General features: G+C 52.2%; 3 protein-coding genes across 10 annotated transcripts; all 3 read left to right on the top strand.

Annotated features, from left to right (window-relative positions):
* Positions 1–12,212: 12,212 nt before the first annotated feature.
* On the top strand, positions 12,213–26,813 carry VEZF1 (vascular endothelial zinc finger 1). 5 transcript variants are annotated; one of them, XM_069874403.1, is made up of 7 exons: positions 12,213–12,447; positions 17,714–18,519; positions 19,136–19,199; positions 20,222–20,405; positions 21,807–21,998; positions 24,244–24,288; positions 24,632–26,813. In XM_069874403.1, the coding sequence occupies exons 1-7, from the start codon at positions 12,415–12,417 to the stop codon at positions 25,057–25,059; spliced, it is 1,752 nt and encodes a 583-aa protein (XP_069730504.1). In that variant the 5' UTR covers positions 12,213–12,414; the 3' UTR covers positions 25,060–26,813. The 5 variants fall into 5 exon arrangements, with proteins under 5 accessions (XP_069730504.1, XP_069730505.1, XP_069730506.1 ...); XM_069874405.1 differs by having other exon boundaries at positions 12,214–12,447; positions 17,714–18,432; XM_069874406.1 differs by having other exon boundaries at positions 12,216–12,447; positions 17,714–18,411.
* A 5,587-nt stretch (positions 26,814–32,400) lies between these two features.
* CUEDC1 (CUE domain containing 1) lies at positions 32,401–59,277 on the top strand. 4 transcript variants are annotated; one of them, XR_011338954.1, is made up of 14 exons: positions 42,026–42,663; positions 42,915–43,090; positions 43,439–43,649; positions 48,414–48,886; positions 49,430–49,557; positions 50,459–50,585; positions 53,245–53,428; positions 54,289–54,372; positions 55,338–55,427; positions 56,455–56,548; positions 56,758–56,816; positions 57,405–57,475; positions 57,718–58,247; positions 58,902–59,277. XR_011338954.1 is itself a non-coding variant. In XM_069874412.1 (13 exons), exons 4-12 carry the CDS (start codon positions 48,596–48,598, stop codon positions 57,470–57,472), a joined length of 1,125 nt encoding a protein of 374 aa, XP_069730513.1. In that variant the 5' UTR covers positions 42,026–42,663; positions 42,915–43,090; positions 43,439–43,649; positions 48,414–48,595; the 3' UTR covers positions 57,473–57,475; positions 57,718–59,277. The 4 variants fall into 4 exon arrangements, 3 of the variants coding, with proteins under 3 accessions (XP_069730515.1, XP_069730513.1, XP_069730514.1); XM_069874412.1 differs by having other exon boundaries at positions 57,718–59,277; XM_069874413.1 differs by lacking the exon at positions 42,026–42,663 and having other exon boundaries at positions 42,734–43,090; positions 57,718–59,277.
* Positions 59,278–64,545: 5,268 nt separating this feature from the next.
* Positions 64,546–66,967, top strand: MRPS23 (mitochondrial ribosomal protein S23). Its single transcript, XM_069873802.1, has 5 exons — positions 64,546–64,676; positions 64,763–64,930; positions 65,971–66,048; positions 66,163–66,286; positions 66,486–66,967. Exons 1-5 carry the CDS (start codon positions 64,633–64,635, stop codon positions 66,639–66,641), a joined length of 570 nt encoding a protein of 189 aa, XP_069729903.1. The 5' UTR covers positions 64,546–64,632; the 3' UTR covers positions 66,642–66,967.
* The last annotated feature ends 982 nt before the right edge of the window (positions 66,968–67,949 follow it).

Genomic DNA, 67,949 nt, shown 5'->3' with positions numbered 1-67,949 from the left:
GAAGTGCGTGAGCGCACGAGTGGAAGCGGGCAGGGAGCGAACCGTGGCTGCTACCGCGCTTTCAATCCCAGAGTGGTGGAGCAGCTCTGCCATTCGTGCGCGGGGAATCCGCCTTCTCGGATGCTCCGGCGCTTCCCATAGTGCTGCTTTGTTGGCACACTGAGGGCGATTGTCCGCCCCGGGGTTGCGTGGCCCCGCTGTCCGGCTGCGGCCGCGCAGCTGCCCCTCGGCCGCAGAGCACCATACTGACTTCTTTGTGCAAATGATTTGGGAATGGTGGCAGGGAGGGAGGGAATCTGTCCTTAATTTCACATCGTTCTGATAGAGAACTTAATAAACCCAACATCGGTGCTGAAATAGAAATGGTTAGAAAACCTGTGGTTTCTCCTAGAAACCACACTTTGGGGTTTTCTTTTGTTTGGTTTGAGTTTTTTTTTTGAACAGAAACTTCTGCTTTAAAATGACAGACTCCTCCATTGATCTGTTCGTGTTTGTCTTGGCTTGAGATTTCGTGCTGCTGATAACGCAGGTAGTTTTTAGCTGTATGGCAAAAGTGTAGTAATTTCTAGATTGGCTAAAAATAGCTCCAGCTTTGGTAAGAGTCTACTACGCCGACTGCAAAATAATCCTCACTGCACCTGCACAGCGAAGAGCAGTATATCTTCAATTGCTGTTGAAGCTGTTTCAAACAGCTGAATTTAAAGGAAAAAGAAATTTGAGATTCCAGGAAGTTTTCCTGCCTAACAAGTATTCCCTAAAATCCCTCTCCTGCACACCTGAATCGTAGAATCATAGAATAACCAGGTTGGAAGAGACCCACCAGGTCATCGAGTCAAACCATTCCTATCAAACGCTAAACCATGCCCCTTAGCATCTCATCCACCCGTGCCTTAAACACCTCCAGGGAAGGTGACTCAACCCCCTCCCTGGGCAGCCTCTGCCAGTGCCCAATGACCCTTTCTGTGAAAAATATTTTGCTAATGTCCAGCCTGAACCTCCCCTGGCAGAGCTTGAGGCCATTCCCTCTTGTCCTGTCCCCTGTCACTGGGGAGAAGAGCCCAGCTCCCTCCTCTCCACAACCTCCTTTCAGGTATTTGTAGAGAGCAATGAGGTCTCCCCTCAGCCTCCTCTATTTCTTTTCTTTCTAGTTCTTTATATTCTATTTCTATTATTTTCTATTTCTATTATTTTCTATTTCTATTATTTTCTATTTCTATTATTTTCTATTTCTATTATTTTCTATTTCTATTATTTTCTATTTCTATTATTTTCTGTTTCTATGAGTCAGCTGACGATTCCTGGTCTGGGTATAATATTTTAATGGAAATACCCATTTCTTGCATGACTTGGTTGCCCTCTGTGAAGCTGACACTGCGGTGGATGCTGACGAGCTCAGGCCACGTGGATCTCCACCTGGGCAGATCCTCCAGCACGGTCCCAAAGCTCCAGCACGGGGCTGGCTCCCACGGCAGGGACGGTGCCAAGCGCTTTACTCGCTGGGATGCTGAGAGGCTGCTGGGATGCTGAGAGGCTGCAGAAAGCAGCTGCCTCCAGCACGCCAGCGGCAATTTAAAAATCAAAAAAACTTGGCAGTTCGCTGAACTCTGGGTATTTTCCCTCTGACAAAGGGCGGGTCTGTATGGTTTTAGTGATTTTTTGATACCATTTTACGCTTGGGAAAAACTTCATCTGCTCAGCTCTGGGGTGGATTTGACTCTGCTGCCTTTGGGCACGTTCCTGCTTCTTTCCCACACGTGTGTGTATTTAAAGCCAAGGTTGCAGGAGGGAGTGAAGGCCTGGGGAGCACCATCCCCTGCCTGGTGTGGAGGGTGATGCAGGACCTTTTCCCAACGGCACTGAAATTTGTTTGAGCCGGAGCTGCCTGGGTGCTTGCGCCCTGGCTCGGCAGTGATCGGTGGGTGTTGCTAAAGATTTTGTTCCCCCGTCGGAAACACGACGCTCAGTTGGCTCCTTGGCCAGCAGGAGCCTGGGGCAGAGCATCCCTGCTCCAGCACGGTGGTGAGAAAAGGCCGCCTGCTTTCTCTCCACCCTGCCAGAGCAGGGATGCTCTGCCCGAGGCTTCTGACAGCGCTGGATGCTCATCCCGCTGGGATCAGCTGAGTGATGCAGATGAATGCACAAACATTGATTATTTTGGAGACAATCCGTAGCTGCCAGATGAGATTAAACAGCACCCAGATCCTGGGGAAAGAAAAATAAAAAAGAAAGCTAAATGGTGAAGAATAAAGAAAATGGGGCACGGTGTTGGCAGAGGCACGTGTGGGTCCCAAGGGACCGTGGCTATCTAGCTGGGTATTAATCCCTGCCGTCCCTGTTCCCTTCCCCAAAGGATTTCTGAGCTCTTCACTGCTATTAATCGCAGCAGCCCTGCAGGGAAGGTAATACAGCATTATCCGTGTTTTCCAGCTGTGGCTGGGGAGGAGGGAGGCAGCCAGCTCACCCGAGCTTTGCCGTGTGTCAGTGAAAGATCAGGGATTAGCACTAGGATTTCCTCGCCGGCTCGGCTGCTCTAATTCAGTGGCCGTGTTTTTCCCTAAATGCACTGACCTTATGTGCCTGCTGCCGTACATCCCGTGCCCAGGAGGAGCCGGGGCAGATGGTGGGAAGGGGAGCGAGGCAGGAGCGGATGTTTCTCTGCAGTCCTCGGCCCCGCAGGAATTATTACTAAAAATGGTCACTTGGTGATTAAGCGGAGGAGCGTGCCACGAAGTAATCGGTACATGCTCTGTCTCGGGAAGTTTACAAATCAGACTGTGGATGCTTTTCTGGAGAGCAAAGTGCCAAGGGCGGTGTGGGGCAGACTGTATGTGGACAGGGGTTGGTGAGCACCTGCCGGTGGGTCTCTGTAACGTCGTTGTACAGGAAAGAAAACCCTGCGTACCTGCATCTCGTTGTGTAAATCGTGTATGTGCATAGAAGCAAGTAGCTGATGTTAAGCATGGGCAATCTGTGCTGCATGGCATCGGTCCCTGGCACTGAGAACCATTCTGTGTATCATAGAATCACCAGGTTGGAAAAGACCCCCTGGATCATCGAGTCCAACCATTCCCATCAATCACTAACCCATGTCCCTCAGCACCTCATCCACCCAGCCCTTAAACCCCTCCAGGGAAGGTGACTCAACCCCCTCCCTGGGCAGCCTGTTCCAGTGCCCAATGACCCTTTCCGTGAAAAATTTTTTCCTGATGTCCAGCCTGACCCTCCCCTGGTGGAGCTTGAGGCCATTCTCTCTCATCCTGTCCCCTGTCACTTGGGAGAAGAGCCCAGCTCCCTCCTCTCCACAACCTCCTTTCAGGGAGTTGTAGAGAGCAATGAGGTCTCCCCTCAGCCTCCTCTTCTCCAGGCTAAACACCCCCAGCTCTCTCAGCCGTTCCTCATAATCCTTGTTCTCCAGCCCCCTCACCAGCTTCGTTGCTCTTCTCTGGACTCGCTCCAGAGCCTCAACATCCTTCTTGTGGTGAGGGGCCCAGAACTGAACACAGGATTCGAGGAGTGGTCTCCCCAGTGCTGAGTCCAGAGGGAGAAGAACCTCCCTGGCCCTGCTGGCCACGCCGTTTCTGATGATGTGTGCTGGCTGCCCCACAGCATCCCCACCTGTGCACCTGGGCGGGCAGCAGCCAAGTCAAGTGACCCCACTTTTGGGATATAAGCAGTAATTCTGCACGTGCCTGATGACGCTGGTGAAGCCACCAGCCTGCTGCTCATCCTCAGGGCCGGCATGGCGAGCGGCAGGGAGTCCAGCTCTCCCGCTCCATCAGATGACAGCAGCTGCTTTGTGGAGGTCAAAAAAGTTGCGATGGAGATAACCAAAATAATAAGAAAAGGCCACTGGGTGCTCCTAGTGTGGGGCAGCTCCACCACTCAAGGTGCCAACCGGAGATTAGCTCTGGCACAGCTGAGGACAAGGAGGTGGAAAGAGATAACGCCGCTTTCCCGGCACATTGCCCGCCGGCGGCAGGGCTAAACATAGCCGTGCTCCTCCCTGGCCACCGCTCGCTGGCTGATGTCCTGCCAGCCACACCATCCGGAAGCACCGAGCATCTTCCACAGCCGTGGTGCGCGCTGGGCTGAGAGGGAAAGGATGGAGTCCCGGAGGAAGGGAGCCAGCCCCAGCGGTGTTGTGTGTCCAGGAGAGCAAAGCTCAGCCTGTGGGGAAGTGGGAATGTGCCTCCTGCAGCACTGCAGGGAGAGGGGATGGTGCAGGATTTGCAGGAACAGCAAACATTAGGGAGGATGGTGAAATCCCAGTGAAGGGAGGGAGAGGTTCCCATGGCGGGTGCAGCAGCGTGGCCGAGATGGGACAGTGAGTAGGACAGGGTGGGAAGTGTTCAGGAGAATTGCACGGAGAGGAGCAACCATTGCGGGGCTCTTTGGCCTGGGATTGCTTTCCCCAGGGAATGCCTGCAAGCAGGGAGGAACCTTAATGCTTTTCCTGCCTGATGGGCATCACCCAGCTCCCACTGGCAAGGGTGCAGTGGGAGCTGCCTCTGTAGGGACCTGGAGGTCTCCCTGCTGCTGCGTAGCACGCGGCCCTCGTGGCACCGCGACTCCACTGCCGTGGGCATCGCACCGGCATTTCCCTCCCTACCTCCTCACACGTCGCTGCTGCAGCGACGCACCGTGAAGTTCAGTGCTAAAAACATGAAAACAGAGCGAAGCAGCGTTCAGCCGTCCCCGCTGAGCCTGCTAACGAGGCTCTTTCCCTTTGAGTAGCTTCTCGCTGCTTCTCCATTGATCGTCGCGGTGCCTCTGCAGCGAGTCGGGCAAGCTGACAGGTAATTTCCTGCATCCTATTTTCCTCCTTTGAGAAACGGAGCGATCTTTCAGCTGTGCTAATTCCAGGAAGGTGACTGTGTTCCCGCATGGCGTCCCCAGCATGGCACAGGCATCGCTGCTGCTACTGCCTCGGGATGTGGGATGCAGGATGCAGGATGCAGGATGCAGGGTGGGATGGATGGATGGATGGATGGATGGATGGATGGGTGGGTGGATGGATGGGTGGATGGATGGGTGGATGGATGGATGGGTGGATGGATGGATGGATGGATGGATGGATGGATGGATGGATGGATGGATGGCAGTAAGCGTGCGCGGTAGCAGAGATGACGACTGCGGGCAGCCATCTGGAGACAGTTTTCCCTCTGCCTCGCAAATGTGTTGCCTGCCCCTGCAGCACCTTCCACACATGTTTTGCTGCAGGTCAGGGATGTGCTTGTCCGGCGGGTGCTGGGCACGTGGTGGGATGCTCTTCGGAGGAGGTTGAATCCTCCCATGGTGGGAGCTGGCACGGGGAGGCTGTCCCACCAGTGGCTGAGCCTCCACAGCGCACACACACTCTGCTTCAGCCTGTCCGTCTCACTGTCTCGTATTTTTACTGTCCCTTTTTAGCTTCCCTGATCACTTTGAGAGGGAAGTTGAGGCTGCAAAGAGAGAAACCAAAGAAGACATGAAGCTGGGAAACAGCTACAGGGAAGCTGCCCGCAGGGAGCACATTCTCGGTAGTGTCGTCAGAGCTTATTTACACACTCGAGGGCTCTTCAGCCCGATGGAGCTGTGAAATTCAAAGCTTGCTGCGTCCCTCAGAGAGCAGAGCACAAACAGAAAGGGGGTCCTCTAAAGCTGAAATATTTGACATTTTCTATTCTTAGCAATACAAGCACGTGCTCGCTGAACGAAATCGGAGCACAGCCTGTAGGCAGGCAGGCAGGGGCTGGGGGAAAGCGCTTAGGACTTCAAAGCTCCCAGGTGAGGAGAGCGCATGGTTGCACACACAGTGTCTCACCCAGCCCATCTCACCCACTTTATAGCCCTGGGAGATGTGCAGACAGCAGAAAAGTGAGTCGTGATTTTATTGCTCATGTCCCACTACAGGTTCTAACGAATAGGGGGCTTCTGCAAGGATAACGGGATAAAATAGGTAGAGTTTTGATGGTCCTTCCAGGGCTGCTGGATTCAGAGAGGGGAGCTGCACCCTGAGCAGGCAGGACAGCTAATAAGCACTTTATTAACTGCTTTGTGGCTGAGCATGGTGGAGGAATCTGCTCCTCTCTCTCTAAGTTGCGCTGCAAGGCGAGTTTGCCAAGTAAACCGTACGTATGACTTCTTCAGGAGAGGTTTAGATTGGATATTCAGACAAATTTCTTTACTGCAAGGGTGGTGAAGCATTGAGAGAGGCTGCCCAGGGAAGTGGTGGAGTCGCCATCCCTGGAGGTGTTCAAAGAAACGCGAAGACGTAGCGTTTTGGGACATGGTTTTGTAGACACAGTGGTGTTGGGATGACAGTTGGATGTTATGATCTTAGAGGTCTTTTCCAACTTTAGCGGCCGTGGCACCAAGGGGCAACCCCCGTGCTGCCCTGGTCCCCTAGAGGCTCCCCACAACTGGCCTTGGCGTGGGCGCTGGAGGCAGGGGACAGCCTGGCCGCGTCCCCTTCCTTCGCACCAGCGTGGGAAGAGCTGAGGAAGAAGGGAGGGAAGATTGTTTTGAAAAGGCAGACAGAGCAGCCTCAGGAAGGTGCTAAATGGGCCACACGGTTCCTGCTGCCCTAGAAATTCCCTTTGCGCTCTTGCCGTGGGTACCGGTGCAGCAGCAGGGTGGCTGCTGACGCTATCGCTGTCCCAGCTTGATGACTAAAGGAGCTGGAAGGTATAAATTAAATAACACAACACTTCAAGCCACCTGTTACGTGGGTTCGTCCAAGGCATTGCTGCTTTAATTAAGACGGGGAGTTTACAAATCCAACCCTTGTTTATTCTGCTTTGGGGCATATATAATGTAAATATGAGTTTTCAAACACTGCGGCTTTTTCTATTTCCAGTTTCAATTCTGGGTAAAGGGAAGTTTGTCAGGTTTGGCACAGACTTGCCCTTTATAAATACAGCTCCCGCGAGCTCCATATCCCCGGGGGATGCTCTGCAGCACCTCAACTCTCTTTGCTCCCAATGCAGCTTCACTCTTTCATCACTGCCCCAGTGTGGGATGTGCTGGGGGGGTGAGAGGGGCGAGGAGGGGTCAGTGGGCTCCAGCTTGCTGTATTCCTTTCCTCTGGCTTAATCAGAAGGCTTTGAGTCTTACAGGTCTTGATCCGGTATCCCTTCTTGGTTCTTTCGTTGTAAAACAACACGAACACAGAATTTAGCCTCCAACGTGCTCGTCGGGATTTCTTCGATGACTCAGTGATACGCTTGGGTAGTTTTCTTAGCCTTTAATTGAAGCTAGTGTGAGCCGTTAACAAAGAGAGCTCTCCCAAGTCTTCATTAATAAGCGTTAACAAAAATAACTGGCTGACCCGGAGAGAAATAAGCAGGAGTGGCGGTGGTGTCCCCCTCTCTGCAAACACGGGTTCCCTCTCGGCTCTCCCGCTGTGCTGTGGAAGGAATAAGGGGTGGGAGAGGGAAACCCTCTGATGGTGGCTCACAGGGTGGAGGAGGATGATGATGCTGTGGCTGCCCCTTCATCGCAGATGGGAAGAGCATCTCTGCGTCGAGAAAACATTCTGCGAGCCAGCTAGGCCGTTGCTACAGACTAGAAGAAGTCTGTCTAGAAAGCTGCCTGGAGGAGAAGGAGCTGGGGGTGTTGGTTGACAGCGACTGAACATGAGCCAGCAGTGGCCCAGGTGGCCAAGAAGGCCAATGGCATCTTGGCTTGGATCAGAAACGGCGTGGCCAGCAGGGCCAGGGAGGTTCTTCTCCCTCTGTACTCAGCACTGGTGAGGCCGCTCCTCGATCCTGTGTTCAGTTCTGGGCCCTTCACCACAAGAAGGATGTTGAGGCTCTGGAGCGAGTCCAGCGAAGAGCAACGAAGCTGGGGAAGGAGCTGGAGAACAGGCCTTATGAGGAACGGCTGAGAGAGCTGGGGGTGTTTAGCCTGGAGAAGAGGAGGCTGAGGGGAGACCTCATTGCTCTCTCCAACTCCCTGAAAGGAGGTTGTGGAGAGGAGGGAGCTGGGCTCTTCTCCCAAGTGACGGGACAGGACGAGAGGGAATGGCCTCAAGCTCCACCAGGGGAGGTTCAGGCTGGACATTAGGAAAAAATATTTCATGGAAAGGGTGATTGGTCCCTGGCAGAGGCTGCCCAGGGAGGGGGTTGAGTCACCTTCCCTGGAGGGGTTTAAGGGGCGGGTGGACAAGGCGCTGAGGGACATGGTTTAGAGATTGATGGGAACGGTTGGAATCGATGATCTGGTGGGTCTTTTCAACCTGGTGATTCTGTGATTCAATGATCCTGACTGTGAGCACGAGGCACATGCCTTAGCAAATCCCTTTGAGTCCTTTATTTATTTAGTTAGTTAGTTAGTCCACTTTTCTTAATTCAGGGTGATATTTTGCATGTTTCCAGCACTGCCCAATGGATCCATCAGGACAGGGGGCTGCTTGGTGCAGACACAGGGGGTCAAAACCGAGCAGGCTGCAATGGGTACCCTGAGCAGGTCGGGCACCTCTGGGCAGCCGAGTCCCCTGGGACTCCTCTGGAGTCACAAAGCTGAGAAACTTTTTTTTTTTTTTTTAATGCAAACAGATTTTGATGTAACCACTCAACTCCGGGCAATGGGGTTTTACAGAAAAAAAAAAAGCTCACAGATAACCAGAGAGGCGTGAAAAAACCACATGCATCGCTCTGAACTGAACAACGACTGTTTTGCAATGCTCCTGGAAAGTGAAGAAACGCGCAGGGCGGGCTGAGGAGCAGCGCTGGAGGAGCCAGGTGACTCGCCCAAGGTTGCACAAAGCGATGGCTGAGGCAGCGGGTTGTGACCCCCGATGCTGATGTCCCATGGATTGGGACCAGCCGTTACATTATCTGTAATGGGAGATGAGAAAAACCAACCAGGCTCTCCCATGGCATCATTGGCGTGAGCTGTGTTTGGTCCTGCTCACTGGGGTCAAGCTGCATGAAAGCCCAGCTGGGTTTCTTCACACACCCGACCTGCTGGGTGGTTTGGGTGAAGCGAGTGCTACAGCGGCTGAGGCCTCAGATGCACAGCCCAGCTCAGTGCAGATCCAGGCTGGAGCAAAGAGGATTGAACGGAAAAATAAATAATTAAGTCCTGTAAGCCTGTTCTGGTCTGCCCCAGCAGCAGGGACCGTGGCCCTTGGCTGTGAGCAGAGGGCTGGTGTCTCCCAAGTGACAGGGGACAGGATGAGAGGGAATGGCCTCTAACTCCACCAGGGGAGGTTCAGGCTTGATATCAGGAAAACATTTTTCACGGAAAGGATCATTGGGCGCTGGAACAGGCTGCCCAGGGAGGGGGTTGATTCACCTTCCCTGGAGGGGTTTAAAAGACAGATGGACGAGGCAATGAGGGGCATGGTTTAGAGATTGATGGGAATGGTTGGACTCAATGATCCAGTGGGTCTTTTCCAACCTAGTGATTCTATGAAACCCCTATCTTGGTACAGCATTTAACCCGCCAGACACTTCTCAGGTGCCACCTGAGGTGGTGACGTGGGTGCCTGCTGCACCCACCTTGTATCTCTGCTGCATCCGTCCTGTGTCCCCACTGCCTCCATCCTGCGTCCTCACTGCATCTATCCTGTGTCCCTGCTATGTTACCTACCCTGGACTGTGGAATCATAGAATCCCTAGGTTAGAAAAGACCTTTGAAATCGAGTCCAACCGTACCTGTCTACTACTAAATCATATCCTCCTGTATTCTCACTGCACCCACCCTCTATCCCCACTGCATCTATCCTGTGTCCCCACTATGTAACCCACCCTGGATCATATAACCCCTAGGTTGGAAAACACCTTTGAGATCATCAAGTCCAACCATACCTACCTACGATTAAATCATATCCTACTAATTATATCCTCACTGCACCCACCACCCCACGTCCCCCATCCTCCCCATGAACGCTGGGGCTGTGGGGAGCCGCTCAGCACCCTCGCCCCATCCTGCCCCTGTCAGGGAGGTGCTTGCTGTGTGTAAACACGTAATTAACGGTGCGTATACACTTAATTGCTTGCGGCTTTCATTTGTATTCAGGTGCTGTGCTGAAAATTAACCTTAGACAGGAGCAAACCCGGACAGTCTGCACTTTTTTTGAGTGTACGTGTGGGGGTGTGTGTAGGGGAGTGTTTAGGGGGTGTGTATAGGGAGGTGTGTGTCTAGACTGTGTGTGTAGAGGGGGTTTGTGTGTGTAGGGGTGTGTGTATGTAGTGGGGGGAGTTTAGGGGTGTGCGTGTCTAGAGCACGTGTGTAGGGGGAGTGCGTGGGGGGTGTGTGTCTAGAGGGGTGTGTGTGTAGAGTTTGTGTAGTGTGGGGGGTGTGTGTGTAGGGGAGTTTTTTAGGAGGTGTATAGGGGTGTGTGTCTAGAATGTGTGTAGGGGGAGTGGGTGTGTATGTAGTGGGTGTGTGTGGGGTGTGTGTGTGTGTAGTGGGATGTTTGGGGGTGTCTAGAGGGTGTGTGTGTACAGGGGTGCGTGTGCATGCAGGGGATGGTTGTGCATGCAGGGGCATGTGTGCGTGTGCAGGGGTGTGTAGGGGTGTGTGTGTGCAGAGTGTCTGTGTATGGGTGTTCAGGGGTGTGTGTGTGCAGGGGAGGGCTGTACAGGCAGGAGTACGTGTGCATGTGCAGGGGGGTGTGCGTGCAGGGGTGGGTGTGTGCACGCAGGGGTGTGCATGGGGGTGTGTGCAAGGGGTGTGTGTGCAGGGTGTGTGTGCAGATGTGGGGGGGGTGCAGATGTGTGCACGTGTGCAGGAGGTGCGCAGGGGTTTGTATGTGTGCAGGAGTGTGTATGTGCAGGGGGCGTGCAGGGGGTGTGCAGGGGTGTGTGTGTGTGCAGGGGGTGTGCAGGGGACGTGCAGGGGTGTGTGTGTGCAGGGGTTGTGTGTTTGCAGGAGGTGTGAGTGTGTGCAGAGGGTATACAGGCGTGTGTGTGCAGATGTGTATGTGTGTGCAGGGGGTGTGAGTGTGTGCAGGGGGTGTGAGTGTGTGCAGGGGCTATACAGGTGTGTGTGTGCAGGGGGTGTGAGGGGGGTGTGAGTGTGTGCAGGGGGTATACAGGTGTGCGTGTGCAGGTGTGTGTGTGCAGGGGGTATACAGGTGTGTGTGTGGAGATGTGTGTGTGTGCGGGGGGTGTGAGTGTGTGCAGGGGGTATATAGGTGTGTGTGCAGGTGGGTGTGTGTGCGGGGGGTGTGAGGGGGTGTGAGGGGGGTGTGAGTATGTGCAGCGGGTATACAGGTGTGTGTGTCCAGGTGTGGGAGGTGTGTGTGAGAGGTGTGAGTGTGTGCAGGGGGTATACAGGTGTGTGTGTGCAGGTGTGTGTGTGTGTGCAGGGGGTGTGAGTATGTGCAGGGGGTATAAAGGTGTGTGTGTCCAGGTGTGTGGGGTGTGAGAGGTGTGTGTGCAGGGGGTATACAGGTGTGTGTGTGTGTGCAGGGTGTGTGTGTGTGTGCAGGGGGTGTACAGGTGTGTGAGTGTGTGCAGGGGGTATAAAGGTGTGTGTGTGCAGGTGTGTGTGGAGGGTGTGAGGGGTGTGAGTGTGTGCAGGAGGTATACAGGTGTGTGTGTGTGTGTGCAGGGGGTGTACAGGTGTGTGTGTGCAGGGGGTGTGAGTGTGTGCAGGGGGTGTACAGGTGTGTGTGTGCAGGTGTGTGTGTGTGCGGGGGGTGTGAGGGGAGCGCCCCCCCCGCCCCCATCCCCGCGGCGGGGTCGGGCCCCGGGCGAGGAGGCGCTGTGAGGGGAGGGGGGGGGGGGGTCCCCGCTCCCCCCGCGGTGCCCCCGGCAGGCGGGGCAGCACGTGCGGAGCCCCCGCCCGCCCGCCGCCCCCGCGTTTCCCTCCCCGGCGCGGCGGGCGGGGAAGGGAGGGAAGGGAGGGAGGGGAGGCCGGGCTGGGCTGAGCCGGGCCGAGCCGATCCGACCCGAGCCGAGCCCGGCGCCCCTCGCCCCGCTCCTCCATCTTCTCTCACCGCCGCTCGCCTCGGCTTCCCCAGCGCGGGACCGGCCCATTGCCAGCCCCGCGGGGGGGGGGGGGGGGGGGGAGGCGCCCGGCCCCGCCGCGCCTCCCCCGCTCCCCCCCGCACATCCCAACGCCCGCCCGCACCACCCTCCCCGCGGCGACGCGGAGGGGGGGCGAAGAAGAAGACTCGGTGTTGGGGGGGGGGTGGTGGCGTCCCGCGCTGCCCCGCTGTGCCGCGGCCGCGCGCTCCCCCGCCTCCCCTTTCTGTCTCTCTCTTCCCCCCCCCCCCCCCCCCCGCGGTCCGCAGTGGTGCAGCCCGGAGGTTAGCGGAAGCGGCCGCTCGGCGCTGCCATGTTGAGCCGCCGCCGCCGCCGCCGCTTTGTTGTCGGCTCCATGTAGCTGCGGCCCGGGGGAGGGAACGGGGGGGGCCCGCCGCGCCGCCGCCGCCTCAGCCGCCGCCTCCCGCCCGCCCGGGGCCGCGACGCCCCCGACATGGAGGCCAACTGGACCGCGTTCCTCTTTCAGGTGAGGCCCCCGCGGCGGACGGCGCTGCCCGCGCTCCTCTCTCTCTCTCTCTCTCTCTCACACACACACACACACACACAGAGACACACACGCACACACCACCCCCCCCTCCCCTCATCCCCCCCCCCGGTCCCTCCCTCTCTCCCCTCCGCGCCCGCCGGGCTCCCCGCGAGCCCGGGGCTGTCACTCAGCGCCGCCGCCCGGCCTCCCGCCCGCCTCCCCGCCCGGCCCGGGGCGCCTTCCCCTCCTGCCCCAACGCGCCTTCCCTCCCCGATTCGACACCCCCCCAATGTTTATTTTAATCATCATTCATCTCCCCCTTCTTAAGAAAAAAAAAACCATGAAATCGCCGCTTTTTTTGTTTGTTTATTTGCTTTTTTTTTTGTTTTCTTTTCCCTCCCCCCCCCCCCTTCCCAGCCTTCCAGCGGGCTCTAACAAAACCCCGATGGAACAAACACCGTGTCTGGGAGAATAAATTAATCCCTCTTTAAACAGCCTGACTCAGGGCCGGGTGACGAGGGAGCTTGTTTTCTTTTAAAATAGGACGCGAGCGGGCCGGATTTCTGTAAAAACTGGCGAAATGCTAACGGTAACGGGGAGGAATAGGGACGGCAGAGCCGGCAACCCCTCCCTCGGCCAACTGAGTCACGATTTTCCCCCTTCTGTCTGAGAAAAGCTGACTTAAAACCACCGCTGTTTATGTAATTCCGAAGAAAATCCACTGTACCCCCCACACCCCCCCCAAAAAAAAAAAAAAATTCTCCCTTGGCTTTTGTGAGCCAAGCACCGGAGCCCTTTTACGCAGGATTGTTTTCCGATGCCTCTTGCTCTTTTTGAGCTTGAAAATATAAAATGGGTTATTGCAGCTGCAGCAAAAAAAAAAAAAAAAAAAAAAAATTAAAAAAGCTTCCCCACATCACCTTTCTCAAGGTAAAATAATCCTCTTTGCCCGCTCGCAGCGGCGGTCACCCGCTGGCTCGCTGTCCTTCTCGGAATTAAACCCAAACCCAACCCGTGACACGAGTTTGAAAACCTGAGTTGAATGAGTAAATCCGCCAAGAGCGAGCACCATTCCTTTAGAGAGGAAAAATTATTCCCTCGCAAGTCCCAAGGGCTGAGTCACTCGCCTGGGTGCTCTGCCTCTCAAAACATGCTGGGAATGTTCTGGGGAGCCGGTACCGGGAGCTGGGCGCTGGGGTTTTCCGCCTTTTCGTGATGAAGGCGGGTGATGCCATCGAGTTTGGCTGAGGTCTTGTGAATTATTTCTCACTCTAGTGGGCAGTTGTGATTCGCACGTAGGAAACTTCGTGCTAAGAAGTTAATCTCCTTAGTTTAGGGCTGTCTCCCTCCGAGTCGGGGCTGTTTTATCGCCTTTTTGCCCCTCCAGGCTCACAGCGGAGCATTTTCAAGGGGAAATTCTGACAATAAGGTATTGCAGCAACCTCTGTAAGAAATGCCGAGTAATACTTTCAAGTACGTGTCCAGTTTCTTGTCTTTTTTTTTTTTTTTTAAGGGTACCGTATTTTGAAATAGCAATGTCACACGTTGATTGAAGAGTAGGCTTTGCTGCTTTTAATTAAGGAGTCAGCAGTTCACTTCCCTAACGTACTTCGCTACGTGCAACTCAGAAGCATCTTCATAAAACTGTGACGTGGAAATTTTCCTCTTGATTTTTTTTTTCCCCCCCAAATAATAAAGCTTTAAGACCTCATAATAAAAGCTGAATATTGTTTCTCGAGTCATTTTGTTAAAACCAACGTTTTTAGGCTGCAAGCATCCTAATGCACTGAGCAGAAAGCACTGTTAAGATATTCCTGATATGACTTTAGTTTTTCTTCTTCCCATGCTCGCCAACTAAGGTCCAACTGGTTAGTTAAAACTAGTAATGCAAAGTGGATTTAGAAGCCCCTCCCAGCCCCTCTCCCTGGTGTCAGTTAAATAACCAATGCAAGTGCCCGAATATCCCCACTCATTCTTTCTTTGCCAATTGCGAGTTTCAGCTGTGACAGGATTTCTGAGGGAGAGTTCTTTACATGTTGTGTAAAGTTGTAATTTTTAAGCAAAATGTTTTTAGAGGAGGTTGCAATATCTTAATTTCAGCCTTGCTAGTGATGGGATGTGTGACTGTAAACAGCTCTTCCCAAATAAAGTTGTTCGGTTGTGTTTAGGTGGCGTTTTGGTGAATTGTATCTTTTTAAAGAAACAAATGTGGGACTGAATAAGCTGTTCTTGTTTGGGTCTTACTAGTCCCTGAAATGCCTATTTTGAAAATCACGTTTAGTATCTGCTCTGGGAAGTGAAAGTTGTATCTGTTAACGTGGGGAAGAATCATCCATCAAACAGAGTGCTCAAGATATGACTCATGCTAATTTGTTGCTCTCACATTAAGGCTGAAGCACAAAAATATTTTAGCCTCTGGCATTGGAAGTTCGCAATGCCACATCCTACCACTCTGGGTCACGGATTATAGCATTTTTTTGTTTACAGCCCCCCCCACCTCAGGAAAGAAAAAAAATCAGTGTGGGAACGAGGCTATTTTGCACGAGAGCCTATCCCAGGCAATCAGAATGTCGCAAAAATGTTGACTTGACATTAATGCTGGGTCAAGTAAAACCCTGGTCTGTGCCTGAATAAAAACAACCGGCGAGAGGCGTGCAGCAGGTGCTGTCTTCCCTCCCCAAACAGCCAGTGAAAAAAAATACCGCCTGATCCTTTTTTAAAAGGCTTTAGCGCAGGCGGCCCTCGGAAACTGAGGAATACTGCTTGTTGCAGCGAGGGGTAGTTAGAAAGCCAGCACTGCTAATAACACCAGCTATCTGGGAGCCAAGATAAGCAGACTTATATAAGCAGCGGCTTCGTGGCCTGTAGCCTTATGAATATACATTGTTTTATGTCCACTGTCTCTGTTGGTTCTGTAGGAATAAGTGCATCATTACCTCAAAGTGCTGATGATTCTTTTAGCCTTAAAAATATCCATAAACTGCCTAAGTTTGAACCTTGTCCAAAGGATTTGGGCTCTCTATTATCTGATCTGTTAGCTCTGCCTTTGAAACTGTATCTCTGGAGCTATCCTTGGGTGCTCTTAAGTGTCTTCTGATACAGTTTAACAACATTGTTTAATGCTTCTTTAGAGTTGGCTGCAAAACATTTCAGATTTATTTTTTTTAAATTAAAGTGGTATATAAGTACACAACTGCTTTCAGTGTGCGTTGTGTGTACTCTATTCTGCTCATGCCATGTAGGTGTCTCAGTGGCTTTTTAAAAACACAGAAAATAAATGGTTGGAGAGCCACAACTGTCACTGAAGTCAGGCAGAAGTTTAACAGAGATGCTGAGTGTGCTCTGTGCCCTGATTTAGCAGGGTAGCCTCCAGGAAAGCTCTGTGTTCAACTCCTCAGCAGCCACTCTTGCAAACCAGCCCCTTAGGCTGTTTCTTGGGTGAGGTGGCTACTGTAGCCAGGCGATGCAGTTATACTCAGCTTACCTGTTGCACCCCAAGCTTCAGCACATGTAGGATGCAATGTGCAGATAAAGCTGGACAGGCTGGCCTGGCTCCTAATGATTTCCAAAGTCTTGTCTCCTGTTATCATCCCAAATCTGGGCTTTCTCCCATCAACTCTTTCCTGTCAAGATAGGCTTGGAGTGTTATGTAGCCACTGGTGGCTTTTATCCATAGGTCACTGGAATTGCACTCCTGAAAAAGGAAAGGAGAGGTTACGCAGGGCTCTGGTGGTGGCGGGAGGGCTACACTGAGAGGGCTACAATTGCTACTGCAGCCAGGAAAGGCAAAGCAGCTGGAGCTTGGATGCAACTAAGAAAAAGTCCCCAAGTGAGCATCTAGAAATACTGACTTCTCCAAAGGACTCGATGAAATGAGTTAATGTGCGAAGCGTTAGCCTGAGCGTGCTTCATAACTATGTCCATCCTCAGCCTATGTAAAAGTAGACAGGTAGAGGGGCGTGAGCCAACAGTGTTTTATTCAGCTCTCACAGCCTCAAGCCGTGTTATTTTGTGAAGGAAGCCATAGGGAAGAAGTCCTAGAAAGCTGTGGTACTGATCTGTTGGGAACACAAGTTTCCCCAAACTCAGTTTCAGACCTGGCACGCTGCATTAATAATGAGACTGTTTTAAAACTGGTCTGATGAGACTGAGGCACATCTTGAATACAGATGTGCTTAAACTGGCTTAAGGTGCTAGAGTCATTTATTTTAATGCACCGTTAGGCTGAATTGGTCTGTGTGGTTTCTAAACCACTTTAAATTCGTATCTGGTTTTGTCCTAGCCTGACTGGAGGAGTTTTAATAAGTGTTTTCTGCTTTAGAATAACCCATGCCTAATGGAAGCATGGTGTAGAGCAGCCTGTGGCAGCGCAGGCTGCAACTCAGCTGAGCAGTGCTTGCCACTGTGTGCTCGTGGGGGTCCCCCTCTGTCTCCTCCCATTAGCTTCTGCCACTGATTCTGTGGTTCACCGTCAGCTGCTTTGAAACAGCTTTCAGGTCTTTTTTTCAACCACCTTTCCCCCCAAGCTGTGTTCTCCAGCATCTCTAGATGTCTAGCAGTGCTTATCGATTAGCTCCTCTTCCTATTACAAAGTAGCTGCTGCTGAAGAGAAAAAGAACATGTTGCTATTCTTATTAGTTTCCAGACATGACGAGTACAGTGGTCAGTGTACAAATGTGGTGGGAATCTGCTAAATATAGAAATGTGGCTTTAGACAGCCTTCGATTCAAGTTGCTTTGGTTTCAGTGCTAACTGGTATGAACGCGTTGTTTAAATAAGACACCTTATCGCATCCTGGCTTTCTGTGGCTGCAGTTTAATTCTCAATGTACACTAAGCTCGGCTTAAAGGTGGGGCGTTATTTTGCAACTCCCGGTACATTCATACGCTCCAGAGATAGTCCTGAGGTGGCATCTGATACGATCGTTAGCAAAACAAGTTATCTGCTATGTAAAGATCAAACACTGTGTTAGTAGAAGATCTGGCAAGCACCTCATTGTTTTCCATAAGAAGTGTTGCCCTCCGGAAACTTAATAATTAGTAGATTGTTATGATGTGTGCCATCCTACTCTTACCACAGAATGTGTACAGTGAATGCATTTAAAGCGTGAGCGGTTTATCCTGTTGAAAACCAGAATTACGTAACCTTTTCCAATTACTTCAATGGCTTTTGGTCTAGAATGTGCTTTCCTGTAGTTTGTAAATGTTCTCACCGTGTCAGAGTGAGCACCCATCAATAGAATTTAAGTGTGAATGTTTGGTTTTAGGCACACGAAGCCTCACATCACCAACAGCAGGCAGCACAGAACAGTTTGTTGCCTCTCCTGAGCTCTGCTGTTGAGCCACCCGATCAGAAGCCGATTCTGCCCTTACCAATAACGCAGAAACCTCAGCCTGCACCAGAAACATTAAAGGATGCTATTGTTGGGATTAAAAAGGAAAAACCTAAAACCTCCTTTGTGTGCACTTACTGCAGCAAAGCTTTCAGGGACAGCTACCATTTGAGACGTCACGAGTCCTGCCACACAGGGATAAAGTTAGTGTCACGGCCAAAGAAAACTCCCACCACAATGGTGCCCCTTATCTCGACCATCGCTGGTGACAACAGCCGAAGTTCCTTGGTTTCGACTATCGCAGGAATCCTGTCCACAGTCACTACGTCTTCCTCTGCCACCAACCCCAGCAGTAGTGCCGGCGCAACGGCTATGGCAGTGACTCAGACGACAAAGAAGCCCAGCAAGCCCGTTAAGAAGAACCACGCTTGTGAGATGTGCGGAAAGGCTTTCAGGGATGTTTACCACCTCAACCGGCACAAGCTGTCCCACTCAGATGAAAAACCCTTTGAATGTCCCATTTGCAATCAGCGCTTCAAGAGAAAGGATCGCATGACCTACCATGTGAGGTCTCATGAAGGTGGCATCACGAAACCGTACACCTGTGGTGTTTGTGGAAAAGGCTTCTCGAGGTACCATGTAGAAAATCCCAGGCGAGCTCAAGTATTGGCTTTTCATAACCAAGAAGGGTTAAGCTATCATAGCGAGGGGCTAGGAGAACCAGACATCTTAGAAGATTGGTGAGGGGATAAAGAGCCTTATTTACCTCTAGGGCGTGGGTTTTGGTCTGAGACAGATGGGCAGCGACCAAAAGTGGTTGCTCTTTTATGAGAGTGTTTTGAAGTGATTTCATGACCTCATCCAGGTCTTGTAGGACACGTGTCTGTGTCACTGGTAGTGACTGTGGGGCCCCTTGAACCAGCCTTCGCAGAGGTCAGTGACCTGATGGGGCACGGCAGGCAAACTTGTCTCCTTGCTGCGTAGCAGGGTTGAGGCGCACTGACAGAGCACTGTGAGGGAGCTTGCATTGCTGCTGGCTGTATTTCTATCTGTGCTTGCAACAGAGAAAACAACAACCCTTGGAGCTGTTGATCTGTCTCCTTTACACAGGGTACGACCAAATGTACCGCTTTCACCTGTGTAAGATGAATACTGTTAAGTTTTAAACTGCAGGTGGGGTCTCAGCGTAACTCTGTGTAACTTTATCTGAGGGCCACTGCGTATGTAAGGGGAATGTATTTATTCTTGCTGTGCAGAGGGATGTGGGCTGCAAGGGCTCATCGGCGCGAGCAAGGTGTCCTTACTATGTATTTGTAACAGTATGTATTTTCTTCTCTGTTCCTCTCTTTTTTGCAGGCCTGATCATTTAAGCTGTCACGTTAAACATGTTCACTCAACAGAGAGACCCTTCAAATGCCAAGTAAGGGCTAAAATGTTTTATTTGTAACAGTACCTTATTGTATTGTTAAAATTTCAAATGAATAATCTTTCCAGGACTGTATTTGCGCCTGGACTTTTCTTTGAAAAGCAAGTTTAGGAATAAAGGTGCATCCGCCTTACTTACCAGCAGCACTGTAGTTCTGATGTAAGTGTAGAGGCAGTTTAAAAGGATACTGTGGCTTCTTTTTTTGGGAAGATTAGAGGCTTTTTGCTTTCTTGGAGAACAGCGTAGGTGCTCTATTTTATGATACGCTTAACTTAGTAGTAGGATTGTAACGGCAGCCACAGCTCACTGCTGGTTACTGGAGAAATGCGTGCAGTTTGTTTCTCAGCATATTTAAATTCAATGTGTTTCTCAGTGTATCCATTTAAAATAGACTGGAATAGTTGATTCTGGATCCATTATTTTGCTGGAAGGTGACAGCAAGTTATCACGAGTTGATGGTTGCTTATAAGCTAAATAAGTTGACCGTCCTTGAACAATTATCTGTTTTGCATAGAATATCCATGTTTGTTCCAACCTGTGCTATAGTGACTCATCATATTAAATAGGAGTCTTGTGTAAAAAGAATAGTGTTAGAAAAAGCATTTGTTTCCTTGTTTTGATGTGGATGGGAACAGAAGCAGTGGAGCAATTTAAGATATCAGGTTCGTATTTGTACAGTAAAACTGTATCCAAAACGAACTTTGCAAGTTCTAGGCCTACTTTATAAGCTGCCTCTTGCTTTGATAGGTAGGGCAAGTTGATCTGTCTTTTAAGAAACTTCAGGTAGCGTAGAGCATGATTTTTGTCCTCGTTGTCTCAGGAGCCAACTTCCGTTTTCAGTGTCTGTTCAGTAGTTTGATTTTGGTTTCTCTATAAATACAGGTAAAACTTAAGGTTGTCAGTATACTTAGGACACTGTTTGCACCTACCAGGTAAAATAGGCTTACATCGGGCGTGTAATTCATACTGTAATGATGCTGTCTGCACTTCAAGTGTAACTGTTGTCCTTCATATAGACGTGCACTGCTGCCTTTGCCACCAAAGACAGACTGCGGACACACATGGTGCGCCATGAAGGAAAGGTATCGTGTAATATCTGTGGTAAACTTCTGAGTGCAGCATATATCACCAGCCACTTAAAGACACACGGGCAGAGCCAAAGTATCAACTGTAATACCTGTAAACAAGGCATCAATAAAAGTAGGTGAACGTTTTAAAAACATTTCTAATAACAGTGTGTTTGAAAAGAGAATTTCCTTTGGTGACGTTAAAATGCAAAACCATACCCATCAGCCTGGGTATTCACACCTATTAAAAATAGAAATTTGATAACAGCAATCTTCTTCAGCTCAAGAATTGGCATATGTGGAATTGGTTTGCTGCTAGATTGTGCTCTTATTCCTTAGGAATGCCCTGCAGTTTGTGAGAATAGCCCATCTTCTGAAGGAAATAGTTCTCAGGTTTTCTCCTGAAAAATGCTGAGTACAATGCTACTTCCTGACCTGCGCAGGCCTGAAAGTCCAACAGATAGTTCTGGAGATTTTAGAATATTTAAGGGTTGCTAAGATCTGCCAGGTTTCAGGTTTGAAGCCTCATCTAAAGCTCATCAAAATTAGGAGAAAGATTTCTCTGCTTTCCCTTAGCTTTGACCCTGGGGCTCAATGATACCTCCTCTTGGCCATAGCTGACAAGAAAAGCATTTAAATACATCCCTGATATGTTTGGGGCATTAATGGCATTTGACTGGTGGTGTGCAGGAGTTTGAATCAGGCATTTGTAATAGTTCCTTCTAGTCTTAAACTCTGTGGAAATTCTGAAGCCTGGACCTCAGAGTGCCCAGTAAACAAATGAAGACTTGACTTTGAAATCGTCCCTGTTTTGAAGTTAGCCCACGTGATTAGTGATATGAAAGGGGTTTTCAGAGGAATAAAGAGGAGAAGTAAGGATTATCTTTGGAAACTTTGTCCTTTTGAACAGTATTCATTTAAACATCTTTTCAGCTCCCTTTGCTCTTGAATAATTTGAAAGTACTGAGACTGTCTAAAATGCCTGGTTGTTGAGCTTATTATGAAATTTGGAAGTATTTTTTAAGGTATAGGGTTGCAGCTCTGGTTTCCCAAGCCAGTTTGGTGGTGCTAAGCTGGTTCACAGAGGGCATTCACAGCAGTTGTTAGAGGTGGAAATGATGAGCCGTATGTGGCCAGAGAGCAGTAACGTGCCGTTCTGTGATGAACTGAAAATTTTAAGTCATACTCGTAATAAAAACTAAAAAGGCTTTTTTTTTTTTTTTAATTGGAGCTGAAGTGGAATCAGCTAACCAGCTTGGGTTCTAGAGACTCATAGTCTTTCTTCCTAAAATACAAACAAAATAATCAGAAAGAAAGATCATTTTTGGCAGTGAAAGCATTTTGGTTTTTAGCTCTTGGGAAAGTAGTTTTATAAAGCACGGAATTAATTATGTGGTTTTAAACACCTCTGTAATTTTTGCTCTTGGAATCCTGTGAGATTCCAGACACTCTTTATGGAAGAAACATTTATGATCTCAGTAGAAAACAGAGTAACTTTTCAAGGTGAAATTGTGTTCTTACTTAATTGGCATAGCATGCATGAGTGAAGAGACCAGCAATCAGAAGCAGCAACAGCAGCAGCAGCAGCAGCAGCAACAACAGCAACAACAACAACAACAGCAACAACAACAACAACAGCAGCAGCAGCAGCATGTAACGAGTTGGCCTGGAAAGCAGGTAGAGACCCTGAGATTATGGGAAGAGGCCGTCAAAGCAAGGAAGAAAGGTAAAACAGAACAATACTCATGGTCTTGGGTTTATAAGATACTGGAGTTTGCAGTTATATAGGGAGTTTAGGATGTCAGAAAAGGATGTCTTACATGAAAATTTCATTCTCAGCGTTAGAAGGAAAAGCTAAAAACTAGCAGGAGAATAACATGACCAAAATTATGCTGATGTAAATGAACCCCTTATTTCTTACTTCCCTTTGGTCTTTGTGCTTGAATGTGTACGTAGCAGTCATCAATTATAAAGGGATGTTTGTGTCTGCTGCAAGGCAAGAGTGTGTGTTTTTGACTTGCATGTGGTTTTCAGCGGTGTTTATGCATATTTACCTGTTGTTAACTTGTGTACATATATATATATATATATAAAAAAATATAAATACATGCACGTGGACATAACACCACCTTCTGTTGTTGCATCATCATCTGTCTGCATGCGGGTGCTTCCTGTGTCCTTTTCATCTTTTCTGTCCACATTCATTCCCTTTACTTCACTGTCACATAACTGTCTTTGCATAAAGCTTTCTGGAGATCATAGAATTTACTCTTCTATTTCTTTGGTTTGGTTTTTTTTTCCATTACTAAATTAACTAACAAGCGACTGTGTTTTCCATTATCGCTAGCTCACAGCTTATGTACGCCTGTGTTGCTGTAATTGAAGTTGAATAGCTTCCTGTTGTTGGTCAGTGTGTCAGTTCTGTAAAGAGTGAAGTGCTTCAGTGTTGTTAGGAGTATAGGAGTTTAAAGTCTGCTGTTACTGCGAGCTTGTTCTTTTCACAACAGTTTGATTTCTAATGCCTATCATGTGGATTCTGTGTTTTAGCAGGAATTCTCACTGTTGTTCACTAGCTGTTTTTAGAAGTAAATATTTTTGACTCACCTTCTTTTTTTTCTTTCCTCTTAAACTTCCTTTTCAGTTTCTTCACTGTTTATTTTTCTTTTCTAGGTCTCGTTTGTGTATTAGGCTGCTAACTGCTTTCACTTTGATTGTTATGCCAATTGAATTGAATTCTGTGATCAGACAATATAGAAAGAGCTTATTGATTATAGAATGTAGAGATAACAGAAACATTAAATAGCATCAGGCCACTAAACGGATAAAGCAAAACAGTATCAGATCTAGAAAATCGCTGAGGAGTTTTTTTTCTGCCTGTTCTTTCCTATCTCTTGTTCCCTTTTCCCTTTCTTTCTTATTGAGATTATTGCATGTGTCTTAACAGAAATGGGGGTTTTGGCAGACTGGAGGGTGGGTGAGGGAGGTGGATGAGGGGTTGTCGGATTGATGCTATTAGTTTAACTTGAGTGGGGAAGGGCTGCGGAGTGGAAGGTGTCTGTGCGGTGCTGTGCTTGGAAGGTGAAGTTAGACCATGCCTGCGTGCTGCTCTTTCCGTGCCGGTTCTCCCACGCAAGTGCCACCTGTTGCGTTGGCTTTACCACGCTGTGTGGGAATTTTTGATCTAATATGATTTATTTTTACCATTTATTTATTTTTTTTTTTTACTTTTTTTATTCCACCCTTCTTAGATACAGACTTTGAAGAACCAACAGTAACCCTTCAATGGGGCTAATGTTGCTTTCAAAGTTAACTCTGTCTTGGTACATTTGTATGTGGCAAGAGTGGACTCTTTGCTCCTGCCTTACGTCCTGAAACGTGGGTGTAGACTGAGCTTGGTGTCCTACTCTACAAATGTGGAATAAGACATGACTTAGAAGTGCTGTAACCTTGATCTAGAATATCTTTTTTGTTGATTCCTTTAGCAGTCATCCCCTCCCTTTACCCTCGTCCATCACCCTGCTTCTCCTTTTGGAGCCTTCCAGTGTGGGTAGCCGGCAGGTGGTGCTGATGGATGCCTGGGGACCCCTCTGCATCCCAGCCCGCTGCCCCCCGCCCCACTGCCCAGCCCTGCTGGAGCCCCCCAGCAGCAGCACCAAATGCTGCCCTCCTGGGCCTTCCTTCTTCAGCACTTCAGTCCTGCTTGCTGCAACTCAAAGCAAAAAAACCCACCCAAACAACCCAAAACCCCACAAAACAAAACAGCCTGGCGTGGAGCTGTAGCTTTTGCAAAAGCTGAGGAGATGCTGGGGGTTGGAAGATTACTGCCTGGGTAGCCTTGAAAGTTGCTTAGTAGAATACTGCGATCAGTGGGACAGTTTGGTAGCAATAATTTAAGACTGAAATAAGCAGGTAAATATTGAAACGAGCTTTACTTATCAGTCCCTAATAATGACTTTTTAAAACCTTCACAGAATGTCAGTTCACCTTTGAGAAGGCTATAGAGTACGTACCATTCGGTATGTACACTCTCTCCTCTATTTATAATGTTCCTCTTGGGAGGATTTATTTGATTGTACGATACTGTTTTATGAGCATTGAAACCCTCTTTATAAGACCAACTTCCCTTGACTTCTCAGGAAAAAAAAGTATTGAATTGAAATGAACTGCATGAGAGTTTGTATTTCTTGTAGGCTATAGAATGTTAACAGTTTTAACTTACTAGTAATTCGTAAAGAAAATTATTCCAGAATTTGTACCTGTTCTTGTTTGGTATTTGTTTTTGTTTCAGTTTTTTTTTAAATCTTGTCCATGGTTTTTTATGTGTTAAAAACTTTTTGTCTTTTTATGTCTCATTTTTAGAAGCTGCTAACTTGTGCCAAACCTCCACTGCTGCTACTACGCCTGTGACTCTTACTACTCCATTCAATATAACGTCCTCTGTGGCTTCTGGGACTATCACAAACCCAGTCACAGTGGCAGCTGCAATGAGCATGAGAAGTCCAGTAAACGTATCAAGTGCAGTTAATATATCCAGTCCGATGAACCTAGGGCATCCTGTAACTATAACAAGTCCATTATCCATGACATCTCCATTAACGCTCACCACACCAGTCAATTTACCCACCCCAGTAACCGCTCCAGTGAATATAGCGCACCCCGTCACTATAACATCCCCCATGAACCTCCCCACACCGATGACGTTAGCTGGTCCGTTAAATATAGCAATGAGGCCAGTAGAGAGCATGCCTTTCCTGCCCCAGGCCTTGCCCACGTCTCCTCCCTGGTAAAGAATTTCTAAACAGTATTAAAAAGGATTAAAATGGAATCCTTACCAGCAGTTCTTTTTTGGGTTTTGTTTGGATGGGTTTTATTTTTGTTGTTTTAATTTTTTATTTTGTTTTTTTTTTTGTTTGTTTTGTTTTGTTTTAGTTAATAATAAATTCAGACTAAGACACTGGGGCAACATGCACCATCAGAGACCATAGTAGCATCTTCCCCTGTTGATTTGGCTCACATGGTTCAAACTTGAGTTTCACTGGAGCACTTCATTTAAAGTAAGTTTTACCTTTTAGCTGACTGATGCTGAATTAGAGCAGATACTTACTTGGCAGAGTTTAAAAAAAAAACCTCATTAAAAACAGTTTTATGTTTTATCCCTCAAATTATAACTTAGAAAATTATTTTAATCTAAACACTAGCAAACACCCCTCTGTATCTTCAGCAGGGTGGATGGCTGATTTTAACTAAATCCACTGTTCCTGAGCTAGTGTAGAATCTTAGTCTGTGTTGATGTTGTTTTGTTTTGGTTTTTTTTTTTTAATGAGTAAATGCATTACAATGTTGTCATTTTAAAAAAAAAATGCATTTTGGAGAAAATATGCATTTTACCTTTGGGAATATGATAATTTCAGGCAGCATTCCCTATGGGAAAGGTGATACCAGCTCTGATATGCAAAGCATATGATAACTTATCATTCTAACTTCAACATATAATAGGGATTGTGACCTGATATTTGGAGATGTAAATATTACCCAACATATTACCCTAAGGGAATATAGCATTGTAGTCAACTTTTTTTTTTAAAAAAACTGTTCTTGTTTGGTGAGAAACAGCCATGGCTGACAGAAGAGGAGTCGAAATGTATGTAAACATGGTCTCTGAACAGTCAGACCCCTATGGGACTCTTTTATCTAGGAGCAAAGGAGTGCTTTGAAATTTAAGAAATACTGCTTTAAGCTGGAAGATTCTGGAGGCACCGGGTATGATTTTTATGCCCTCTGCCTCCCAGTCAGAGCCTGCTGGTGTTACAGCAGGGGACAGACGTGTTAGTTGTTCACTAGAAGTTTTGTCTTATATTAAATTGTATACAGTTTTTATTCTAACCACTAACTAGGTAGGATGCCCCTCCAGGACAAGCAGAGAGCATCTTTTAATTTCTCCCCTATTTCTTAATCAAGTGTTGTGCAAATCTGTTCAACTTTGTAAATATTTGCAAACATCATCATTTTTACGTTATTCTTCTATTGTGTTAACACATTTCTATCAGTTTGTGGGAGTTGTGGGGTGATGGTTTGAACTATCCAGCCCAGAACTTCTCCACAAATGGTCACACATGTTTAAGCTCATGTGCTTTTTATTTCTTAACCTGTTTATCTGTACATAAAGTAGAAAGGAAAATCTAGGGAAACAGATATACTTTTTAGACTATCATGTCACATATTCACGTTTTTAAAACTTTGTTTAAAAAAAAAAAAGAACCACCCTAAACCCAAGACTCTACGTTAAAAAAAATAAAAAATTGCAGTCGAGATGTTTTTATCTTAATGAAGTTGAAAGCTACGGAGAATTAGCGTGTGCGCATTTTCACAGAGAACTAGCAGGACTGACTAGTCCAAACGGACTGCTCCCGTTCCTACCCTGCCGTGTCAGTGCAAGCAGTGATTGCCAGGCTGCTGGCTCAGGTGACAGGTATCTGTATCATTACGTGAAACTGTTCTAGGGGCTTGGACTACATAGTAAAACAAAAACAGAAAAAAAAAATAGAGCTTAGTGTAAAATAATTTTATAAATGATCTTTTGTACTTTAGGACATCAAATTGTACAACTTTTGTATATATAAAAGCTTAGGAACTTTCTGTTTAGCAGAAAGGAAACACATTCCTACACTTTTAATGTATATGTTTGTTATAATGTCCATGTAAACATATGCCCTATGTTTGTGCCTTTTAATTAGTTTGTCTCAATAAACAAAAATGTAGAGAAGAATATGTAGCTATGACTTTGTTACCACTGTTCTTATTCCAGATGTGTAGAGGTCTTCGTTTTTTGCACTGTGTAGAGCGTTGCGTGCAGGCAGCTGCATGACTTAGGCTGGTACAGCCAAAGCGAGGCATGCGAGGCGAATGCACCCCAGCCAGAATCCTTCGTCCCGTAGCATAGAGCAGCCTGCGCTGGTGGGGTGTTGCATGTTGGGATGTGTAGCTTCCAAGCCATCTGTTACCCTTGGCAGTGATACCGATTCACACCAGTTTTTACATAGCAGGTGTAGCGTTCTGGATCCGGGTAAATCGTAGAGATGACCCTTAGATGAAGTTTGGGTGTCCCCTGAGCTTAAAACAAACCAAAAGCATTAAAAGCCAATATGAAAATGTGTACTAGAAGTGGTTATCTATGAATTACTTACAATAAACAGGTGTAAGACTTAATTGTATGTTGTCAATTACTGTAGTATGGACAGTGGGTCCTCGTCCCGCTAGCCTGCCCTGCTGATGTGACTTTTAGCCCAGCAGAGTAGCAGTAGAACAAACACATTAAATGCTGGCCAGGAAATTCTGCAACGTGACAGAGGCTTCCCAAGCCACTAACCGCGGTCCTCTTAGCATGGGATAGGAAAAGGGCTGTTTCCTTTTTATTCTGTGTTGGTTCTGCTCAAATGTACCTGGTTTCTGTCCACAAAGCTACATTAGCTAATTGTCAACCTGTTTCATTTGTACTTGGGTAAACATTTGCTTTGTACTGTGTATAAATGGTTCCGAGGTGTGCTCCTCAGCTGTCTCAGTACAGACATTAACTTTCGCTTTGTGATGCCATCATACGAAATAACGTGAAGCTGGTTTTTTGATAAACAAAAGCTACCTGGTCAGTTAGTTCAGACAGCAGGCACGCTTCCGTGTAATCGCTGCTTTATCCACAGTAGGAGGAGGCAGGAAGGGCGGCTGCTGCTGGGCGGCGAGGTGTAGTTGCACGACAGCGGTGAGGGATTTGGACGGCGGCTCGTGTCACTGCAGCGCTGGGCAGCTGAGGCTGTAAGAAAATGGTGGATGTGAAGAACAGATGCTCCTGTTACACCGAGTTAGTTTCTATGCAGCTGATGCGCTTAGCCTAGTTTATTTCATGGAAACTTTTAAGCTGGATCTAGTCCAACATCCAGGCAAGCCTATTGCTGCCGTTGATTTGAGTGGGTTTTATACCGAGCCCATTCAGTTCTCCGATTGCAAGTACTTCAATAAGGGGTTTATTTTTTTTTTTTCTTCTTAACTTTCCATAAGCATTCAGCGTTAGGTTAATGGCTTAGCACCGACTGCAAGTTTTAAAGTTGAATTTTGCCTTGGAAGGATTTGTGCCCTGGAAAAGTCAGAACAGGCAGATCAATGGCACGGAAACTCGTCCTCCGGGCAAGGAGAGCCTCTGGCGCCTGGCTCTGCTGGCGAGGCGCTGCGGGGAAGCGGGCCACGGGGAAGTAAGTATTGTGGCACAGCCACCCACGCTGCCAGGAAATGCTATCAATGGTTTTACCTTGGGCACAGTTTTTCCTTTATTTGGAACACCCCAGCACTTCCAGGGGGTGTTTGGGGTGAGGAGAAATTTGGGATTCGACCTTTTATATCTTCTCATCGGAAAGTTACACCTGACTATTGCTGATAGGCAAGATTTCTGTTCAGTCAAGATCATGAATAAGAGAGAAAATCACGTGTTACTCTCAGTGTATGAGTTAAATTCTGTTTGCCATTGTTCACAAATAAAAGATTCCCCCCCTCCCTCTTACAATTAATTTTTTCTGTAGAGTGGCAGAAGAAAAAAAGTATTTAATATGTTTGCATTTGTCCACGAGAGGTTTAAAGGAAAATGCCAAGCCCCCAATAAGCTGTTTTAGCTGCAGCAATCCCAGGTTACATAAAGGGGCTGGGGCTGCTGAGGGATTAGTCGGCGGCATTACTGGTGGTGATAAGCCCTCCAAGTTCTGCTGGCTCTTCCCTCACTTTTATTTTAGAAGCAGTCGATCTGAGCCATGTTTTGAAAGCTGCCTGGGGTTAATTTTCAAGGCTGTCGGGGTGAGATTCCCACCAAAGGAAGGAAAATTGGGGTACTTTTTTATCTTGCCGCTTGGGATTCCCCGGTGGGAGCTGAGGTGCTGAGAAGTGCAACATGGTCTTTTACTGCTGGGTCCTTCGGAAAACTCCTGCCTTTGTTTATTGGCGGCTTAATTTATCCATCTCAAAAATAGATTTAACAGTATTTTCAGAAGGCAGCTATTAAAAGCACTTCATATTTTAAAATGTCTCTGAGCTCTGTCTCAGTGCATAAGTGGACCTCCTTACCAGTGCTTTTTAGGATGAATAGCAAGTGACAAAACAAATCCCTTCCTCCTGTAATTGTAGGGCAGAATAAAATTTAAAACTTGATCTCCTCCTACCTATTCACTTAATTCAGGGTGTTTATACTTCTTATCTTTGGATCATTCGCTCAGAGCTTCCAGAGCAGCAACTGAAGGATGACAGAGGAACTACGTGCTAATTTTTATGTCAAAAATAGCTTTCACCTTTAAACGCAGAAGGCTCAATGACTGTTTTCTAATTAGAAAAAGAATGCCTGAGCCGCTGTTGCAACTCCGTCTTACAGCTGTGCTCAGATTTGGCTGTCAGGCCCTGGTTAAAATTTAGTGCTGAGGTCCTGACCTAGAAACAAACCTTTTTTGGTGTTGGTTTGGAAAAAGTATTTCAGTGCTCAGAAAGCTGCGCCAGGCTGCCTGTAGCTCCCTCATCCTGGGCTGGCGAGAGCCTTAACCTCGCATCATTTTTGTTGCGTGCTGCACCTCCCTGAAGCCCACATAAAGGCTGCTGGAAAGCTGGGTTTAGGATTTATAAAAAGAATGGATTTTTGTTGTCGTTGTACTTCACGTTTCTAGGCTATTTGGAATAATTTTTAAAAGCCCTGGGTTTTTCTTTAAGGAAGCATAAACGCTTTTTGAAAACCAGACTTTTGTGAAACATTTCATCGTGGGCATCTGAAGTTTCTTCTTGGATCAGAGTACAGACCTCTGCTCTCCTTGCAAACAGCTACCTCCAAAATCAACCCATTTAGCAGAAAAACAAGGGGTGTTTTCAGACTGTGTGGCTCCTTTTGTTTTTCAGGGAAGGGAGAAATACTCCACCTTTTCACTTGGTTGTTCTCGCCAGCTGTCAAGACAAAACCATTTGTGTTCTGTGTTTTCTGTGCAAGGTTTGTTTCTCAGGGAATTGGCAATTTAGTTGGATCTGGCTGAATTAAATTCACTATTTTAATTCTTCATAGTTGTGTATTTCTATTCCTGTTTCTTTTAACTCCCTAGCGTCATTAGCAGCTGAGACCTGTATCAAAGGACAGTACAGAAATTTGATAAAATCGCCTGTTTCCCCTGAAACCAGCCTGGATTAGGAAAAGAGATTGCAGTCAACAAAGCTCTGGGAAATCAAATGTTGTGGCACACGTATGCACTGAAAGCTGAAGCTTTGCCTCTACTTTTTTCACTCCTCCCGATGTCTGCGTTCCTTGTCAAAGCTTTCCAGGTTTTTACCCAGGCTAAGGATCACTTAGCTGCCAGACAAGGATGAAACGACTGAGTGGGGAAAAATCTCTCCATGGAAAGCCGTCCCGTGAGAGCTTTGGACCATCCCAAACACGGGCTTGGGGTACGGCACCCTCAGGTGTGTGGGGGCCTGGAGGTGCCGTGTTCTTCTGGAAGGCCTTGGAGAGCTAGGAGGGAAGCAGAGGCCCTGACATGCTGCCGTTTGCGGTCTCGCTCTGGTTTCTGTAAAACGGGAAGTGTTTGCCCTGTGTAAACTGGCTCCTGTAATTTGTCAGGGGAGATGACTTCCCGTCTCGAGCTCTTATGTGGAATGGCTGCAGGCTGTTCAACGCTGGAGCGCTGGATACTGGAGACGTCTGCTTTCTGTCCCGGGTCGAAGTGATGCTATTATAATCCACCGCTCATGTTCAGCCCCTGGGGCAGGAATGGAGTATCCTTTTCCTTACTCCAGCCATGCACAGGGCTGCTGGTCTGAAATCCAGGAGCCCGGGATGCTCGCAAGGTCATAGAATGGCCTGAGCTGGAAGGGACCCATGAGGATCAGGGCAGGTTCAGATTAGACATCAGGAAAAATATCTTCCCTGTGAGGGTTCTCAGAGGCTGCGGCTGAGTCCCCATCGCTGGGGGTGTTTCACAGACAGGCAGGTGAGGTGCTCAGGGATCTGGCTTAGTAGTGGGCAGGTACGGTTGGGCTCGATGATCTCAGAGGGCTTTTCCAACCAAGTGATTCTACGATTCTGTGGTTGGACTCAATGATCTTGGAGGTTTTTTCCAACCAAACAATACTATGATTCCATGATTCCAGGATCCTAGGATTCGTGGCTGCCGTCGCAGCATCTCCTTTAATCTCCTGCTAACCACAATCCCAGGAATATTTGAATAGTGCATGGGTCCGGTTGGACTTGATGATCTCGGGGGTCTTTTCCAACCAAACAATTTTATGATTCTAGGATTCTATGATTCTACGATCCTAGGATTTTGTGGCTGCCACCCCAGCTGGGTGTCCCAGTATCCCCTTTAATCTCCTGCTAAACAGAAACTCAGGAATATTCAAATAGTGCACAGGTCTGGTTGGACTCGATGGTCTCGGAGGACTTTTCCAACCAAATGATACCATAGAATCATAGAATAACCAGGTTGGAAGAGACCCAGCGGATCATCGAGTCCAACCATTCCTATCAAACACTAACCATGATTCTAGGATTCCAGGATTCTATGATCCTTGGGTTCTATGGATTCTATGATCCAGCCGGGTGGCCCAGCATCCCCTTTAATCTCCTGCTAACCAGAAACCCAGGAATATCGGACCAGTGCAGGGGTCTGGATGGACTTGATGGTCTCGGAGGACTTTTCCAACCAAACAATGCTATAATTCCATGATTTTATGATCCTAGGATTCCGTGGCTGCCACCCAGCCGGGTGCCCCAGCATCCCCCTTCACCTCCTGCTAACCAGAAGCCCAGGAATATTCAAACGGTGCGGGGGTCAGGTCGGACTCGGTGATCTCCGAGGTCTTTTCCAACCAAACGAACTGTGATTCCTTGATTCCCTGACTCCAGGATCCCAGGATTGGCGGCTGCCGCCCCAGCCGGGCGCCCGGCACCCCCTTTAACCTCCCGCCGAGCCCAATCCCGGGACACCGGAGCCGCTCGGGCTCCACGTCCCGGGGGTCTCTCCCCCCCCCCCCCCCCCCGCCGCCCCCGGCCGGTCCCGCTCCCGCCCGGCCCCGCCGCGGCCCCGCCCGCCGCCGCCCCCGCCGCCCGCTCCGGGCCCCGCTCCGCGCCCGGCGCCGCCGCCGCCCCCGCTCCGCCGGTAAGGGGGGAGGGAACGTGGGGGGGGAAGAGGAGGAGGAGGAAGGGGGTGGGGGGGCGGCACCGGCCGCTTTGTGCGCGGGGAGCGGCGGGCGGTGCCTCCCGGGCCGCCTCGGAGCCCGCGGGCGGAGCCCCGCGAGCTGGGCCCGGGCAGCGGGGAGAGGGGAGGGGAGCCGCGGGGGCCCGGGCTCGCCGCTCCGGTGCAGCCCCCACCCCACCCCCCGCGGTACAGGGAGCTGGGGACCGGGACCCGTGCTGGGGGCTGGGACACGCTGCTCCCGGTGCCGCCCCCACCCCGTACCGGGAGCTCCCAGTGCAGCCCCCACCCCCGGCATCTCTCCCGGTGCGGCCCCCCCCCCACCCCCTAGCCGGAGCTCCCCCCCTGCTCCCGGTGCACCCCCCCTTCCCCGATACCGGGAGCTTCCTCCCTGCCCCCAGTGCAGACCCCCCCCCGCCCCACCCCGTACCGGGAGCTCCACGCTGCTGCCGGTGCATCTCCCCCATGGTACCCGGAGCTCCCCGTTGCTCCCGGTGCAGCCCCCACCCCGTACCCGGAGGTCCCCGTTGCACCCGGTGCATCCCCCCTACCTCACCCTGCCGTACCGGGAGCTCCCGGTGCATCCCCCACCCCGTACCCGGAGCTCCCCCCGGTGCACCACCCCCCCCCCTCCGTACCCTGAGCTCCCCCCTGCTCCTGGTGCATCCCCCTCCATGGTACCCGGAGCTCCCCCCCGTACCCGGAGCTCCCCGTTGTTCCCGGTGCATCCCCATCCCGTATCCGGAGCTCCCCCGGTGCACACCCCCCACCCACCCCACCCCGTACCCGGAGCTCCCCGTTGCTCCCGGTGCCCCCCCCACCCCCCGTACCCTGAGCTCCCTTCCCTGCTCCCGGTGCATCTTCCCCCCCGTACCCGGAGCTCCCCGTTGCTCCCGGTGCATCCACCCGCGCCGGGCCGGGAGCCAGGAGCTGTGCTGGGAGCCGGGCCCCGCTGCTCCCGGTGCCTCCCTTCCACCATAGCGGTAACCCTTCCATTGCTCCCAGTGCACCCCTTCTGCCGTACTGGGAGCTGGGAGCCAGGCCCCGCTGCTCCCATGTGCTGTACCGGGAGCTGGGACCCGCTGCTCCCGGTGCATCCCTTCCACTGGACCGGGAGCCCCTCTGCTCCTCCCGGTGCATCCCCCTCAGCCCAACCGGGACCCCCATTCCTGCTGGGCACCGGGAGGGTCCCGCGAGAGGCTCCGTCAGCGGTTGCGGGATGGCAGAGCCTGGCAGCGGGGCTCCCCGAGGCCCCTCCGGAGTGTGGGGTGCGTGGGTAGGGCTGAGGTTTTGGTGGCTTCCCTACAGGGCACCGTCCCCTTCCTCTGCGTCCGGTTTGTGGAGCCGTGACCCCTCTGCCTGTGGGGTCGGAGCTCGCGGAGGAGCAGCAGCAGGGCCGAGGTGTCGGTGGGTCTCTCCGCGGTCCCAGCCAGGTGTCGTGCCCCCTCACAGGGATGGAGGCACCATCCTAGCAGGCTGCTCCACAGCCAGTGCTGAAATTGCCACCAATATCATGGGCTGGCAGCGATGGAAAAGCGTTCGGGAGCTGCCTCGCCTCTGGAAGTCACTGTTGGAAGCGGCGCTCTCGGCACCGTCTGTCTCGTCAGCCGGGTTGGGAAGGCTCCTTCTTATTACTTTTTTAAAGAGCAGCAGAGTTGCACCTCCTCCTCGCACCTCCTCCTGCTGCTGCCACTGGCAGCAAACGTGGGGGACAGAGACGCAAGGATCTCTGCGCGGGAAAAGCCGCTGTCCTGGGCTGACCTCGGAGGCTCCACGGGGGCTTTGCTGGAGACTGTGGCTCTCGCCTCTTCCTCCTCCTTGTTGGTCTCTAACGACACAGGCTGAAGCAGCATCTGCTCCTCTGCGAAGCTTTTTGTGCTGGTGATGGAAGTTCTGCTGTGGAGGCGCCAAGCTGGAGCCCAGTCCCAGGGGAGCCGTGTGCCACTCCGAGGGGAAATCAGCTGGTGCCAGCGGTGAGGCTAGAGGAAAATCTTCGGCTGAGGAAACCCAGCGCGTCGTTGGCTCGTTGTGCCTTTCTTGTTGCTCCTGTGGCCTTCCCACCGTGGTGTCCAACCGCCCCAGTGCTTGCCTCCAGCAAGGTGAGGACGTGGCCGATGCCGACGGAGCCTTGCTTAGCGATCCCTGGGTGCCCGTGGTCCCTTCCTGGTGATGGAGTCTCTGACTGCCAAAAATCTTTCCTTCAAAGATGAGCCATTCTCTTCCCAGCTGCAAAGTTCCAAGGAAAGCGTTGACTTCAGCATTTTATTAAGAGCTTCCAGATTAAAAATCCTGCACCAACACCCTGTCCAGCTCCGCGGTGAGCGGGATTTGCTGTCGTGGCAGCGCTGTGGCCCTTCCAAGGGCTGATAAGAGCACGTGGGGAGTGAGCGGAGCATCCAGGATGATAGTGAGCCCTCAGCACTTATCTGCTTGCACAAACATGCTCTGTGGAGGCGAAGATAACTGGGGATGCTGCAGATGCAGAGGAGAACGGCAGGGAGAGGAGCCGGAGGGTCATTTGCACCTGGTGTCTGTGCCGTGAGGGTAAAATCTCAGGAGAGGATTGTGGGGGCTGCGCTCGCTGGCCAGTGTCACAGCATGCTTGTGGTCAGAGCTGGGAAGCTTTTGGGTGACGTGAGCTAGTGATAATGATGAAAATTGCAAACTGTAAAATATGGAAAGGGCTTGAAATAATAACGTGGAGCCCCTCGTGGTGTGCAAGGTGATGGGTCTCTCTCTCATGGCCCAGCTGGGACAGCGGTGTCTCGGTCACCGTGGTGCAGGGGGATGTTGGCTGGAGTCAAACCTGCTCGGTGGTGCTGGGCTTGCAGCGGTGGTTTGGGGACTGGGTTTTCCCAGGTATTGGTCTCGTTTCGGGCTGGTCTCCTGGTTCCTCGAGGTGAGCCAGGGCAGGGAGTCTCATGGCAAGACAGGGAACAGCGAGGTTGGAAAGGGAAAAGAAACCCTCTCCAGCTGGGTCAAAAGCCAACTGAAAATAACGGGAAATGATCACAGGGGAAACATCTGGGTTGAGCTCTTTTCACCGCTTCTGATGGGCACAGGACGGCTGCCACCTCCGGGTGATGGTGGTTGAGACTCGGCTCCTGTGCCGAGCAGCCCAGCTGCTCTGGCAGTGCCAAAACGACTGGTGTCCCATGAGTGTTGGCCACTGGTTGGTCTCATTGCCGGCCGGGGCTCTCCCCATGTCCACCCGCTGCTGGCAGTGCCGGGGGGCGCAGGCTGCGGTGCCCCCAGCCGTTCCCACCCCGCCGGCAGCCTTTGATGCGGGTGAGTGGCAGCTCCATTGTGGCCCCTTTGTGCCTCCCTCGGTTCTCGGGGTCCGCACAAAACCTGCCATGGAAACCAAAGGCAGCCGCTGCCCCAGGAAACCCACAGGCGCAATTAGGAAATGCAAATATAAATGCAAATTCCTGCGCTGCCTTCCAGGGCCGGGAAAGTTGTGCTGATGTCCCTGGGGTCGCTGGCATCCCCAGCTGCAGGGATGGGGAAGGCAATGAGAGCTGGGGTGAGATGCTTTCGGGGTGCCGTAGGCTCTTCCCTGGCTGCCCCGATCTTGGTGGTGAGAGGAATGGGGCATCTGGGCCGTGCCGAGCGGTGACTCATAGGTGACAATATGACATTGATATTTTTTTCCATCCTCTGGGTTGCCCAGCAACAAACAAACAAACAAGTGTCTTAAAAACCTGAATTGACTGCCTTGCAGGAGCTGTCCCCTTCTGCCACGGTTGTGTGTGTGGCCAGGCTCTGGCATGTCCTCATCGCTAGTGATTCTGTCTCTATCTTCTGGGCTTTGTTTTGGGAAGAGAACTATCTTTCTCATGTTCTCTGCTGCTGTGGTGTGTGAGCCCGGCAGAAGGAAGGCAGGCCACTGGCTCGCTGGTAAGGGCTCTCCTCGCCTAAGCACACCAAGAATAGATGGAGAAGGAGATAAAATCCACCCACAAATAACTCCAGGAAGCACAAATGCTTCAGGTCTTCATTTCCAGGTGGCATTTATGAGCAATGGATGCTCAGGCCCTTCCTTGGGTCCCCAGAGGATGTGTAGCGGTGGAGTGCGGATAATGGGGCTGAAGAGGATGAAGGAGAGAGTAGGGAGGTTCGGGAAGGATGCTGATCTGAGCAATTCCTCTCCCTAGGAGGAAGTGATAACATTTTTATTTTCCCATCTGCTGGAGGAGCTGTAGCTAGGAGCTGGGGCGATGATGTTGGCACGTGGAGAGCATCGTCCACAGCAATAAACTGTGTGAGGAAGGGCAGATCCTTTATGCACGGATCGGAGCCCAGCCTAGGGCTATACTGCTTAAAACCAAGCATTTTATTTTTCTAAGCTGCAGCCCCTAGATCCTTTCCTATCAGCAGCTGAAGTTGTGCAGGATGTGCATTCCCCTTAGTGGTGCTTTTCCCCCAATCTGCTTTTATTGCTGGGAAATGAGCTCTGGCTCCTGGAAATGGTATTTCTTCCTTCTGCCTGACAGCTTGTCGATCCCTGTCCTTGCTCGCTTCCCTGGGGAAGACACTCAAGCACAGCTGGGCACGCACGTGTGCCGGGGATGGAGTCTTGCTGTTGTCCTTGGCGAGGAAAGCAGGGCTTGAACAGGGTGGGAAATAGGCAGATGTTCCTCAGAAATGGAGCATGGCACACTGCTAGTGGGGTTACAGGGACAGTCAGGCTTAAAGCTGATTTTAATATTTGCCTCGGGTATGGAGTCAATTATAAGGAAGCGTTTTCTTTGCCACCAAGCTTTCAGGCAGCGGTTAAGTGCACGTGAGAGCAACCTTTAGGGCAGCTGAGGAGCTCTGAGGAGCACAGGGAGGCACTGCAGACCGCACCTGCACCTTCCTCTGTTGTTGCCTACGGCTCCAGGTGCCATCTGCGCAGGGATGGGGCACCAGGAGCCAGTGGTCCCCTTGCACCTCTGCAGAGCCAGGTGGTGCGGAGTGATGGCTGGAGTCCTGGTTGATGGAGATGAGTCGTGTGGGAGCACGTGCCAGGGCCGTAAGGCAGCGGTGGGGATTTAAAACAGCCTTTGAAGGGGATTCCCAGGCTCCTGGAGACTGAACTTATAAAATCCTTGTGACATTGAACCTCCCTCGCTGGCAATCGCTCTGGTCAGGCCAGTGCAAAGCAGCTGGGACAGGATGATGATGGGGTTGTACATAAATTAATAATGCGAACTTAAAAATAATGAAAAAGAAGCGAGGTGAGATTTTGAAGTACGTGAGCTGGTTTGGTGGCTGGTCACAGCAATCAGGTGAAGAGGACAGGAGGCAGAGCTGCTGTTCAGGGGCGCGGGTTTTCCCTCGTCGCCGAGAAATGGGGATGCGCTGGCAGGGGAGCAGACTCGCAGACTGAGAGCTTCTCTGAGCATTGGCCTGACTTCAAATCCAGGTTAATGTCCTGTATAATTTCTGTATAAAGCCATAATATGCTGTCATGGAGCAGAAGGCATGGAGCAATCATAGAATCATAGAACAACCAGGTTGGAAGAGACCCACCGGATCATCGAGTCCAACCATTCCTATCAATCACTAAACCATGTCCCTTAGCACCTCGTCCACCCGTCCCTTAAACCCCTCCAGGGAAGGTGACTCAACCCCCTCCCTGGGCAGCCTCTGCCAGTGCCCAATGACCCTTTCTGTGAAAAATTTTTTCCTAATGTCCAGCCTAAACCTCCCCTGGTGGAGCTTGAGGCCATTCCCTCTTGTCTTGTCCCCTGTCACTTGAGAGAAGAGCCCAGCTCCCTCCTCTCCACAACCTCCTTTCAGGGAGTTGGAGAGAGCAATGAGGTCTCCCCTCAGCCTCTTCTTCTCCAGGCTAAACACCCCCAGCTCTCTCAGCCGTTCCTCATAAGGCCTGTTCTCCAGCCCCTTCACCAGCTTCGTTGCTCTTCGCTGGACTCGCTCCAGAGCCTCAACATCCTTCGTGTGGTGAGGGGCCCAGAACTGAACACAGGATTCGAGGAGCGGTCTCACCAGTGCCAAGTCCAGAGGGAGAAGAACCTCCCTGGACCTGCTGGCCACGCCGTGTCTGATCCAAGCCAAGATGCCATTGGCCTTCTTGGCCACCTGGGCCACTGCTGGCTCCTGTTCAGTCGCTGTCAACCAACACCCCCAGGTCCCTCTCCTCCAGGCAGCTTTCTAGACAGACTTCTCCCAGTCTGTAGCACTGCATAGGGTTGTTGTGCCCCAAGTGCAGGACCCGGCATTTGGCCTTGTTAAACCTCATGCCATTCGACTCTGCCCAGTGGTCCAGCCTGTTCAGATCCCTTTGCAGAGCCTCCCGACCCTCCAGCAGATCGACACTTCCACCCAGCTTTGTGTCATCTGCAAACTTGCTAAGGGTGCATTTGCTGCCTTCATCCAGGTCATTGATAAAGACATTGAACAGGGCTGGACCCAGCACTGAGCCCTGGGGAACCCCACTTGTCACTGGCCTCCAGCTGGATTTAACTCCATTTCCCACCACTCTCTGGGCCCTCCAGCCAACCAGTTTTCCACCCAGGAGAGTGTGCGCCTGTCCAGGCCAGAGGTGACGGTTTCCGAAGCAGAATGCTGTGAGAAACTGTGTCAAAGGCTTTACTGAAGTCCAGGAAGATCCATCCACAGCCTTTCCCTCGTCCAGCAGCCGAGTCACTTTGTCATAGAAGGCGACCAGGTTAGTTTGGCAAGACCTGCCTTTTGTGAACCTGTCTGGACTGGGCCTGATCACCTGGTTCTCTTGCATGTGCTTCATGAGAGCACTCAAGATCACCTGCTCCATGACTTTCCCTGGCACTGAGGTCAGACTGAGCAAGCTTGATACTTTGGCTTTTGAGGGTTTTTCTCTCCTCTGTGAGCCCCGTTGTGCTGGGGATAGAGGAGCCTGTTCTCGAGGCTGGCTGGAAACGCTTCTGCAGGAGAGGCCTGTCGTGGTGGCTTTAATTAAATATCTGTCCCTGGCGAGGTATAGTGTTTCAGGCAGGTTCTCCTCTGCTGAGCAATGTCACTCAGCGCGAGGGAGGACAAAAGAGCAGCACAATTACAGTGTGACACTGTGTCCCAGGACAACGAGGGTACAGCAGTGCCCAAATTGTCAGCTTGGTGCTTTTGCGGGATAGCTTGCATCAGCCATATGGCTTAGTGACTCATAAAAGAGAAAAAAAAAAAAAGAAAAAGAGTTCCTCCATTTGCAACTTAATTAGTCCCTTTCTTCCCCCACCCCAGTCTTGGCTCGCAGTGATCCTGACTTGTAAATGTGATGCTGAGGGGTGCTCTGGGCTGAGCTCCTGCCTTTGGCACAGCGAGCTCCTCCTGGATGCTGAAGGATGGGTGACTGTGCTGGAAGGGTGACTTGGGAGGGCAGGCTACTGGTGTCTTCTGCTTTACCTCTGCACCCAAAATACCTACCGGGTGGCCCTGTGGCCCCCTTGGCTTCCTCGGAGAGGCTCTGCCAGGGCTTCTGTGCCTGCTGCCCTCCTCGAGGGTAGGAGCCACTGGAGGAGCAGCCAGCAGACACCCTGTGCTCGCGCTCCTCCTCTTCAGTACAGTCAGGTTGTTGTAAAAAAGCAAAACCACTGGAAGGTGATGGCTTCGATCGCCTGTGGCTCTCCTCTTTCATGTCAGTTTGTTCCTCTCTGCTTATCATCATCTCCCTGTTGCTGTGTCTCCCTGTCTTCCCCATGCTGCCACCACCCTCTCCCTGGGGACACCTGAATCATAGAATCACAGAATCACCAGGTTGGAAAAGACCCACCGGATCATTGAGTCCAACCATTCCCATCAATCACTAACCCATGTCCCTCAGCACCTCGTCCACCCGTCCCTTAAACCCCTCCAGGGAAGGTGACTCAACCCCCTCCCTGGGCAGCCTCTGCCAGTGCCCAATGACCCTTTCCGTGAAAAATTTTTTCCTGATGTCCAGCCTAAACCTCCCCTGGTAGAGCTTGAGGCCATTCCCTCTTGTCCTGTCCCGTGTCACTTGGGAGAAGAGCCCAGCTCCCTCCTCTCCACAACCTCCTTTCAGGGAGTTGTAGAGAGCAATGAGGTCTCCCCTCAGCCTCCTCTTCTCCAGGCTAAACACCCCCAGCTCTCTCAGCCGTTCCTCATCAGGCCTGTTCTCCAGCCCCTTCCCCAGCTTCGTTGCTCTTCTCTGGACTCGCTCCAGAGCCTCAACATCCTTCTTGTGGTGAGGGGCCCAGAACTGACCCCAGGATTCGAGGAGCGGTCTCACCAGTGCCGAGTCCAGAGGGAGAATAATCTCCCTGGCCCTGCTGGTCACGCCGTTTCTGATCCAAGCCAAGATGCCATTGGCCTTCTTGGCCACCTGGGCCACTGCTGGCTCATGTTCAGTCGCTGTCAACCAACACCCCCAGGTCCCTCTCCTCCAGGCAGCTTTCCAGCCAGACTTCTCCTAGTCTGTATTCTGAAGCTGTAGGTGTGATGATGGATGTGTAGAACCTTCCCGTGCGGGTTCCCTCAGCCTCCCTGCAGTGGTTTCACTGTGCACGTGGCGTGGAAACCCAAGGCCTTTCCTCCTCAGCTGTGGTTTAGTGCCCCGAGTTAAGGGGTTGCCAGCAGCCTGTGTAGTCATCACCTTTAAATCTTTTTAGCAGACCCTAAAGGCTTGGGTCCTGTCCTGGTAAATAATTCACCGTGCCGACAGTGAGAGTTTTACTCGACTAATTTTGTTTCCATAGAAACTCATGCGGTCTCGCTGCTTCATGGAGCCTCGGGTGAATCAATACCTTTTTTTTTTCCTTCCTTTGCACATGAAGTGATGACCCTTAAACCCTGACGGCAGGAGAGCAGCAGCCGGAGATGCTGGTGTTTGTGCAGCACCTTGGCGCTGCCTTTTGCCTGCGCTGCCCATCCCTGTCCATCTCCCTGGCATCACGGGATGCCCAGGGCTGGATCCAGCAGAGATGCTCTTTGCTGCTGGGCTGGGGCAGGGTAAGCCCAGCCTAATCCCAGTCCATTCCAGTCCATTCCCAGTGTGTTCTTCCTATGCAAAGAGCTGGGGGCTAAAGGGGCTGCCCCTGCTCAGACACTTTCTCCATTTTGTCCCCTCCCATCCTTTAATTTGTGTGACCCTTGACCTAAAATGGCAAATTAGCATTTGTGAATCAGCTGCACTAATTAGCCAGGGAGCGGAGCTGGCCCCAGCCTGGTTCGCTTTCGCCTGCTCCCCATTAGGTGCTCGCTGAGCAAACCTAACCCCAAAATTACCCAGAGGTGACTCTGCACACCTTGACCTGGCCCCAGGGAGAGCCACACACCTTTGTGTCTGCAGGAATTCTTATTTTCTTTCACTCCTGCTGCTTTTGTGCCGAGCTGGGAGCACAAAGGGAGAAGGGATAAGCGGTTCAAGATGGGTTTGGGTGACATATGGTGTGGGGGCTTTGCATGACGGCTGCGTGCGGGGGAAATGTGTGCTGGCACCGGGGTGCCTGGGCTTCCCTCCTGGGAGGTGGGTGGGTAAACTGAGGCAGGGAGTTCCTACAGGATGGAGCAGTGCTGGCAGCCAGACCTTGTTGCCGTCCCGTGCACCTTTGCACCAGGCAGTGCTTGCTCATTGTAGCTGTTTCAAACAAGCTCTAAGCTGATTTTTCAGCTGGGGTGTGTGTGTTTTGATGCCCGTGGTGAAAGCTGGAGGGAGAAAGGTCGCTGATGTTCAGCCACCTCGCAGAATAATCTTATATCGGCTCTCTGCTTTAGGCAACCTCTTGCATCTAATTTATTACACGTTGATACGAGATAGAGTCAGACAGGGATGCAGTTAAACCATGCAAAGGGATGCTGGGTTACTTTAATCGCTCACACTTGCTTGACCTATTTTTTTTTAATCCCTTCCTGGAAACCTTATTTCATGTTTGAATTCCCTCAACTATTTTAGGAATGTCATCCTCCCAAGATCAAATTACCTTCAATGAAACCAGTGCAAGGCAGGCGACTTTTTTGATTAAGATCTAGTGCTACCTCATTAATACAGGCTTAGTTTGGAGGGGAGGGGGCTGTAATTCTGGCATGGCAAATGTGTGTGAAAGCCAAGGATTAGTGTGGCGCGATGCTGAAGGGCAGGGAGGTGGCTCTGCCCTTGCTTGGCAGAGAGGGCTGGGGGCATCCCGGTGTGGCCGGCGGTGCCGGGACCCCCTTGCAGCCCTGCGGATCCTGTTGCATCCCAGCACCGGCGAGGCCAAGGTGGGTGCTTGGGGTGATGCTCTGGGGGGGAGAGGGGTTCCCAGTAGAGCCCTGCCTAGCTTTTCCAGGTTTTAGCTGGGTGTCATTGGTTTATGAGCCGGCTGGGTGCTGCGGAGGGCCAGCATCTGGTCGGTTCACAAAGGAGCCTCATAAATCTGTCGGGAGGATGGCATGGCCGGCCGCGGCTGGGCGAGCAGTGGGTGCCCCGAGGCAGGCTGCTTCTCATAAAATCGCTGCGTTTCGGAGTGCAGAGCTGGCCGTGGGCTCCTCAATAAAACGGTCAGGTGAGAACATTTGAGCGGTAATGCTGACGATGCCCGGAGCTGTGACTGGAATTGCTCCACTGCTCTTGCTGGTCCCCTCCCGCCTGCTCCTCTGGCTTTGAACGCTACCCTCGGAGGCAAGAGGGGAGTTTCATTTTGCAGAGGTACGTGCTGCACAGGTTCTCAAACAGGGCTTACTTCTGCTCTCCTCTCTGATTGCTTTTTACTTTGAAAAGGGCTTAAACCCAGCCATTTAATACGTGGTAGAAAAAAGCATTAAAAGGGATCCTCTGGTGCTTATTTGTTTCTGTGTAAAAGGATTTGCTTGCAAGCAGTTTTCCCAGGCTGTGGACTGGGAGGATAGAAAGGGGACAGAGGGGATTTTGGGGACTGAGAAGGTCCTATCCTGCACGTCCTTAGTGTGCGCTCTGCCATTCAGTTTGCTGGTAGAGACTACTGTAATTTTTGTTCCTGATCATTAACTTTTCATCCCAGTTTCAATCCTATTACAGTCACACCTGCATCCGCTGAGCAGTCACATTCCTGGGCTTCTCATTCCCACGTTGAGCAGTCCCTTTGCAGGGGTCTGGCTGCAGGCAGAGCTTGGCAAACCATCTGTGGCCAAAAAAAGCCATTATTTCTGGTTGAACCTCCCTAATTTTGAGACTTCCGTCAAAGAGTTTTCTCTCCAGAAGCTGGGACTCTGTCAGGCCTTGTCTCGAGGTAATCCTGTGTCTGGAAATGCCTTCTGCACTTCTGCTGCGCATCGGAGCCGAGCCCCTACAGGCCTGGGCTTGCGGCCGCCACCGAGCGATGGGTGGATGCTGCTGGGGAAACAAGCGCTCTGTGGTGTCACCTCCAGCGTGTTTGCAGGGCTGATGTGCAAACACAGCGCGGCAAGGGCAGGGAAAAAAGGGCTGGGCTGGTTCAGCGGGGTTTGAGCAATCCCATCTGTTGTCAGAGCTGCAGCAGACGCTGGGGAAGGGAATATTTGCATTTGCACTTGGTGCCAAGGCTCTTCCCTAAGCTACGAGGGCTGCGAGCGATCGGTCCCAGTGCTTTTACAGCTGTTTGCTTCTCTGTTCGGGCTGCGTTCCTCACAGGGCTGAGCAACTGTTGTTTCCAGCGTGATCTTACTGGTTTGGCCAACCCCTGGGATTATCCAGCTGCTTGTTTGTGCTGTTCCCGGATGGCTGACGCCTCCTCCGCGCCTTGCACTGCGCTTGCTCCTGGCCGGAGCCACATCTTGGACCATGCTGGGGCCATGGTGGACCCTGATGTGAAAAGTCCATTCCTTCAAGGTACCTAGTGCCCCGCTCCCAGCGCTGGGTGAGAACCAGCTTTGTAAAAGTGGGATGCCGGCTGGCACGGGGCAGCAGGGGTCGTGGGGAAGATGTGTTCCCCGAGGCTGCGTGCACCTTATCTGCTCCCCGATAAGCGTGATTAAGGGTTTCTCCGGGGCTGCCAAGATCTTGTTCTTGGCTTAGCAGAGGAGGGATCTGAATTGTGCAAGTCGTTAGCGGCTTGGGTGGGAGAAATGGCAGAGCCTTGGGTACCTGGGGGCTTGGGGACAGAGCCCTGACACCATCCTGCAGTTCTCCTGGGATGTGCCCTACGGGCATTCGGCTCTGGTTGGGATTTGTGGGTGTTCCTGGGGTGCCAATACACCCAATGATCAGGCATAAAGCCTGAGCTCTGCTGAGCTGCTCTGGTAGGACAGAAGCCCCGAGGGTCAGCTCTTTTTTTTTGGTATTATTTTATGTTTTTTTAAGTGAAGAACTAAGGCAAGAGCTGGGCCCAAGCAGGTGCCAGAGCCTGAGCGCACCATGCTGTGAAAAAGCGTGTGCACGCCTGGGTCTCCTCGTTTCACTCCTGGTTAAGAGAGGTGGGTGTAATGTCTCCAGTGAAATATGAAAGTCTTGGGACTGCTGTAACAGCTCCTCTGCTGCTTGTGGTGGTTTCGTCCTGCAGCACATGTTGCCTTTTACCCTGTGACTGCAGGTCAGGGTGAGGGGATGCACCGAGGAGTGCCAGCACCCGAGAGCGTGTGGCTCACCCAGGAGCATCCCATGAGCACACTGTGCCATCCTGGCTGGGCAGTGACAGCAGATCCTAGGTTGGCATTTTCTATGCTAGCTCTGATCTTGGAACGCAGAGCTGCTCAGATGGAAGGTGGTGTGGAAGTGACAACGTGGCAGCCTTTGCTGTGGGTTTGATGTGCGTCGGAAGGGCTGGTGCTGACTCAGTGCGTGGCCTCTAGCCTGGTGTAGAGGTGTTACCTGGCACTTTCTCCACAGAGCAGGTCACCACCGGGACAGCTGGGGCCAAGGGACATGGAGGTGGCTGAGCTGGGAGCTGCTGCCGTGTCCCTAGGTGAGCCAGGAACAGGTACTGCCAGTGCCCTGCGGCTGCTGACCCTGCCAGGATGGGAGGGTTTATCCCATGATGCTGGGTCTGGTGGGGAGCGCAGGGGCAGTGCCAGCTCCACCAGGGTCCCTCCTGCCTCCTGGCTGCTCCCTGCAACCTGCGGGATGGGGACGTGCACCCAGAGCTTGCAGAGCCTTTAAGCTCCTGTGATGGGTGCAACAGAAGGGCAAAGGATTACACCTGTGTCTGGGTTCGCATAACTGAATAACAGCGTTCAAGGTCCCTTTTTTGTGGTAGCAGGACACAACTGTTTTAATGCAGGAAGAAAGTTCATCAGGCAAGGAGTCATAACAGCCTAATTCTGCAAACAGGGTGCAAAAGGTGAAGGGAAACCTTGCCAGCACCTGGGCTGGCGGTTGGACACCAGTGTTCTTCTTTCCTTTTTGGGAAATCCAAAGGATTTTTCTTTTGCTGGTATCTTCCCAGCCCCTCATTGACATCGCAGCAATAAAGGCCAGAAATGTGCCAAGCCCCTTCCTGATGCTGGCAGCTGCTGGGGGTCCTGCTGCCCTCCGCACTGCTCACCTGGAGGTGCTGATGTGGGCAAGTAGGAATTAGGGAGGATTCCACAAATACAACTACGGGTTTATCTTTTAATTTAACTGCTGTCGATGCCATGACTTGTATTTCTCTGGATTTTAACTCATGCCAGTTTGCCTTTCTCTGGATGAGCAGCAGGACTCTAAAAGCGGACTTAAAAAGCTTGTATTTCCAATATTTGACTGCCACCAGCTCTGCCCACAGTGGTGTTTGCCTATAGGACATATGGAGCCACCCTGGTCTGTGCCGAGGGCACCGGCTGTTCTTCAATTTTGCCTTCACAGCAGCCTCCTGCAAGCCCCACAGCCTCCAGCCATGTCTCAGGGATGGGGAAGGTCCCAGCAGCGCGATCGCTTGGGGTTGTTAGAAGCCAGATGTGCAGCAGAGCCTTCTTGGTGTCTAAATATCTTGTCCCCATCCCTAATTTAGTTCATCTTCTGATGAGAAGCTTTCAGTGCTGCTGCGCTCAGTTATGCTACCAAGCATGGGCTGCGATTTCAATGAGTCCCAGACTCTTGTGTCATGTTGATGAGCATCTTCCCTAGAACAGAGTCATTTGCATCAGGAGAAGCCAGTCCCTCCCTTGCAGGGCAGGGATGTATTAGAGAGATGGCAGGATTGCCAACATCTGGCACAGTGGTGGCCTTTGTGGTACAAGGAAGACCTTAAATACAAACTCAGAGGTCAAACACTGGGAGACAGAGGTCACAACCACAGGCACTTCTTGTTACTTAACAAGATCTTGGGATTTTAAAATAGATCTGGGATTTCCAAGTGTGTTTCCTATTTTCAGGGGCTGATTTTACTGTTTGAGGGTTATGAGCTAGCATGGCATTTCTGAGCTGATGGTTCCCTGCAGAAGTTACCGTCTTCATATCTGGACCACATGTGTGTTTGCCGTGCGTCCTGTAGAAGCTGTTCTCTCCCTGATGCCCAGGCTCTTTCCCCATGCTCTTGCAGTAGCCAAATCTTTCAAGGAGCATATATACTCTGTAAATGTGTTATAAGTCAGTTTAATAAGCCACTAAACCAGCCATGCAATATTGCAATTAAAGTATAATACCAGAAGTGTGAACAATGCCGGCTTTTTGCTATGAATGAATCATGATAGCAGAGGAGGAACTGAGAAGCAGTATTTTATTCATTGACTCCAGCAGATTTATTTGTCCTCAATGAATGCAGCTGGGCAGGGCTGTTGGAATTGTTCAAGCTCCGCTCACAATGCTGCTCTGCTCCTGGGGACAGAGAGCGACTGCAGGGATGGAGACAGTTCTCGGCTGAGTGATCTGTTAAATATTTTTTGTTAGCAAGTAGGCAGCAAGCTGGGGTGATCCCGGTGCTTGTTTTCTCAGGTTTTGCTAATGCATTTTGCTCTCAGCAGCCTCTGGAAGCTCCTTGGAGAGCAGCTCAGGGCTGTGAGCTGGTGCGGCGGCTGAGACTGGGCGAGCACTGGGGATGTGGCTGTCACACGAGGCCACGCTACGGGCAGAGGAGAGCCCGGGTGACCTTCAGAGGTGACTGCTCCACTTAATGGCTTTGAATCTGATTATATTGTGTTTCACTAAGAAATGTGCTTGGCACATTCTTCTGAATTAAATACCACTTTAGGGACAGTTATCTTGAACTCTCTGCCTGCTGCTTAGGAAAAAAAAAACTTTGAAAATGATATTATAAATCAAAAGTGTTCGGGGGGTAATTCTGTTTCAACAGTGGAGTTAATCCAGAACTGAATTTGGCCCTGCGTTTCCAAATGAGAAGCAGTAGCTGTATAATCTGTTTATGGTTTTAAAGTGAATGTTAATCTTGGATTTGGTGGCTTTTTCCAAGGGTCGATTCGCCGTGCTGCAGAGTATTTTAGCCCCCTGCTTTGAAACTCTCTGAGCTGACTCCATTTTTTACTTTAAAGAGCGATTTTACTGTGTTTATAAATACATGTCAGACCTGGAAATGTTAAATCTGGGGAGCCCTCAGTGGTGGAGGTAATGCCATTTTTCTTACCTTGTATTTTGTTTATACAGACCTCATTGCTCTCTACAACTCCCTGAAAGGAGGTTGTGGAGAGGAGGGAGCTGGGCTCTTCTCCCAAGTGACAGGGGACAGGACAAGAGGAAATGGCCTCAAGCTCCGCCAGGGGAGGTTCAAGCTGGCCACTAGGAAAAAAATTTTCACAGAAAGGGTGATTGGTCCCTGGCAGAGGCTGCCCAGGGAGGGGGTTGAGTCACCTTCCCTGGAGGTGTTTAAAGGACGGGTGGACGAGGCGCTGAGGGACATGGTTTAGTGATTGATGGGAATGGTTGGACTCAATGATCCGGTGGGACTTTTCCAACCTGGTGATTCTGTGATTCTATGATTCTGTGATCTGGCACAGCACATCCAAGTGCCAGCATGCCGGTCCCGCTGTGGGGACAACCTGGTCCCATCGGGACACATCTGGATGGGTCAAATTGAATCCGACATCCCCTGCTGAGATGGGGACCTTGCGGTATCAGTGGGTGACCTTCTCCCCTCTCCTGTCTGCAGGTGGGAGGATGCTGCAGCGTGCCGGGGGCTGACACACGGTGCCACTGGCCGTGGGGAGTGGGACCCCTGCTGCCTACCCATGCTCCCCGCCGGCTGCCGGGGCAGAGCCCCGTGACAAGCAGTGGCAGGCGCCCACCTTGCCACAGCCGGCACCGCAGGCACCGTGCACCAGCCACCCCACCATGACGAGCCTCTTCCGTCGCAGCAGCAGCAATGGCAGCTCACGCAGCGGCTCCTCCGCCCAGGAGCTCAACAACAGCCGCCCCGCCAGGCAGGTCCGCCGGCTGGAGTTCAACCAGGCCATGGAGGACTTCAAGACCATGTTCCCCAACATGGACTACGACATCATCGAGTGCGTCTTGAGGGCCAACAACGGGGCCGTGGATGCCACCATCGACCAGCTTCTCCAGATGAACCTGGACAGCAGCGGCTGTGACGACAGTTCAGACTCGGAGGACAGCATCCCCCCTGAGGTAATTCCCTGCCAGCGGTCTCCAGCATGTGGCTGTGGGTGAGGGTCTCCTGCCTGGCCTCTTGGCTGCCACAGCTGGCTTGTGGCAAACAGACAGCTCAAATCTCATCCTGCGTCCTTTCTGCCTGGGTGTGGTGCTACTCGGCTGCCGCAGGCGGGCAGAGATTTGACTGCTTGGTTTGGCTGATCTGGAGCATGCAGCCTGGCTGGTTTATCTCGGATACTGCTTGAGGCTCAAGCCAAAGTTCCCTTCTCCCACCCCAAAACCCAACAGAGACCCTTCTGCTGCTGTCACAGGGCCCCCAAGAGCTGTGTGCACTCAGGCACCTACCTGAAATCCAGTGCCTTGTACCTCAGGAGCAGCACCTCCAAACTCCACCAAAAGACCCCCAGTGTATGGGAACTGATGCTGGAGGGGTTGCCCCCATCTTCTCTGCAGCAGCATTCGGACAGTCCCGTCCCTGTTTTGCTGCCGGGTGTAGGGGTCCGGTGTGGCAGGGAGCATTTCCCCGGCTCACCCTCACCCTGTCCTCTTGCCCTGCAGATCTTGGAGCGGACCCTGGAGCCAGACAGCTCAGACGAGGAGCCTCCTCCTGTCTACTCCCCTCCTGCCTATGAGAGCCAGGCATTTGGCAACCGTTACCCCCGTGCACCACCCACCCCACCGCCCAGGTGAGCCCCCAGCCCCATGTCGTGGCTGCATCGCGCCTTCAGCCCATGGCAACCAGCAAAACACTAGCACCCAGAGGGCCGTGCTGCACGTTAGCTGGCCCTGGAGAGGAGCATCTGGCGTCGGTTTGTTAGGGCTGGGTGAGACGACGCCAAAGGGGATGAGTGAAGCTCACAGCTGGCTAAAAATCTCTGCGAGGCCCTAAAATGTGAACAGCTGAGGGGCCCGGAAAGCTGCTTCAGCAGTGCATGGAATGGCAAAAATCAGCTACCTGGGGTGGGGAGCACTCGCCTCTGCACAAAACCAGCAGGTGCTGGGTGGCCGAGGCTGTTGGCCCTGGTGACCTTGAGTCAGTTTGACTTGCTGCTGCCGGGTTGCCGAGTATCAGGGTCTCTGGCCTTGCAGGGTACAGGCTGTCCCCTGGCTGTCCCCTGGCTGTCCCCTGGCTGTGCCACCTCAGCTGGAAGCTTGGGGCCTGCAGGAAAGCAAGCACTGGTGCCCATGTGCCAGCCACCTTGGAGGAAGGTGGCTGCGCAGGCTGAGTGTGACGTCTGGTGAAAGATGTTCTTCAGCTCCATAAGCAAAATCCTGCAGTTCTAGGGCTCCCATAGGGCTATTCTCTGGGATTTTGAGCAAAATGGGGAGGATGAGGGAATTCCAGCCTGCACAGCTGCAGGGCAAGTCTTGAAAAGCAGCTCCCAAAGACTCCAAACTGCCTAGAAAAGCCTTTTTCTCTCCAGACTAATGCTGTGGGTCTGGGAGGTGTGCTGTGGTTTCTTGCTTCCCGGAACCACCAGCAGAGCTGGACAAGGGGCTGTGGTGCTGGGTCCTGTGCCCCACAGCTGCAGCAGACAGCGAGGGGTTTCTCCCTCACCAAAAGTGCTGTCTGTGCTTGCCCCGCAGGACGGATGTGCCGGTGCCCAGCAGCACCCCAGCGCCTGGCCACTACAGAAATTGGAACCCACCACTCCTGGGCAACCTCCCCGAGGACTTCCTCCGCATCCTGCCCCAGCAAACTACTGGCACACAGGTGAGGCTTGTCGCCCATTCCAGCCCACGCCCTGGCTCCACAGGACAGCATGGAGCACCAAAACCGGTCCTCAGCCACCGTGAGCTTGCAGTGCTGGTGCTCTGAAAGCTCATAGTTCCTGGCACAGGCTAAATCCAGTTTTGGAGAACTTAGAATCATAGAATCACCAGGTTGGAAAAGACCCACCGGATCATCGAGTCCAACCATTCCTATCAATCACTAAACCGTGTCCTTCAGTGCCTCAAACCCGTCCCTTAAACCCCTCCAGGGAAGGTGACTCAACCCCCTCCCTGGGCAGCCTCTGCCAGTGCCCAATGACCCTTTCCGTGAAAATTTTTTTCCTTATGTCCAGCCTAAACCTCCCCTGGCGGAGCTTGAGGCCATTCCCTCTCGTCTTGTCCCTTGTCACTTGGGAGAAGAGCCCAGCTCCCTCCTCTCCACAAGCTCCTTTCAGGTAGTTGTAGAGAGCAATGAGGTCTCCCCTCAGCCTTCTCTTCTCCAGGCTAAACACCCCCAGCTCTCTCAGCCGCTCCTCATAAGGCCTGTTCTCCAGCCCCTTCACTTCTTGCTGTTCAAGGTGAGACTGAAGCAAGCAAAGTGTGAAGGGTCTGGGACAACTCTCTGCTGTCAGCTCTCTGTAGGACAACTCTATACCAGTTCTCCGTGGGGACAACTCTCCACGAGGAGCCCCAAATCCTAACCTAAACCCTAGCATTCCCCACAGAAGGTTGTCTGCTGCTGAGAGTTGGCCATGGAGAGTTGTCCCTTTCTAAGGTGTGAAAGGGGAAACTTCCAGTGAGGCTTTGACACTTTTTTCCTGCATTAGCCCAGCTGCTACTGCCAGAAATACTGGTTCCACCAAATATTTTAAATTATTTGAAACTCTAACCTGCCACTCTGCTGAGAAGCAGGAGGGTGTTGGAAGAGCAGTGCTGCCAGGGTGCCTGGGGGCTGGTGCAAATGCGCCTTGGGTGGAAAGCCTAGTGCAAACTAGAGGATTTGCCCCTGGAAAATCAGAGTCCCTAGGTTCTTTGTGGCAGTTTTGGAGTCACAAGGCTTGGGATTTGTGGGTGCCTTTCTGCCCACAGCAGGGCAGGCAGCAGCCTATGGGGAACGAGCAAGCCAGGCACAGACTGCGCTGAGCACCTGGCTCGGCTCCGGGCACACTGCATCCCAGGGATCCCTTGGCTCCTTTGCCAGCAGAGGAGCTAGCCTGCAAATGGGGATAGCTCCCTTCTGGAACAGCAAGGGGCTGGGGGTTGCTGCAGGCATCCTGCCTTTCCTGTGCATCTGCTCCTCTGTCCCTTTTTAGCTCCAAAGGCAGCCTGCCACGTTTTCATAAATGATTGCCCTGGAAGTTGAGCTTCGCAGACTATATTACCTTTCTGGGAATAAGAACATGCCGATTCATTTGGGCTCAGGGGGAGGAGAGGAGCAGATGCCCTTTTCTTTCCTCAGTAATTGTGTGCTTTTTCTTTTTATGGCGCTCTGAGAGCAGCTACAAATCAGATAAATATTGTAGGTGAGGATGAGGTTGCAGCTGTATAGCATGGCTCTGCTGCTCCCCAGGTGTGACTGCACTGGCAGCCAGCGGGGCTGCTTGAGGTGCCTCACACAGCGATGTTTGTCAGCAGGAAATTGAATCACAGAATCATAGAATCACCAGGTTGGAAAAGACCCACAGGATCATTGACTCCAACCATTCCTATCAAACACTAACCCATGCCCCTCAGCACCTCATCCACCCGCCCCTTAAACCCCTCCAGGGAAGGTGACTCAACCCCCTCCCTGGGCAGCCTGTTCCAGTGCCCAATGACCCTTTCCGTGAAAAATTTTTTCCTGATGTTCAGCCTAAACCTCCCCTGGTGGAGCTTGAGGCCATTCCCTCTTGTCCTGTCCCCTGTCACTTGGGAGAAGAGGCCATCACCCTCCTCTCCACAACCTCCTTTCAGGTAGTTGTAGAGAGCAATGAGGTCTCCCCTCAGCCTCCTCTTCTCCAGGCTAAACAACCCCAGCTCCCTCAGCCGCTCCTCCTAAGACTTGTTCTCCAGCCCCTTCACCAGCTTCGTTGCTCTTCTCTGAATTCGCTCTAGGGCCTCAACATCCTTTTTGAGGTGAGGGGCCTGGAACTGAACACAGTATTCAAGGAGAAATCTCTTCTTCTTATAATAAAAGCACCAGCGCTGGCTAAGACCTTTATTCCCCGCCTCTGCACCTGGACCTGCCTTTGCTGATCTGCGTGGTTTAAATTAAAAATCTTCACCAGCCTATGCTCTGCAAAGGAGCAATTCCAGAGGCACCATTTCCTCCCCGTGCCACCCTGTGCACAGACTGAGAGGTCCCTGTTCCTGTGTGGGATGTCCATCCCCTTCTGCCTCTGCTCCATCCCCGTTCCCATAGGGCAGAGGTGGTGATGTCCCATCCCATTTTGTCCCGTTCGCAGCAGCCCCAGCCCAGCCAGGAGGACGATGCCTTGGGCTGCTGGGCACTGGGTGCAGGAGAGAGGGACCCCACTGGGGAGCAGCAGTCGATGGCTGTTGGGACTAGCGGTGCAGCAGCATAAAGGGAGCAGCCTGAGATGCTGCTGCAGGGGGATCCAGCCCATGCTGGTGCACCGAGACCACCGACTAACCTCTGCTGTTGTTTGCCTCCTGCCCAGGGCTCCCACAGCTGCCGGCAGCCCATGCCACAGGCGCTTTCCCCGCGGGGCCAAGGCTCCCTGGAGCAGGAGCGGAGGTGGAAGCAGTATCTGGAGGACGAGCGGATCGCACTCTTCCTGCAGAATGAAGAGTTCATGAAGGAGCTGCAGAGGAACCGAGATTTCCTCCTCGCCCTGGAGAGAGGTGAGAAGTGTCTTCAGAAACCTCTGCCTCTGTTTTTTGTATGCGTGCCTCCCCCTGTGATGCTGGCAGCGTTGCCCTGCCTGTGGCTCATGGCATTGTGGCTCATGCCAAAGCAGAGACGGCACAGGATGTGTCTGGGCTGGTGGCAGGTGATCTGACCCGCTGACACTGAGCGGTGGGCTGCTCTCCAGGCTCCTGCCTCTGGTGCTCAGCTGCTTGCCACCCTCTCTGCACTGTGCCTGGAGAAGCCCAGCAAAACCTATAGCAAGGAGCTTCAGAAATGCCCTCCGAGCCCTCGGTGTACCCTCCCCAGCTGTGTGCCCTCCCCAGGTGCTAACAGGGCTTGAACTGGAAAGTAGTTTTGCTGTGATGGCTCCTTCCCTGTCACCATGTTCCTTCCTGGCAAGCTGGCAGCCATCCTCAGGGATGTCAGTGGTGTTGCTGCTGCTGAGGAAAGAGCCATCTCTCACCTCCCTCTCACTGCCACCAGCTCTGAGCCCCCTGGTCACGGGGCCATCTTCTTCAGAGGTCTTGTCGGTCCTGCCCGCGGGGTCCTGGCAGCACCCTCGCTGCAGGGCTTGCCCCCGGCTGCCACAGCTGGAAAACCACCAGCACACTTGTGGCGTGCTCGCAGTTCCTCTGCGGAAAGGAGCACTCCCACCTGCTGCTGTGGGCTCCCACCGAAGCGCTTGTGGTTGCCGTGCTGAGGCGAAGGGCTTTCCTGCTGCGGGATGCCGGGAAGCCTGGGCTCCCTCCCTTGCCATCAGCCTGTCCCTCCACAGCTGCGGAGAGGGGAATGGAACCACATGCGCTGCCTCGGGGGTCTGATCGAGCAGGGCGCCGGGCTTTTTGTTTTTCAGATCGATTGAAATATGAGTCAAAAAAATCCAAGTCAACCAGTGTTGCTGTCAGCAATGACTTTGGTTTCTCCTCCATATTATCAGGTAACTTTCAAGATGCATGTGAGCATCACCTCTCAGCAGCGGGATGCCCCGCGGCTCCTGTGCTCCCAGAAAAGGAAGCTAGGAGGAACCCCAAAGCACACAGGAGAGGGGCTGGTGGGTGATGCGGGTGGGCACTGCTGGTCTTCCTACCCCCCCTACATGGAGGGGCTCCTGTGTCCTGACTCCATCCCTCCCTGTGGGTAGGAGCTGGTAGCCAGTTCCCAGGAAAGACAAAACCCTCACTTGTCTTGACCAGAGCACAGGATTGTGCCTGGGAGGCGTAATGACTGTTCCCGGGTAATCCTGATTAACCTTGGCAAGTGGAGCAGCTGCCTGGGTCAGAATTAGAGCTGGTGTCTGTCGATGTCCTGGTGTGGCGGCAGCCCAGGCGCAGTGGCTGGGTGGCGTGGTGGAGCTCTGGCTGGGTGCACGGAGCTGTGGGAGCCCCCAGACCTGGGGAAGGGGACAGGGACCTGGCTAGTGGGGTCTCTGGTACACCTGACTGCATCACCTGGATGCCTGAACTTCTGCTCCTGATCTGGTGGCCTTTCCCTCCTGAGTACTGAGCATGGACATGATCTAATACCAATTAGTGCCTGGGGTAATTTGGGACTGCAAAGAGGGAGGCTGCCTGCTCTGCAGCGGTGCTGGCGATGGGACTGAGCTGCTGCTTGTTCCATGTCTGCTCGCAGGTGGCTCAAGGTGAGTCCATGCTGGCAGCCCTGCGGGGCTGAGGGTGTGCTGCAAGCTGAGGTCTCTGCACCCACGATCTCGAGGGTTATATCTGCAGGCGGTCCTTGTTGGAGCCAGCCCCAGCGTGCTGGTGCCCTTGTCCTGCCTGCACTCGCTCAGCTCTGCTTCTGGCAGGGCTGCGCTTTGCTAGCGCTGGAACTGGGCCATGGAAATGATTTGTCTCGAGCCTTCGCTGCGCACGCACTCCCGGTGACCAGATGTTTGCCTTCCAGGTGACGTCGCTCCCTCTGTAACCAGTGAGGCTGGTGGTGCCGTGTCTGACGATGCCTTATTCAGAGACAAATTGAAGCACATGGGAAAATGTGAGTCGGTTTGCAGGCTCGGTCTTGGCAGTGGGACACCTGCGAGGGCTGGAGGAGAGAGGTGGGAGCGGGGCGGGCAGAGGAAGAGCCGGCAGTGTTGCCTGGCACTCACCCAAGCGCTGCCGTGCTCCTCACTCACGCAGCGTGTCTGCTCTGCGTGCACGTCAGCGGGTACACGCCTGCCCGCCCGCACATGTGCATGGAGGTTTCTTGTCACCTCTCCTGGCAGCTGGGCACATGCATCCCTGTTCCCCGGGGAGCCACACGGAGGGCTGGCACCCCGGCACGCAGGGCACAGGCCATCGCACACTGTGGTGGTGCCTTGGGCTAAGGATGGTGGCAGTAGCACTTTGTGGTTGAGTTTCCAGCTGGGTTTTACAGCCCTGGGCTGCTGCAGCTCCGCTCTGCCGTGCTCTCCTCTGGGTCCTCACCAGCGCCAGGTTGCTCCTGTGCTGCGCTCCAGGGCTCTGTGCCAGCACAGCAGAGAGGAGATGGAGACCTGGGGCCTCATATCCCAGCTCTGCCCTGCCTGTCTGTCTCTGATGCACGTGTGGGTTGCAGCGTGAGTCACAGATGCCAGTGGTTTTGGGGAATAGAGGAATTTCTGAGCAGGGCTTGTGTGAATCCTAGAAAAGCAAACAGAGGGTTTGCTGTCACTCTCCCTTTTCTTTTCCTCTTAGCAAGACACAGCCTGCTTCTCCCATTGCAAAACAGACCGAGGTCTTTGGGCAGCTTGAGTCAGGCTGCAGCCAGCTGAGACGCTGATGTGGGTCAGACGTGGGTAGGGAAGGGCACAAAAATCCCAGTGAAAGGATGAAAACATCAGCACATCCTGCTAGGGACCAACCTGCCCCTTTAGGTCGCAGAACCCAGCTCTCTGAGCCTGGCAGCCTTGTGTAGCGCCAGTGTTTCCACTGGGTATTGGGTGGCTCTCACACCGCTGGTCCTCTCTGTCTCCTCCCCATCACCTAAGGCAGCTTTGGGAAGGGTTTTAGGGTGAGACGCTCACTCGGTTGCTTCCTTCCAGCCACACGCAAGAAGCTGTTTGAACTCGCCAGAGCCTTCTCCGAGAAGACAAAGATGAGGAAATCAAAAAGAAAACACTTGTTGAAGCACCAGGTGTATCCTAAAAGGGGCTGGGGAGCTGCTACGGGAGTGGGGGGCTGTCAGAGCAGCCTCACATGGGTGCTCACACGGACTCTCCAAGGCCGTGGTCTGGCCAGAGCCTCCTGGCTGCCTCTCGTGGCTGGGCCGTGGGCTGGGAAGGGCGATTGTGGTACCACAGACATGTCCTGGCCCCACAACTGATTTTCCTTAGTGGAGGACACAGGATGGGGACGGCAGCTTCCACGGCAAATCTTCTCGATGATGTCGAAGGACATTCATGCGGTAAGAATGGCGCGCTGTGCCATGCTCTGCTGTGGGTGCTGTGCTCTGCGTGGCGAGCTGGGGTCCTGCAGCGCCCAGTCCCATCCTGCACCACTGCAGGAGATGGCCCCCATCAGGTCCATGCAACAGACTCACCCCAGGTCACTGCTGTCCTGTAAGCATGTACGTGCTGGGGTGACCAAGGATGGGTGTCTCCTCTTCTGGGGAACCTTAGGGGCTTGCAGCTGGGACGTGCATCCCTGCAGAGTGTGTAGTGTGAGGTCGGGGCACAGTCCTAGCAAAGCTGCCATCAGCTTTGGTGGTGGGTTTTGTGCCACCCCAGACCACCCTGGCACTGGCTGAGGTGCAACTGCGTGGCAGAAATGCCCCAAAACCTCCTTCCAGTGTTCTCAAGCCTGTTCTAGCCGAGTTTCCACATCCCAGTCCCTGGGCTAGGTCTGAGCAAGGAAATCCCTGCTCCAGGGCAGGGGCTGGGCTGCCTCCCCCTCAGGGCAACTTGCTGGAGCTGGGACTGTGTCATGGGTACTGGTGCCCTGGCATGGAAGCGGCTGCGGCCCCCAACAGCCCCCGCCTGCCTCTGCCTTTCAGATGAAGACTTCCAAGCACGGAGGCAACAGCTCCGGGAGGAGGAGGAGACGCCGAAGGAAGGGCAGTAAATGGTGAGAGGCACCTGGGGTCGAACGCTTCGCAGTGAGCGTGCAAACAACCCTGTCCATCCATCTGTCCTGGCTGGAGGGGGGAGCGGGTTATGTCCAGAGCATGTCCCGGTGGGGACAAGCCCCGTTGGTGCCTGTGGGGCTGCAGCTGGTAGCAGCACCAAGTGCTGCAATGGGAAGGTGCTGGCAATGGCCATGGTGCAGCTGGGGCTGAGCATGTGCCCTTCTCCTTCCCTCCCCTCCAGGTCCCAGCACTCGGTTTTACTGCTGGCACAGGACATGCACAAGGCTTCATAAGAAGATGGCTGAAAAAGGAAAAAATCCACCCAACAAATAACCCAGTTTTTTGGCTGTTCCCCCTCTGCTGTTGTACTCCTCTGAAGTACAAGCATTGAAGTGAGGCACAATGTTTTCTTACCAGCGGTTTGAAAGCAATTCCTATCTAGCAAATCAGCCAAAAAGTTAAAAAAAGGAAGAAAAAAAAAAAAGCCAGCAGCTGCTGCAGAGGAGCCCGTGGAGCTCGGGCTTGGCAGGAGCAGCATCCCGCCTGCTCTCTCGGTGTGAGCGGCGTCACAGGAGCAATGGAAATCAGTTGTACTAACGAAGATGCATTCACATGTGGGATCTGCTTGGCCAGAGCACTCCTGAACATATCTCTCTAGCGATCTGATGTAACTTTACTCTGCGCACACACAGGAAAACAAAAACACGTGAGAAAGAGCCTAACAGCTGTTGTCTACTATTGCTAGGAGTAACGAGCAGAGATTCAGATCAGGTAATAGTCAAATAATATAAATTGTTTATAAAAGGAAAGGCCTTCTTTTCCTAGGCGTTTCACTTTGAATTAAACCTTTGCCTTCGGCATTGCTAAAACTGCCTTGAAGTATGGACTCCGTGCTGCTGCGGGGCAGCACCAAGGGCTGGATTTTGCATCAGTTGAACCCTTGCTGCTGAAGCCGGACACGTCGCGCTGGGTGCGGCGTGCGGCTGGTGGTGCTGCCTGCTGGCCAGGGTACTCAGCAGCTCCGGGGATGTCCCCCCACCCCAGCTAAACTGCAAAGTTCGAGTTGGGGAGTTTGCAGCTGAGGCCAGGGGAGGAGTGTTCGGCACGGAGAGTTTGCACCAGGGCTTGTGAGCGCTGCTGGGTTTGGTGTGGGGCCAGAGCTGGCCTGGCAGCAGGAGCAGAGCACCCTTCCTCGTGCCCGCCTGCAGGGTTCATTTCACTGGGGAGCACAGTGGAGGGCTGGGGGGCTGGCAGGTAGAGCTTGAATCATTGCAGCTTTCGGAGATGCTGTCAGGCTAAAAATAATTACGTAAACAAATTCCTTCCCTCTGTAAGTAATGAGTGATGAGCGTAAAGTCAGAAATCGCTCCCGCCAGCACATTTTCTTCTCCTTTATCGGCATAATCTGTTTACTGCTAAATACAGGAGGTGGCTATAGACGTGCCTGTTTCACTTTCTGGCTCTTGCGAACCAGCACAAATGTTGCAAGATCGGAGCTGCGAAGGCGGCAGACGCAGAAACCCCAGCCATCAAACACACACGCAACTGTTTTCCCTGCCTCTCCGCGGGGTTTGGTAACAAAAGCCCACACTGCAGGCGCTGGCTCCCAACAGGCTCCTTTTCAATCCTGCCTGGAGCCCGCATGCCTTTGAAGCAGACGCCAAGATGTCTTTCCCGACAAGCGGTGCAGCCGGTGCACCTGTTGAGCGCTGCTGCTGTCACCCCCACAGCCGCCGTGGGGATCAGTGGGGACCCATGGTCTTTGTCCCCTCCCTGGTCCATGACTAGGAGGTATCTGGAGCTGCAGGGTGTAGGTGGTGCCCCGTTAGCACAAATGAAGCAAAAACCCAGGGTGCTGAAGGGCAAGGAAGCATCTCAGGACTCCAGCAAGCTTTGCTTTCCTAAAATCAAAGCAGCAGAAGACCCACCCCACCGAGCTGATCCCAGCATTGGTGTCTGCTCCTTCACCTTTGAAGGAAGGATAGAGGAACATCCTTTGAGGCTTGGCAGCCCAGCCAATGCCTTAGAGATCTCCCAAGCAACATTGGGAGGTGGGCTGCCAGCCCGCTCTGTTCCCAGCTGTTGGAGGTGCTGGAGAGACACAACGCGCTTTGCTCTGGGCTGCTCTGCACCATGTCGGGCAAGACGGGCATCTGGAATGGTGTGTCCTGCTGCATGGCTCAGGGCACAAGTGTGGCTGTGGGTGCAAGGGGATAAGTGTGAAGCTGGGGCTGGGAACAGAAAGTCCTTTCGTCACTAGGTAGGATTTTTATCTCAGCCTGAGACTACTGGAGGGAGAGGAGGGTCTCCTTTCCTACCCTCTGCTGGCTCTGGGGTCTGAAGAAGGCTGCCGTCACTCCCTCCCAATCCAAAGCAGCTCTCTGCATATTTGGAAGGAACCCAAGCTTGGAAGCAGATCAGCTTGTCAATGTTCCAGCGCCTCTTAGCTACCGAGGGCTTAACTTTCAGCAAAGTTTCCATGAACGCAGGAAGCACCAACAGGCAGCTGGGCAGGCGCTTGGGCTCTTGCAGGAAGGAAATACTGGTTCTCCCATCCCAGGAGGTTGTTACTGGAGGGCTGGGCTGGCGTGCAGGGAGGAGAGGCAGCGAAGCACTTGTGCCCGGGTCATTGCAGTGTGCGAAGCCCTTGGAGAGTTTGCTACGTTCCTTGTCCTTGCTGCTTTGTGGTGTGGCGGATCACATTGAGCTCTCTCTGTCTGTAGTGCTGGGGAAGCCACGTTTCGCATCACGTCACAGGTCAGTCCTGCTGGAACTGTTGGCTTCAACAGCCACAAGTGGCCCAGTGGTAAATGCTGCTGTTCATGCTCTTCACTGTCTGCTCGTTAGTTAACACATCACCTCTGAGTCATCTTTGTAACTCAGCTGTAGTTTGCCAGTGGCGAGGAGCCTGGAGGCAGCAGGCTGCCTCTGTTTTTTGCTTTGGGCTCATCTGGCCAAGCACATCGCTGAGATGTCTGGCATCCTCTGCTCCCTGCGATGCTCCCGGGACTGGGAACCAGGGACCACGGGGAAGGGACGGGTGTCACTGTGCAGCCTCTGCTGCACACAGCGGGTGCGAATCCCACAGCCTCGCTGGCTCCGTCTGCCCTGCCAGCAAAGATTGTGTGTGGGGTGGGTCCAGCAACACGTGTGAACGGGGAAGGGTCCTGCACCCAAAGTGGGCACCGCACGCAGGGCTGGCAGCATGCGCTGCGTGGACACTTGGGAATGTCTCTGCTAACACAATCTAACAACTTGCCCTTAAATAGCCTAGGCTAGGCAAAGCCTCTCGAAATGATGTCACTCTGGAGCCGTTTCAGAATATCTTGGAGGCACAAAGCAGCATTTTAATGGAGGATGAAGCGTGATTATTTTTATGTCCTTTAAAGAAAAAAATAAAATCAGGTCTGGTGAGTAGAAAGGCCACCAAAACTGGCTTGGAAGCCAAAACACATTTCTTACATGAAAACGTACACTTCTCCGTGATGTTTGTATCACTTCTATACAAAATGGTTCAAAAAGAGCAAAACAAAACAATCTGTAACATTTGTGAGTGTTGCTATTTTAGAATTTATTTCCATAAGTGATTTTTTTTCTTAAAGATGTTTAATAGTAATTCATATAATAAAGTCCTGTTGTACTCAGTACTGGTGTGTTTTGGTTCTTACTGCCATTTCTTTATGTAGGGGGAAGAAAGAAAGCAAGGTGGGGAGGGAAAGGCTTCCTCCCTTCATGCTCACCCCAGCCATGTCCCTCATGGCTGGAGATCATGGAATCATAGAATCATTAGGTTGGAAAAGATGCGCTGGATCATTGAATCCAACCATTCCTATCAATCACAAGACTGAGATACCCAAAGGCCTCCCTGGGTGGTGGCCTCCCTGCTCCTGATGGTGCTGTATTTACATCCAATGATTTTTCCAAGAAAGCAAACGCTGCAGGAGAACCGTCGCTGGCGAGCTCCTTCCTCCATCCAGGAACAATTCCTCCATCCACCCATCAGGATGTTTGGGTCGGGAGCGGTTCCCTTGGATGCCAGTTGTGAGAGAGCACAGGAGCAGCACCAGGAGGTCACGGTGAGGGCTCAGGATCTGGGGGAAGCCCTGGCACGGCTTAGGATGCTCTAGGGATTCCTTGTCCCTGCTCCTCCCTGTTTTGCCTTGGCGGGCGTGTGGGTCACCCACCGCTCGCCTCTGCCATCCCAGTGCTGGGGTTTCAGCCAGGGTCCAACGCTGAGAGCTGTGAGTGGGCTCTGCAGCAGGGAAACCATCCCTGGGGAAGCTCTCAGTGCGCCCTGGGCCAGCTACGTGTGTGGGACCTGCCTTTCAGGAAAGAGCGGAAAAGGAAAAACGCAGTGGCTTACCCGCTCGATTCTGAAAATAACAAGCCTCTCGGGGCTGGCGTGTGTGAGTTTTCTTTAAACTGTTTCATTAGTTACGCGCAGCAACTCCTCCGTGTCTGTCAAGCAGGCAGCCTGGCTCCTGCACGTTGTCTCTTGGTGGAATGGAAATACGTTATTACAATGAGTTATTTTGGAAATACGTGTTATTCATCTCCAGCCCTGCACGTTTGCACTGTGCTGAGCTGGCGGCATCGCTGGGTCCGTGAAGTTGGAGAGCGTGGAGCTGGACGGCATTGGTGGAATCACTCCCAGAGGGGCTGGTCCCAGCACGACTCCTGTCTGGAATTTCTGGCTCAATGCTGGGCTTGAGTTCCCCTGCCTTTCACATTCCGTGCAACAGGCTGGAGGAAAAATTCTGGCGAGAAGCTCCTTGGAGGCTCCAAAAGCAGCACATGGACCCAAAAGTGAGGGAAGGGAAGGTGCTGGTCCCATGTCCCCAGCCAGTACCCAAACCCTTGACCTCAAGCCCTTTGTTTTGGAGATGAGATTCGCAGGAGGAGGGTTATTTTTCAGCAGAGGCTGTGGGGCATGGTGCTTTTCTGGTGGCATGAGAGGCACGTGGAGCATCCCTCTTGCACATGGGGATGGGGCCGTATGCCCATGAGGGACAGGGATGGAGTCTGTTTGCCCTGCATCAGCCGTGCAGGAGCAGCAGGGGTAGAGCTCCCCAGTCTCACGTGTGGCTTGGAAACCTTCCCTGTGAAAGAAGATGCTGGAAGAAGTCAAGGCATTCTTGCCTTAAATGTCAAAACCATGAAAATGCTGGGGAAACTCTGGAAGCTGGCATCCTGCCACAGCCAAGTGAGCTGTTGCAAGCCCGCAGGGGTGCCAGGGCTTTCTCAAAGAGCTGAAAAGACCAGGGCCTGCCCAGTCCTTTGAGAAGCTCAGACGCAGCCTTGGAGCAGTCCCAGCACCTCCCTTCTGAATTCTTTTGCTCTACAGGGGCAGGACTTTTTCTTTCAAAACTGTGTTTTAAGCAAACCAGCAGCTGAGAAAAGCCAACGACTGAAAACTGTGGTCTGATGACGATGAAGGCTGGAGGTGTTTTAGGCTGGCACCGTGTACCTGCTGGCTGTCACTCTGCCGTGGAAATTTACTGCCCCCTTCCTACCCAAGGCTGGAAGATGGAAGGAGGGATGGATTATTTTTCCCATCAGCTCATTTCCAAGCTAAGGGCTGCACCTAGTGACCAGGCATCGCTGCCTGGCAAGCAATCCTCTGCAAGTCAGGCTGGTGGAAACGCTGTTGGAGGAAAGCTGTTCACGCAAGGTGTATGGCTGGGGTGTAGCTGCTGGGTTTTATTAACCAAGGTGAAAAAACACAGGCTGGGGTGGTGTGCTTGGCACCTAGGCACCACCGGCTGCCAGCTCCTGAGCCCGGCAAGCAGGATCCGGCCACGGTGCAACCTCCAGACAGGGGTTGTGCAAACCACAGTGGCACATCCCACTGTTTGGTCTCCATCCAGGTGAGACCGAGCCCCAAAAGCGACAGGGGCGAGGCTGATCCTCCCTGCATCCCGCTGCTGGTGATGATTTGCAGCCCCATGTCACCAGTCTGTGAGCTCCTTGGCTGCCGTGGGGACGCCTCAGTGCTCAGCTTGGGGGACAGCAGACGGGGCAGATGGAAAGTGCCACAGGTGGAGAATCATAGAATCATAGAATAACCAGGTTGGAAGAGACCCACCGGATCATCGAGTCCAACCATTCCCATCAATCACTGACCCATGTCCCTCAGCACCTCGTCCACCCGTCCCTTAAACCCCTCCAGGGAAGGTGACTCAACCCCCTCCCTGGGCAGCCTCTGCCAGTGCCCAATGACCCTTTCTGTGAAGACAAGCTCCAGCCTCTTGGGAAGTCATTCCTGCCATAGGGAGAGGGGTGACCTCACTGCGGAGGTGCAAGTGTAGCAATGACAAGTCTCTGATGTGTCCCCTCCTTGTGGGACCAGCCAGAGCAAGTGGCAGCAGCTCCTCCTTTCCTTGAGCCCATGACCCTTCTCTGGGGCAGCTGGATCCCTGCTACCCTCAGCCCGCAGTGGGGCAGCCGTAAGAAGGATATGGAACTCTTGGAACGGGTCCGGAGGGGACCACCCAGGTGATTGAGGGCTGGAGCATCTCTGCTCTGAGGACAGGCTGAGGGAGCTGGGGTTCTTCAGCCTGGAGGAGGCTCTGGGGAAACCTTAGAGCAGCTTCCAGTGCTGAAAGGGGCTCCAGGAAAGCTGGGGAGGGACTTTTTAGAAGGGTGTGGGGTGACAAGTTGGGTCAGGGGTGACTTTAAACTGGAAGGGGGAAGATTTAAACTAGATATTAGGAAGAAATTCTTCACTATGAGGCCCTGGCCCAGGTTGCCCAGAGCAGTGGTGGCTGCCCCATCCCTGGAGGGGTTCGAGGCCAGGCTGGATGGGGCTTGGAGCCCCTGATCCAGTGGGAGGTGTCCCTGCCCATGGCAGGGGTGGAACTGGATGGGCTTTGAGGTCCCTTCCAGCCCAAACCCTGCTGTGTCCCCGTATCCCCTGGATTCCCGGGAGCCCCAGCCGCTCCCCACGGGTCCGCGTTCGGGCGGCGCTGGCCCTTTAAATGATGGGGCGGGGGGCGATCCGCCTGAGCGCGCTCTCGGCCAGCGGCTGGAGCTGCCTGGGCGGTGCCTTTATCCGCCTCCTCCCATCGGCTGTCGGCTGCTCGCCCTGGGGCGCGTTTCCGCTTCCGGCCGTTGCCAGGGTGGCGCCGTCGCTAGGGGAGGCCTGGCCGGCTCCGCTATGGCGGGGAACCGCATGCAGAAGATAGGGAGCGTGTTCAGCCGGTGCGGGGGCCGAGGGGCCGGGCTCGGGGGGCGTAGGGCCGGGCTAGGCTTCCCCTGACTCCCCTGCTCCGCTTCTCTGCCCGCAGGACACGGAACCTGCTCCGCATCGGCGTGATCGAGAAGCCGCTCTGGTTCGATGTTTACGCTGCCTTCCCGCCGCTGCGGGAGCCCGTGTACCGTGTGCCCCGGCCGCGCTACGGCAAGGTGACGGATGTCATCCCCGCCGTCTTCTACCAGGAAGATGAAGTGCGAGCGTGAGTCCCCGCTCTGCCGCCCCGAGCTGACTGAACACGAGCCAGCAGCGGCCCAGGTGGCCAAGAAGGCCAAGGGCATCTTGGCTTGTGTCAGAAACAGCGTGACCAGCAGGGCCAGGGAGGTTATTCTACCCCTGTACTTGGCACTGGTGAGACCGCTCCTCGAATCCTGGGGTCAGTTCTGGGCCCCTCACCACAAGAAGGATGTTGAGGCTCTGGAGCGAGTCCAGAGAAGAGCAGTGAAGCTGGTGAGGGGGCTGGAGAACAGGCCTTATGAGGAGCCGCTTGGAGAGCTGGGGGTGTTAAGCCTGGAGAAGAGGAGGCTGAGGGGAGACCTCATTGCTCTCTCCAACTCCCTGAAAGGAGGTTGTGGAGAGGAGGGAGCTGGGCTCTTCTCCCCAGTGACAGGGGACAGGATGAGAGGGAATGGCCTCAAGCTCTGCCAGAGGAGGTTTAGGCTGGACATTAGGAAAAAATTTTTTCACAGAAAGGGTGATTGGGCACTGGCAGAGGCTGCCCAGGGAGGGGGTTGATTCACCTTCCCTGGAGGGGTTTAAGGGACGTGTTTGAGGCACTGAAGGACACGGTTTAGTAATTGATAAGAATAGTTGGACTTGATGATCCGGTGGGTCTTTTCCAACCTAATGATTCTGTGATTCTGAGCTCTGCTGGGGCCCTTCCTGCCCCTTGCCAGCAGGGTAGGCCACTGCCCCTCCACCCCCCTTTTTTCTCCCCACCGCTGCTTCCCCCACAGCGTCCTCCCCCATTCCCTTCTGTGCTGCCCCCAGCTGTCTCCCCTCGCTCTCCCCTTTGTCCCCTACCTCCTCCAGCAACTACTCCCTCGGCTTTTTCCAACGATATTTTTCCTGTTTACATGGTAGAGGATCCACCTGTGTTTGTCCTGGAGGTTGCTCTGGGTGGTGGCTCCTGGGCAGCAGGTGGAGGCCCTGCAGCGCTGAACAGGCTCAGATGCTCTGTGGGTAGTTAACGCGTCCCTTCTCGATGAGCTGAAAACTGAAGCAGCTTTCTCTTTTGAACAGGAGATTTTACCGAGTTTATGGCAGTGGCCCAAGACCTTTTGACCTGTCGCAGCCAAACCACAAATCAACTTGCCAGAGGTAAGGTTAGTTCATCACTAACTAGAAATGTTTCTAAAACCTGTCCCTTTCTCCTCCTAAGTCAGCAAACCAAAATGCTGTTTGTGAGAATGAAAATACACCTTTCAAATCCAGGTTTGTTGAGAAATATTATGAACTGAAGGAAGAAGGAAAAGTTGAAGAGGAAAAATTGTTTGAGGAAACAGGAAAAGCCCTTTTGGCCAGTGGCATAATTTTACAGAGGAGAGGAGTGGATAAGGTAAGTATCAAATGTGCAAAGAATTTCTTGGCCAGTGTTCTCAGAAAACTTCACTTGTAGGTCTTAACATTGAGTGAGTGCAAATCAAATTCTTTGGAGAAGAAACAGGGGGTTGTGCTTTCTGTTGTTCTCCTCTGTCGTACCTTGACAGAAGTGTTTTATGACCCTGTTTTCGGTGATTGTCCATCTCTAACTGTAGGTAGCACCACAGGATCATCAGGACGATGAAACCAGAGACTCAGTGTTACACCTGCAGCGTCAAACTGTGTTGGAAGAGGTACAGAAAATGAAGGAAGGTCAGGAGGAGCAGACGCCAGAACTGGCAGAAGCTCAGAAGAATCCCTCTCCATCCTAGCAGCTCTGCCATTGTTGTGTAGTGCTCGGTGGCAGGCAGCGCCCTGATGGTGGCAGTCACCTGCTTGGCAGCCAGTGTTTCTGCCTCCGCGATCTCATGGTTACGAGATGTTTTCGTAGAGGGATTATGCCTCCATTATCTGGCTTCAGTGCCTTCTGTGATCGTGTGCGGGGCACACATTTGTGTCTTCCGATCTCCTCATTTGTAAAATGGGAGAAAGTTAATTTTTTTTTTTTTTTGGAGATACAAGAATGTTATCTCAGATTGTGAGTTGGAAAACATGAGTGTGAAAGGAGAAAATTAAACGTTTTCTTTAAAAATCAGAAGTCTCTCTTCAGATGTCTTGTTTCTGGTATTAAAGGTGTTTCTTACGCTCCTATACTTGCTGGTCTAGGCCCTGTGGCAGTTCCACTGCTGAAGTGGCAGAAACTGCTCCCCTGATGTGTTGTGACAGCCGCCTGCAGTGACGTCTTTTTATAGCGAGTTGAGGAAGGCTGGCTGCTATTTATATAAACTCAATAACGTGCTCCTCCTATTCCATCCTTTGTGTAAATTTGGAATAGGTTAAACTGTAACAGTACCAGATAGTTTGGACCTTTGCAGGTTTTTGGTGGCTTTAATGAAGCTGGTCATCTTGGAGCATGGCAGCTGTGGTGTGAGGCTGACTGCCGCTGCGGCAATAGTCAGTGACTTTGCTTAGAGCAATGCACGAAAATAGCAATCAAGTCTTTCTAGGACTCGGAGCCAGAAGGAATTGGATTCTTCCCATGCCCACCAACTCCAGTGCCTAACTTATTTTTTATGAAACATTTTGGCTTTGGGCTAGATGAGAAATAATCACTGTTTGTGGTTTGGTTTGGTTTTTTGTGTTTGTTTTTAAAAACCTGAACACTCTTCTCCCCACAAACTAACAGCTGTAAATCCTGTCAAATCTTTTCTCCCTCCTTGTCTGTCTCTTCTCTGCAAGGAAAGGAGGGGATTTCCTTTGGTTTCATACACAGTCCTGGACACCGTGACACAGTGTTGTGATGCTGCTGCTGTATGCAATGCCACATCCTCTTCTGAGTCTGTGCTGTGTGGCAGAGCAAAGGAGGATTTAAACACCTGTGGTTGGTTTAGGTGTGGCTTGATCACCTTTTGGCAGCAGCATAACAGCAGGGGAATTGCTTGGTTATCCTCAAAGGTCAAACTTTATTCCTAATTCCACTCTGTAATTCTAGAGGAGTGCAGGATGCCATTACAAAGAGCAAAAAGCCCTCTGAGCACTGGAGGGTCTGTTCCAGGAGCTGGCCTCAGCCCTGACGCCTG

Source organism: Phaenicophaeus curvirostris, chromosome 21 (genome assembly GCF_032191515.1).
Source record: "Phaenicophaeus curvirostris isolate KB17595 chromosome 21, BPBGC_Pcur_1.0, whole genome shotgun sequence".
NCBI lineage: Eukaryota > Metazoa > Chordata > Aves > Cuculiformes > Cuculidae > Phaenicophaeus > Phaenicophaeus curvirostris.
Note: the sequence above shows the minus strand (reverse complement) of the source record. Positions and strands in the feature narration are given on the sequence as shown.

Bases quoted from the DNA above. Each gene is read 5' to 3' on its own strand.
- VEZF1 (XM_069874403.1), top strand. From the start codon at position 12,415: ATGGAGGCCAACTGGACCGCGTTCCTCTTTCAG. The intron at 20,406-21,806 runs GTAGGTGAACGT...TAATTGGCATAG, and splicing joins TAAACAAGGCATCAATAAAA to CATGCATGAGTGAAGAGACC. The intron at 24,289-24,631 runs GTATGTACACTC...TCTCATTTTTAG, and splicing joins TATAGAGTACGTACCATTCG to AAGCTGCTAACTTGTGCCAA.
- CUEDC1 (XM_069874414.1), top strand. From the start codon at position 48,596: ATGACGAGCCTCTTCCGTCGCAGCAGCAGCAATGGCAGCTCACGCAGC. The intron at 56,549-56,757 runs GTATCCTAAAAG...TGGAGGACACAG, and splicing joins CACTTGTTGAAGCACCAGGT to GATGGGGACGGCAGCTTCCA. The intron at 56,817-57,404 runs GTAAGAATGGCG...TCTGCCTTTCAG, and splicing joins TGTCGAAGGACATTCATGCG to ATGAAGACTTCCAAGCACGG.
- MRPS23 (XM_069873802.1), top strand. From the start codon at position 64,633: ATGGCGGGGAACCGCATGCAGAAGATAGGGAGCGTGTTCAGCCG. The intron at 64,677-64,762 runs GTGCGGGGGCCG...CTCTGCCCGCAG, and splicing joins ATAGGGAGCGTGTTCAGCCG to GACACGGAACCTGCTCCGCA. The intron at 66,049-66,162 runs GTAAGGTTAGTT...TTTCAAATCCAG, and splicing joins CACAAATCAACTTGCCAGAG to GTTTGTTGAGAAATATTATG.